This window comes from Felis catus, chromosome B2 (assembly GCF_018350175.1).
Source record: "Felis catus isolate Fca126 chromosome B2, F.catus_Fca126_mat1.0, whole genome shotgun sequence".
NCBI classification, from domain to species: Eukaryota; Metazoa; Chordata; class Mammalia; order Carnivora; family Felidae; genus Felis; species Felis catus.
In genome coordinates this window covers 150,824,792-150,894,107 of record NC_058372.1, presented here as the reverse complement: position 1 = coordinate 150,894,107, position 69,316 = coordinate 150,824,792, and the positions used below count along the sequence as shown (strand labels likewise).

General features: G+C 58.1%; 1 protein-coding gene and 2 long non-coding RNA genes across 4 annotated transcripts; all 3 read left to right on the top strand.

Moving 5' to 3' along the window:
* The first annotated feature begins 3,216 nt into the window (after positions 1-3,216).
* Positions 3,217-4,899, top strand: LOC123385735. The gene is made up of 2 exons (XR_006598698.1): positions 3,217-3,660; positions 4,684-4,899. It is a non-coding gene; the product is annotated as an uncharacterized LOC123385735 (long non-coding RNA).
* A 9,980-nt stretch (positions 4,900-14,879) lies between these two features.
* THBS2 (thrombospondin 2) lies at positions 14,880-39,734 on the top strand. Of its 2 annotated transcripts, none has more exons than XM_006932146.5 (22): positions 14,880-15,201; positions 17,748-17,819; positions 19,445-20,001; positions 21,164-21,248; positions 23,713-23,909; positions 24,928-25,068; positions 25,601-25,697; positions 26,151-26,321; positions 26,461-26,637; positions 27,305-27,478; positions 28,160-28,287; positions 28,358-28,510; positions 28,967-29,185; positions 30,117-30,224; positions 30,836-30,995; positions 32,238-32,356; positions 32,925-33,159; positions 34,650-34,877; positions 35,326-35,597; positions 36,055-36,152; positions 36,554-36,693; positions 37,766-39,734. In XM_006932146.5, the coding sequence occupies exons 2-22, from the start codon at positions 17,768-17,770 to the stop codon at positions 37,771-37,773; spliced, it is 3,519 nt and encodes a 1,172-aa protein (XP_006932208.1). In that variant the 5' UTR covers positions 14,880-15,201; positions 17,748-17,767; the 3' UTR covers positions 37,774-39,734. The 2 variants fall into 2 exon arrangements, with proteins under 2 accessions (XP_006932208.1, XP_006932209.1); XM_006932147.5 differs by lacking the exon at positions 14,880-15,201 and adding an exon at positions 16,455-16,609.
* Positions 39,735-65,115: 25,381 nt separating this feature from the next.
* Positions 65,116-67,967, top strand: LOC109500057. Its single transcript, XR_002157711.3, has 3 exons — positions 65,116-65,577; positions 66,100-66,362; positions 67,051-67,967. It is a non-coding gene; the product is annotated as an uncharacterized LOC109500057 (long non-coding RNA).
* Positions 67,968-69,316: the final 1,349 nt, after the last annotated feature.

Genomic DNA, 69,316 nt, shown 5'->3' with positions numbered 1-69,316 from the left:
GTTTTTGAAAGATATTTTTGCTGGGTATAGAATTCTAAGCTGATAATTTTCATTTCAGTACATTAAACATGGGGCTTCAATGTCTGCTCATTTATATTGATCGTCTCTTACAAGAAATCTACTGTCATTGTCAGTTTTGTTCTTCTAAATGTAATGTGTTGTTTTTTTTCTGGTTGTATTTACCCTTTTCTCTTTATACTGATTTAGACAATTTGACTGTTATGGACCTTGGTACAGTCTTCATTTTACTTAGGAGTGGGGTTCATTGGGCTTCATCAATATGTTGTTTCATAGAGCTCTGTACATTTGGGAACTTTTGGCATCATTTATTGTTTCCCCCCCTGCTGTTGGGGACTCCAATTGCAAGTATATAAGTCTGCTTGAGCTTGCCTTATAACTCACCAGTGCTTTGTTTATTTTAAAAAATCCTCTGCTTGCTCTGTGGTTTGTTTTTTTTCTTTAATAAAAAGTGGCTCTTGTTATGTCTTCAAGTTCATGGATCTCTTTTTCTTTGATGTATAATCAGAACACATGCATTTTCCAACTCACACATTATGGTTTTTATCTCTGAAGTTCTATTTGCATGTGTTTTGTATCTTCAGTGTATCTACTTAACTTTGGGGATACATGGAATACAGTTATAAAAGCTCATTTATAAATGAGTTATAAATGAGAAGAGGGGGAAATGGGGACCTGTTGTTAAATGGGCATAGAGTTTCAGTTTTGTAAGATGAAAAGATCATAAAAGATAAATCTGTCTTTTGTGGAGATGAATGTTGGTGATGGTTACACAGCATTGTGAATGTATTTAACATCACTGAAGTAAATCAGATGGCAAATTTTATATTAGGTATATTTTAGTACAATGGAAAACTGGAAAAAAATTGGCAAGATAAAGTCTTGCCCAGACCAACAAAAATTGAGGGAGTTTGTCCCCCAAGACCTGCCTTCAGGATATGCTAGAGGGACGTCTGTAGTGTGCAATGGAAGAACACTGGGGCAGCACTGAGGCACGTGAAGAATGAACCTTGTGGGCAGAATAAAGATGGGGCATGAACGGAACGCTGTGGTACTCCCAAGTGGCACATAAATCACTTTTAACCTTAGTATGAAGTTAAAACACAAAAAATCATTAAAATAACTGTATAGGGGCACCTGGAGGGCTCATTTGGTTAAGTGTCTGACTCTTGATTTCAGCTCAGGTCATGAACTCCTTGTCTGTGTTTCCAAACCCCACATTGGGCTCTGCACAGACAGTGCAAAGCCTGCTTGGGACTCTCTCTCTCCCTGTCTCTCTGCCCCCCTCCAAAAATAAATAAATAAACTTAGAAAAATAAAAAAATAATAAATAGCTGTATAAAAATAATAAATTTCTTTTTAAAATTTTTTAATGTTTATTTATTTTTGAGACCAAGAGAGAGACAGAGCGCGAGCAGGGGAGGGGCAGAGAGAGAGGGAGACACGGAATCTGGAGAAGGATCCAGGCTCTGAGCTGTCAGCACAGAGCCCGACGTGGGGTTTGAACTCACGAACTGTGAGACTGTGACCCGAGAGCCGAAGTCAGATGCTTAATTGACTGAGCCACCCAGGTGCCCCAGTAGATTTCCTCATTTGGCCAAAGACACGTATATTCGTAGAATAAATACGGAGAAACAAATGCTGAAATCCGAGTAAAGTTGTAGCATTTTTATACAACGCTTGTTGGTTCTTGGATAGCCCAAACATTACTTTGTTTTGCACAATTTTCCTTTGGCTTTGGACCACTGGCTTCATTTTTGAATTGACAATTTCAATGAAAAATGTGCATCACTCCTAGGTTCTTAAAACCGTGCCAGGTGCTTTATCCAATAAATTAGTAGACTCTTAAATGAAACATTTTAAAGTTTATTTATGTATTTTGAGAGAGAGAAAGAGCACGTGCACAAGCGGGGAGGGGCAGAGAGAAAGGGAGAGAGAGAATCCCAAGCAGGCTCTGCACTGTCAGCACAGGGCCCGACACGGGGCTCGATCTCATGAACCATGAGATCACGACCTGAGCTGAGATCAAGAGTCGGACACTTAACCCACTGAGCCACCGGGTGCCCCAAGAGAAAAATGAAAGGAAAACATCTCATGTGGCTTTTCTCAGTGCTCTTCTGAATCAACATAACAAAATACTTTATTAAACTTTTCAATTACAGAAAATATCTGTTATTTTTTCCCATTTTTCAATAGCTTCAAAATCAAAAGAATGAAATGAATACGATAAGAAGCACTTGCAGGATTAAAGATTTAGACCAACAGTGTTTGCTTTTATGACCTTCGTGATGTCAGCTGTGCAGACCGGTCCGTCCCTGATGTGGGTGGGCCCCCTCCGATCAGTGGAAGGCGTATACAGAACAAAAAGGCAGAGCCCCCCTGGGATAAGAGGACACTCCGTTTGCCTGTGGGAACTGGGACATTGGCTTTCGAACTCTAACGAAAACATTGACTCTTTCTGGGTCTTAAGCCTGCTGGCCTTCAGATGGCAATGACATCTGTCCTCCCGGTCCTCCGGCTGCGTAGTCAGGCTGGACCTAAACTACCGGCCCTCCCCCACCGGTTTCCGGCTGGATGCCTGCACATCCTGGGTCTCCAGCCTTGTTGTCACGTGAGCCAGCTCCCTCTGGCAAATCCTGTAGGTTGTGGTTCTGTTCTATTGGTTCTGTTTCCCTGGAAAGCCCCGGCTGATACGTCAGGTTTGCCAAGTGCTCTTGAAAACAATCCAAAATTGACTAGAAAATGAAGTTTGTGAGCCCTTCTCATGAGGTTATGCAGATTAGGACGTCTTGCAAAATGAGGCCTTATCACCGACTTGCAACGACATTGAAAAGAAAGAAGAAACTTCTGGACTCTTTCCTGTGATTGCACTTTGCAAGGTTAAGCTTGCTCAATACTGGGAGTCACGTTTGTATCTGTCCTGCTAGCTGGGGTGTTTTATAATCACTGGAATTCTTCTGCCCTTTTTGACTAAATAAAAATTCCATAATAACATGGTGCACACATACGCACGCCGAGTGAGTGGTGAGCGCAAAGCCGCTGGCCCGAGCGTCTCCCCTTTGTCTCTGTGCTCAGATTCCTGCCTAATCACAAAAATATTGTGCAAATGTCAGTCACATGAATCTGTTTGTGAAACCCCGTTTCCATGTGCGTGTTCTCCCAGGACAGCGCGCGGGGTGATTCAGCACCAACCCGATTCCCTCCCAGAAGACGCCGGGTGACACGATGTGGGGCAAAGCCCTCCTGAAGGTTAGCAAGTGTGGGCAAAGGCTGCAGAGACGCCCCCGACACTAATGCAGGTGCGCCGGCCTGGCCGCGTCTGCAGCAGTCGGGACCCTCTGGGGCCCCGGTTGTTCCGGAAGGTCGAGTGTAAGAGCGCGGCCGTCTCCAGGGTGTGAGGCAAATGACAGCACTAGTCATCCGTATCACGTTCGACAGCACAAACGTACGTAACGAAAATCTCCACGGAAAGAAACTGAGTGCACACTCTGCTCTCACCGGCCTCCTGAGCGCGGCAGCTGTTCCGCGGTCTGTGGAACACGCGCCGCCTGTAAGTGGATTTGGAGCCAGCTTCTGCTGGGGGTGACGTCTGCGGCCACCTTGCAGAGGCCTCGTCACCGGGTGTCTGGGCGTCCGCGAGAGGTGAGTGCCGATGTCACTGTCACCCGGTGTCTGGGCATCTGCGTGAAGGGAGCACCGATGTCACCTGTCACCCGGTGTCTGGGCATCTGTGTGAGGCGAGTGCCGATGTCACCTGTGGGGCTGGGGACGCAGCCTCTGACTTCTCCAGGGAGGGGTCACCAATTTCCTTCCTGCTTCAGTCACAGGAGATGCCCCTTTTTCTCTCTATACTCTTGTTTAATCCCAACTCCAAAAACCTTCTGGGATTGGAAGCTGCCCAAAGCCTGGTCCCGAGGCCACCCTGATCTGGCCTGTCACTGGGTGACAGGCGGCAAAGGCCAGCAGCCTCTACCACGCCTTGGCTCGTCCCTGGGGTTTGCCCTGCCGCAAACCCAGAACCCCATTTACAAGATCGCCGGGTTTTCTTTTGAACGTTGTTTCCTCGTCGAACCCAAACAAGGCCATCTGTGGTCCCTCTGGCTTCCCAGGAGCCTCACACCCTGCCTGGTTCCGCTCACTCCCTTCCCATGGGACACAGCAGCAAGCCAGGCTGGGGACACCCCAGCAAGCTGGTCAAGGGACACCCCGGCAAGCCGGGTGACACAGCAGGGCAGGAGGGCCGAGGCTTGGGTTGGTCAGCGCTGCTGCCCGGTGCCCCCAACAAGCTACTGTAAGTTCTCGACCCTTAGTTTCCATAAAATTCGGCTGATAACGTCCACCGCAGGGTCTTATTGTGAGAGCCGAGATGGGCGTCTAGGCAGCAAGGGGGGGGGGCTGGCACACAGTAGGCACTTAATAAATGGTGCCTTTCGCCGCCAGTGCAGAGCGTGGGGGCGACTTCCACCTCCGGTTTCCACCAGTGATGCTCCAGCGGCCGGTTGTTCGGAACCGGATCTGTCCTCCCCTCCAACCGGGGCCAGGCACGCCCCTCCGCTGGTGCTCTGTCTTCTGAACACGGCCGCTGGTTCCCTCCCCTGCTCCCCCTGCACACAGGGCCCCGGGGCCCAGTCTGTCTGTGTGTAACCGGCCCACCGTGATTTGCAGCCTGAGAAAGCAACGTGGACGGAGGGTTTCTGCCAACACCAGAATGAGCGCCGCTCCAGACAGTCCCCGCTCCCGGTGGCGGCAGCCGCACTTGCAGACTCCCTGATGCGTCCCCAGGCTCAGCTAAGGAGTTCGGTGAGAAGTCGGCCCTTGGACGCCCCCGCCCCTCTTGAGGCCGAGCCTCACGACTACAGTGAATACACTCAGTTTCCAGTGTGGTGGCTTCCGGCATGTGGTGTTTATTACTTCTATACCGATTGACTTAGCAAGTGGGCAAAGATGTTAATTAATGAGTTTCTGCTGGGCGATCAGACATTCTCCTCCGATAGCACATGTCAAGGATAAATTGGATTCCGGATGAAACATGTACGTGACTCTCCATCCTCCCCAGCTAGCCGCGTCCCACACACACAGCTGAGAGCAGGGACATCCTCACGGACACTTGTTCATTCAATTAATCTGGCCAGCGTTCACCCCAAGCACTTCCTCCAGGTTGGGCCACTGCAGTGGTGAGGCAGACGAGCCCTCACTTTCTGGGGCCTTCTGTTCTAGTGCAGAGCAGAGTGTGGTGAGAGGAGAGGCACACCATGGAGCAACAGGAAGTAGGGGAGGTGGTGAAATGCCATGCAGGGCGGTGGAGGCCAGTGCTGAGTAGCAGGGATGGGGGAGGGTCTTGGGTGGGCAGGGATGGAGGGAGGAAGGTCTTGGGTTGGACAGAATGGGTATGGGAGAGCGGGTCTTAGGTTCATCTGGGATGGGTGGGAGGGTCTTGGGTTGGCTGGGACGGGCCGGGGGAGGGTCTTGGGTTGGCTGGGATTGGTGTGGAGGGTCTTGGGTTGGACAGGACGGGTGGGAGGGTCTTGGGTTGGCTGGGATGGAGTGGGGAGGGTCTTGGGATGGAGTGGGGAGGGTCTTGGATCGGACAGAATGGGTATGGGAGAGCGGGTCTTAGGTTCATCTGGGATGGGTGGGAGGGTCTTGGGTGGGCAGGGATGGAGGGAGGAAGGTCTTGGGTTGGACAGAATGGGTATGGGAGAGCGGGTCTTAGGTTCATCTGGGATGGGTGGGAGGGTCTTGGGTTGGCTGGGATTGGTGTGGAGGGTCTTGGGTTGGCTGGGATGGTCCAGGGGAGGGTCTTGGATTGGCTGGGATTGGTGTGGAGGGTCTTGGGTTGGCTGGGATGGGCCAGGGGAGGGTCTTGGGTTGGCTGGGATTGGTGTGGAGGGTCTTGGGTTGGACAGGATGGGTAGGAGGGTCTTGGGTTGGCTGGGAGGGAGCAGGGAGGGTCTCGGGTTGGCTGGGAGGGAGCGGGGAGGGTCTCGGGTTGGAGGGAATGGGTCGGGGGGGGGGGTCTTGGGTTGACTGCTCCTGGAGGAGACTTTGGACCTGAGACCTGAATAACTATTAGTAGAAAGAACCAACCATCTGAGCAGCTGACAGGAAAAGTTTTCAGGCAGAAGGAACAGTGTTTGAGACATAGAAAGGCGATGGGGCCAGGGGAGGAAGCCTGAAGGAGGCAGGAAGTGGGCAGGGTTGACCACAGAAGACCTTGGGAGTGGGTTTATTCTCTGGACGATGGTGGCCACTGGGGCTGTAGCAGGGCACAGCCGGTGTCATTCACGCAGTGTCCCTCTGGGCCCCCCGGGGAGAGGGCAGAAGGGCCCAGCGACGGGAAACCCAGCAGCAGCAGGCAGCTCACACGTCCTCAACGTCTGCCAAGCAGGCTGCTGCAGGGGCTCTCGGTCTCCCCACGAGAAGGCATTTTCCTTTCCCTGCTCGCCCGGAGTCTTGTCCTTGCAGAAGGATTAGTGGGACTCCTGGGGTGCAGCTGCCCGCCTCGGTGCCTGCTGTCCCCGGGAGCGTCCTGTCGCGGCAGGTGGAAGGCGCAGCTGGCGGCTGGGGCCAGGGTTCAGCAGGGAGCCAGGCGGGGGACCGCGCGGGGCTGCCTCACAGCAGCGGAGCAGGGGCCTCCCCGGAGAGAGAAGCATCTGGAAGACGGGCTGAGAAGCTACGTCCCCAATGATGCCTGCTCATCTGCGAAAGGCGGGTGGACGGCCCTCTTGTCCGTGGGGGCGGGGAAGGTGAGCGTATCAGGGCCCCTTTTGTGGATGTGGGGTTCGTGTGGGGCGCGTTTGGACAGAGGCGGGTGGCAGGGCCTGGAGCCACATGGGCGGCGGCCGGCGAGGGTGAGGTTGAGGCCCCTGCCCGAGGCGAGGGCGCAGAGGCCGGGAGGGGGCCGGCGGGCGTCAGCGCCCGGAGCTCAGCACCAGCATCCCGACCTCGAGCAGGGTCCTCCCGCGTTCCCCGGGCACCCCGCGGCTGGCTCAGGGGGTTCGCGGTCCCCGGGCCACCTACGCAGCTGGAGAGCGTGCAGCCCCCGGCGAGGGGTTCTGTTCTTTTCGCAGCACCTCAGATGTGTCCGAAGGCAGATGCGCCCCGAGGGTGCAGGGGCTTGCCGCTCCCGTGTCCACACCCGGACGGCGGGGCGCCAGCGGCCTGGCCTCGCCCCTCTGCTCCCGCCTCCTGCCCGAGTCCCGTCCCCGCTTCCTCCGCGGCCCGAGGTGTGTGGGGACCCCTGACAGGTTGCTGACGCCCTGGGCTTGCTGCGTCACCAGAAGGGCAGAGGGGAGCCCTCGAGGCCGGGGCTTCTCCACCTGTGCTGTGCGCCCAGGCCGCCCGGGCCGGCTCCGAAGCCGCTTCTGACTCGATGTGCTCTGGTACGCGCCCATCTCACAGAGGAGAAAGCCGAGGCCCGGAAGCGGACTTAACGTCACAGAGCGGGCGTGGGGCTGCCCCCGGGCTTTCTGCCCGTCCCGTCTCATTTTATCACCTCTTCCAGGGAAAGGGGTCTCCCCACAGCCCCTCTGCCGCCTGCCTGCCCCGCGGCCCCGCGCATCTGACCCCCAGTCCCGCCTCTGGCATTTTTGTGTGAGGGCTCGGGACACGCCAAGAATTTAAATAGCCCGTGACCTCATCCTGCCGGGCCTCCAGCCGCATGAGCTTTTTTTTCAGGAATTTTCTCCTCCTGCTACCAGCCCTGGGCACACTCACAGACGAGTCATACTCCGCTGCGCCTCCCCCTTCCCGGAAGCCTGGCGCCCAGAGCGGGGGCAGGAGCAGCCTCTGCTCACTCCGACCCAGGCGGGGACGAGGGGAAAACACGTGTGTGACGCTGTGGGATCGCACGAGCCAGCGGCGCCCGGCCCCCGCGTGTCGCGCAGACCCGGCCGGCCCGTCACGGAGCCCGGGGCTCCCCACCCCCGTGCCCTCCGCGCCCGCCCCTGCCCCCCCCCCCGCCCCCGCGCACCCAGCACGGGAGGGCCAGTTGGCTCTCCCCCGCCAGCCCGCGCCCCTGACCCCCAGCTTCGCGCAGGGACTCTAGACCCTCTGCGGGTTGGCCTGGAGCCCTGCGGGCACCGGCCTGGGCTGCCCCTTCCTCCGATTCCATTAAATGCCCCCCCCCCACTCTTAAACTTGCTGCGTGGAAAGGACCCCAGAGGCCATTTTATTCATTTGTGAATCCATTCGTTCACCCTTTCACCCAAAGATATTTATTCATCATCTGATAGGCACCGGACCCCGTCCTCAGGTGCTGGGCCGACAGCCATGAGCCTGCCACAACCCGCCTGCCTTTTCGTCTAGTCCCGCCCGCCGCCCACCACGTGGACACCCCCAACCCCACCAGCCGTGTGAACCGCCTCCCCCACTGCATGGCCCACCCCCCCAACCCCGCCCACCGAGTGGCTCCCCTCCCCCACTGCATGGACCGCCCTCTTCCAACCCCACTCGCCACCTGGAACCCCCCCACTGTATAGACCACTTTCCCCTCAACGCCACCTGCTTCGTGTCCCCCAACACTGCATGGACCACCCTCTTCCAACCCCACTCGCCGCGTGCCCCCCACCTGCTGTGTAAACGACAGTCCCCCACCACCAGCACCCCCCCTCCCTCTGCCTGTGGTGCCCATCGGTCGGTGGACCCTCCAGTACCCCTCCTGAGTGGAGAGTGGCTCAGCAGGCAGCTGTCAGCAGTGAGCAGGAACCCTAACTCTGCTTCCCTTGGGCATAAATCCTAAATTTGTCCTGAACTCACAAACTCCGTTTCCCCGTGCTTCTCCAGACGGCTCTCCACCCTGCGGTCCTTGTCCCCCAGCACCAGGGTCACCTCTGTCCTAAAATCCATTCCTGGACCTGAGCCAGTGCCCAGGGGCCATGAGCACGACCCAAGCTGGCACACAGGTGCCCACCCCACCCCCTTCCGCCGAGGATGCCGGGATGAGGTGGAGTCTGAGCCCCAGGGGAGTGTTCGTTTTATTCTCCATAAGGCGCCGCCTGGACCCCCATCTGCCCCCTCCCCGTGACTTCCAGTCTGCAGACTCAGAGCAGCTCCCACGTCGGGACCGTTCGTCGGCCCGGGGGCAGCAGCTCAGAAAACCCACTCCTCGCCAATCTCCATGCTGGCGACTCTGGCCTGGGGCCCGACTCCAGAACCAGCCCCCCGCAGGGCTCCAGTGCTGAGAGCACCCCTGTCTCCCCTCTCCTGTCCCCCTGCTCCGTGCGACTGTCCTCCGTCACAAGACCGTTCCCGGCGGTCCTGAGTCACACCCTCCCGGTTCGGACCTGGGAGCGCCTCGTCTGCTCTGCCGCGACCACAAGGAAGGCTGGAGCAGCCGGCCAGGGACCACCTGTGGGATGCGGCCGGGGTCACGCACTGGGGGGGGTCACCCCGGCAGGGCAGTTGTGGGCCCGTGCGCTGCTCCTGAGCGGCCGGGCTCTGCGCCCCTCCGGGTGCAGCCCGCCCTCTGTCGGGTGTCCCTCTCTGGTCTGTGAACCCCCTGAGGGGCAGCCATTCCTGTCACCCCTCATGTGTGTCCTCCCATCGCCGCCGGCGCCCAACCCACAGTGGAGCCCGGTCACCGGCTCTTTACCAGGTGATGCTGCTTTTCTGCCCTCCGATGGGGCCTTTCCTCCGACCCCTTCCTGTGCTCCCCGGCCTGGCGACCGGCCTGGCAATTCTCATCCAGGTGCTCAGGCCTCACCTGCTCCTCATGGGTTCCATCTATGTCATCTGTGTCCAGGTCATGCCCTGTCCCCGGGGCCGGCCCCGGTTGTCCTGCCTCCCTTCGCCTCCCCTGAGTCTCCTGCTTTGTACCAAGTTGGGTGGTCTAGAAACTCTGGCCTGGCCCCACGCAGTGTCCACAGACAACTCTGAAGATCGGAAGAGACCCATTTTTTAGTCTGTTGGCATCTTTTGCTCTGTCACGTGATGCATTCACCGTCCGGGCTTGGCCAGCGCGGAGTCTGCTCGCTGTCCCCTCTGCGTGTGCCTCAGACACTGACGGCAGCGGTTACAGGCCAGGCCTGGGGGAGACCCTTGCACAGTCCCTGCCGTGCTGTTCTCAGATCAGCCCCCACGCTGTGCCCTCAGCACCCAACACCAGTCTGCTCCCCCGAGGAGCTCGCGTTAGGAACGTAGACCCCAAGATCCATCTGTCAGAGGAGTGTCCGCGGCACAGGGGGTCGACGGGACCACACTGACACTTGGAAAATGATGCCTGTGATAACAGAAGTTTCTGGACCGTGGCAGGGAATCTGCGGTAGGGTCCTAGGGTTGCCCTATTGAAGCACGATATGCGGGGGAGCTTAAAAATGACCAAAATGTGTCGTCTGGCACTCCGGAGGCCCAACGTCTGCGATCCGGGAGGGGCAGGGCTGCGACCCTCTGGAGGACACTTCGTGCCTCCTCCCACTTCTGTGACCGTATCACTTCCACCTCTGCCCTTGCGCTTGGGTGGTTCTTTCCTGTGTCCCAATGTCCCGCCTCTTATAAGGACACTAGTCATTGGCCTTAGGACCCGCCCTGCTCCCACGGGGGCTCCTCTTAACCTGACTACACCCGTAAAGACCCTTTTTCCAACAAGTTTGCTCTCACAGGTTCCTCGTGGACACGATTCAGCTGTGTGCGGCCCACTGTGGTTCTTCCCCTCTGTCTCCCTGAGATGCACACTTTCCCCCAAGACTCGACAGGCACACCGAGAATTCCTGGACTGTCCTGCCATGCCACCAACTTAGCTTTGTGGTTTCATCTACACACTTCACATCATTACTTACGGTTTATTTCTCCTGACCAGCTACGAAGGCGGTCTCGCTGGGTTCTTTGCCCTCTTCTCCCCCAAATGCTAACCAGGGCAGGATTTTGTGTTTAAAGCACCAGTCAGGGGGGCGCCTGGGTGGCTCAGTCGGTTGAGCATCTGACTTCAGTTCAGGTCATGATCTCATGGTCTGTGAGTTCGAGCCCCGCGTCGGGCTCTGTGCTGACAGCTCAGAGCCTGGAGCCTGCTTCAGATTCTGTGTCTCCCTCTCTCTCTGACCCTCCCCTGCTCATGCTCTGTCTCTCTCTGTCTCAAAAATAAATTAAAAAATTAAAAAAAAAGCACCAGTCAGGGAATGTATGTTAGAGGAGCAAATAGATGAAGAAATGCATTCAAAGCATCTTTTGATGACACGGCAGAGAGAGGTATAAACCTGCACTTTCTGGCCACCGATGAGACCAATCAGGATGCAAAGTAAGGTAAACTTGGAAACAGACGAGTATCCACCAAAGGTCCCTTTTCCCTCGCAGGGCGAGTCCATGTTTGCTTGTTGAGGAATTGTTTTCCAAAGCGGCTGCACCCTTTCACATTCCCGGCAGCACTGTAGGGATTCTCGATCTCTCCACTCCCTTGCTCTCGTCTCTTTTTTGTTATAACCGTCCTATCGAGGCTGAAGGGATGGGCTACGTGGGTGATGGGCATCAAGGAGGGAACTTTTAGGGACCGGCACCGGGTGTTGTATGTAAGAGGTGAGTCACTGGGCTCTACTCCTGAAGCCAAGACCACACTGTACGTTAACCAACTCGAATGCGAATTTTAAAAAGCACAAAGGGGCAGGATATGAGGATATGAAAAGGCATCTCTCCGGAGAAGGCATATGAAGAAGGCCAGCATACACATGAAGAAATGCACACTATTATTTTTTTTTAATTTTTTTAATGTTTATTTATTTTTGAGATAGAGAGAGACAGAGCATGAATGGGGGAGGGGCAGAGAGAGAGGGAGACACAGAATTGGAAGCAGGCTCCAGGCTCTGAGCCATCAGCCCAGAGCCTGACGCGGGGCTCGAACTCACAAACCGTGAGATCGTGACCTGAGCTGAAGTCGGACGCTCAACCGACTGAGCCGCCCAGGCGGCCCAGAAATGCACACTATTATTAATCTCTGGGAAACGCCAACCAAACCATGGAAGATTCTTGGAGGGAAACCGGGATACACATCCTTGGTTGGAATCAGGTAGCACTGACAGAGTCCACATACGCTTTATCCGAATGATGACTTTACGACCGGCTGGCTGGCCGAAGGAAGATATGCTGCCTTAAGACACACCCATTCTTTGCACACCAGAAATTAGTACTCTCTGCCGGGTGATATGTACAGAGTTGTGTTTGGTCAAAGGCTTTCAGACGCCAACACGGTGAGCAAGAGTCACCACCCATCGCGTCGCTGCCCCAGCCTCTACCCGCCCCATCCCTGGGCGCCGAGGGACCGACCCACAGCCTGGTGTGCTGCCTGCTGGCCCTCTACGGCCCCAACCCCACTTTCTGGAACACAGGAGGGACCCAGGTGAAGTGAAGGCCGGGTCTCTCATGATGCTACCCTGCTAATATGTATCCCCTGGCTTGGCGTGAACTCCATGCACGCTCTCTCACATGCTTTAGGAACCACTGGGCCTGGCGGCTGCTGTGCACATAACGTCCAGGGAACACGGGTGCCCTCTGTCCAGGAGCAGCCTGTGCATCTGACCGAATTCTCTGCTGTCCACTGTCCACCCTGGCCTCGGGTGCTGTCTCATTTTCCCCCTCTACCTCCTCCTCCCTCTGTCCACCTCCTCCTCCTTCTGTCCACCTCCTCCCTCTGTCTACCTCCTCTTCCCTCTGACTGCCTCCTTCTCCCTCTGTCCACCTCCTCCCTCTGACTGCCTCCTCCTCCCTCTGTCTACTTCCTCCCTCTGTCTACCTCCTCTTCCCTCTGTCCACCTCCTCTTCCCTCTGTCCACCGCCTCCCTCTGTTTACCTCCTTCTCCCTCTGACTGCCTCCCCCTCCCTCTGTCTACCTCCTCCTCCCTCTGTCTACCTCCTCCTCCCTCTGTCCACCTCCTCCTCCCTCTGTCTACCTCCTCCTCCCTCTGACTGCCTCCTCCTCCCTCTGTCCACCTCTTCCCTCTGTCCACCTCCTCCCTCTCTCCACCTCCTCCCTCTATCCATCTACTCCTCCCTCTGACTGCCTCCTCCTCCCTCTGTCCACCTCTTCCCTCTGTCCACCTCTTCCCTCTGTCCACCTCCTCCTTCTCTCCACCTCTTCCCTCTGTCCATCTTCTCCTCCCTCTGACTGCTTCCTTCTCCCTCTGACTGCTTCCTCCTCCTTATGTCCACCTCCTCCTCCCTCTGTCCACCTCCTCCCTCTGTCCACCTCCACCTCCCTCTGTCCACCTCTTCCCTCTGTCCATCTCCTCCTCCCTCTGACTGCTTCCTCCTCCCTCTGTCCACCTCTTCCCTCTCTCCACCTCCTCCCTCTCTCCACCTCTTCCCTCTGTCCATCTTCTCCTCCCTCTGACTGCTTCCTTCTCCCTCTGACTGCTTCCTCCTCCCTATGTCCACCTCCTCCTCCCTCTGTCCACCTCTTCCCTCTGTCCACCTCCTCCCTCTCTCCACCTCCTCCCTCTGTCCATCTACTCCTCCCTCTGACTGCCTCCTCCTCCCTCTGTCCACCTCTTCCCTCTGTCCACCTCTTCCCTCTGTCCACCTCCTCCCTCTGTCCATCTACTCCTCCCTCTGACTGCCTCCTCCTCCCTCTGTCCACCTCTTCCCTCTGTCCACCTCTTCCCTCTCTCCACCTCCTCCCTCTCTCCACCTCTTCCCTCTGTCCATCTCCTCCTCCCTCTGACTGCTTCCTTCTCCCTCTGACTGCTTCCTCCTCCCTATGTCCACCTCCTCCTCCCTCTGTCCACCTCCTCCCTCTGTCCAACTCCTCCTCCCTCTGACTGCTTCTTCCTCCCTCTGTCCAACTCTTCCCTCTCTCCACCTCCTCCCTTTGTCCATCTACTCCTCCCTCTGTCTACCTCTTCTTCCCTCTGTCCACCTCCTCCCTCTGTCTACCTCCTCCTCCCTCTGTCTACCTCCTCCCTCTGTCTACCTCCTCCTCCCTCTGTCTACCTCCTCCCTCTGTCAACCTCCTCCTCCCTCTGTCCACCTCCTCCTCCCTCTGTCTACTTCCTCCCTCTGTCCACCTCCTCCTCCCTCTGACTGCCTCCTCCCTCTGTCTACCTCCTCCCTCTGTCTACCTCCTCTTCCCTCTGTCCACCTCTTCACTCTGTCCATCTCCTCCCCCCTCTGACTGCTTCATCCTCCCTATGTCCACCTCCTCCTCCCTCTGTCCACCTCCTCCCTCTGTCCACCTCCTCCTCCCTCTGTCCACCTCCTCCCTCTGTCTACCTCCTCCTCCCTCTGACTGCCTCCTCCTTCCTCTGTCTACCTCCTCCCTCTGTCTACCTCCTCCTCCCTCTGTCTACCTCCTCCCTCTGTCCACCTCCTCCTTCCTCTGACCACTGTCCACACTGGTCCAGGAGATGGTGAGCTCTGGGGAGGGTAGGGTGTCTGACTGCTACCACTGTTGGGATTCTCAAGTCTTTATTCTGCAGGCTGTCCCGTTAGTTGAGCCCACGGAAGCCGATGATGGGTTGTCTGTGCCACTGGGGATGAAGCAGCGGCCGGACGTGGCCCCGTCCGGGGCCCCTGCAGGGGAGGCCTCCTGGGGGTGCAGCCAGCACACGATGTGGGATGTGGATCCTCTCTGTCCTATTTCTTAGTCATCTAGTTGCAGAAAGTAACATTTCCCGATTTCCCTTTAGGTTAAATATTTATTCTGCACATGATAAATTAATTCAGCCACAGAATAACTTCCTCAGCACATCGACCCCGGCGGCGTATGCTTTGCGTCTTCTCGGTCGTGACTTGTCTGCTTTGGAAAGACCTTCTCAGCCTGGCCGGTGTGAAACTTGTTTAAACCCTGGAACTTGCATTCTGTCTCTGAAGCCGAAGAGGGGAGTTGCAGCCAACCTCGCTGGTTGTATTTATAGCGTTTTATTTCCTGAGAGAAGACAGGAAAAGCCAGCGCCTGCCTGCCTTCCCCTCTCCCGTGGCTCCGCCTCTGCCGTCCCCCAGCTGGAGGGGCCGGCGGGAGCGGGCAGCCCAGCACCCGTGTGCCAGGTGCTCGGAGCGAATGCGAGATCGGAGGGGGATTATGTCACTCCTTCGAAGGATGGATTGAACGCGCTTCCTCCCGGGTCTGACTGACAGCACCACCCAGGAGACCGGAGCATATAAAGAGGAGGCTGCCGACCCCCGCTCTGCACGCCGTGGACCTGGTCCTCCGGGCTCCGTCCCCGGCACCGAGTCAGCCCTCGCCACAGCCGTTCGACGTCCCAGGTAAGAACTGTATAAAAGATTTACCTTGTAAAAGTTATTAGAAGGCCATTGCGTTGTACTTTAATTTTCAGAAAAGGCTGTTTTGGTTTCTGAGGAGGGAGAAGGAAAAGTGCAAACCGATCTCTGCTGTAAGGTGAAGCTTGACCGTTAACGCGTCTTCACACTTGGAAGCATTGCGTCCGCAGCGGCTGCGCCGCGAGCTCCCTCGGAGGTGGTCTGGCCCCACGGTCCTGGTGCCTTCCGCGAGCGTACCTGCCCGTGAGCTGGGGCGCACGCTTGTGTCTTTGTCATTGATGGGGGACCCCGAGGAGGGCGTTAGAGAAAGTCCTCCTGAAAAAGTGAAAACGGTCACCAGAGAGGTTACAGACACTGCAATTCTAAGCGTCTCTGACAGTGAAAGTGTGCTTGAGTATCAGGGAGGAGCAGCATACACTGTGGGTGTGTGAGGAGCCCGGGGATCCCCGCCCGGCTGTGGCTACAAGCGGGGGACGATCAGCACCAGGAGAGGCCCGGGCGGCACCAGAAGGCGCTGCTGAGCCACGGGGGGCAGGAGGCTCCCGGGTGACCGAGCCCCTCTCGAGGGAGGGACCGCACACCTCCCGGCGGTGACCGTCGCTCGGATGGCTCGTACAAACGGGTGTGAACACATCTGTGTGAGTTCTAATCACATTCTGCTGCAGAAAGTCTCCGGAGAAGATGGAGCCACGGACACGCTGTGAGTGTGTGTCCGGGTGCCTGACTGCGTGTCCTAGGACGTGACACGGCCCGGGTGCTGCCGTGGACCAGCCGTGGGCACGGAACGGCTGACCCAGGGATTCCTGGTCCCGCTGTGCCCTTGCCGCCGTCGCGCCCCCACCGGACAGCGTGGGGCCCTCTCACTCGTGTGACCGACGGCGGAGCGTGCATACCCAGAGACGCTCTGCTTTCAGGGGGCAGAGGGTTTGATTTTGTTGGAACGGAGTTCCGTTTGCGCTGTGTAGCTGACACTCGGGAAGCTGGGCCCCAGGACTTGAAAAAGCACATTTTGGACGGAGCCCTGTTTGCCAGAGCCAGCTGTCCCCTCTGCGGGGACAGACGGCGCGCATCTGGTCGAGGGGACACAGGGGAGGCGTTCCGGAGGTGCTGGCCCAGTTTCCTCCTAAAGCACGAACGCGGCGCTCACTGAGCGCCAGGTGTGGCTCTGAGCACCCGGGTGCTGACGCGTGTGGCTCAGTCCGTTGAGGAACCTATTAGCGGCACGGCTGCCCCCCGGAGAGCCGCGGGAAAAGCGGTCCAGGGGGCAGCCACGCAGCACGTTCGGCAGATGCCTCCGCGCCCACCGTGCGGCGTGAGCCTCTACAGTGTTAACTCGTTTCTCGCGGTGACCTTGTCTGGCACGGGATTTACACAACTATTCCTCATTCGGCAGGTGAGGAAACTGAGGCAGGGAGGTTGGGCCGCAAGGGCTCGCCCGCCGGGGCCGGCCGCTCGCCGGGGCCACATGAGAACCAGCGGCGCCCCGACTTGTTTGCGAGGAGGTTGTGAGCGGCGGGAGCCGGACTCCGGAGGGATCCCGGGGGCCTGCAGAGTGGCCTCTTCTCCTGGGGAACATTCCTCCAGCCCAGGAGGATGACTGTTTCCAGTTTACCAGATGCTTCTGGGGGGCGGGGGGGCACTCCTTAGGATTTCTGCGACCCCGAGGCGCTAACGAGCTTTGCCGTCGTCTGACAGCCGGGCCGGGGTCTCGGTTTGGCTTCGGTTCAGAGCCGGATGCCGCCCACCGCTGGGAGGGAGCTCCGTGCCCCGCGCGCCCCTGCGAGATGCTGGCACGGGAGCCCCGAGGCGGGGCAGGGGTTAACGGTGGAGCGGGCCTCCGTCCAGGTCTCCTGACTCCCGGCCCAGCGTCTGCTGGCCTGAACCATGCCAACTGAAAATCCTCAAGAATGGAAAAACAGGCCTGCAGGAAAATAGAACAGCCGAGTAAAAGTGATGGCTAAGTAGAATGCTATGTTTTTCTGTGGTTGGGACACACCGAGTTCAGTTTATTTCTCCTGCGTACAGTTAAGGTTTATTCTAAGTTAGGCCTGACTTTTTTCTTCTTGGCCATCTGCTCAACGGTGCCTTCATAGATTATCGTCTCTATGGTGCCGGCATTTTTCTAAATTCACACTTCCTGGGTTTCAGGCCTGGCCACGCTCACCAGCGGCCTTGCTCTGGGCCAGCGCTTAACTTTTCCGGTCCTTCACTTACCCATCCGCAAAGTGGGGATGATAACAATAGTGTTTGCCTCTCGGGTCGTCGTGAGATCAGATAATGTGAATATTGGGAATGTGATCACGCCCTGCTTTGTCAACAAATGCTCGTCCAATGATAGGAGCTCGGGTCGGAAGAGCCCCACTTGAAAGCCCCGTTTCTTACCCGGCTTTTACTTCCCGCAAATGCACTCACTGCTGGTTTCGACGCACAAACCGCGTAAACATTCGTGTGAGTGAAGACTGCGGTCGACACTGGAAATCACTGCCGTGCGTGTCGTGCGCCTGCGTAACCGGGGCCTGGCTTGTCCGCAGGGTTCCTCCGCCGAAGCAGGATGCTCTGGGATCTGGTCCTGCTCGCCCTCTGGGCCGCGTCCGGCGCGCGAGGTGAGTGCGGACAGCGGCTCTGCTTGTCGGGGCCGCTCGCGCCCCCGCAGGTAAGGCTGTGGCTGAGGTTCCTACCAGGGTAGAACATTCAGAACTTCCTTTCAAATAAATATTTACTTATTTCTGAGTCCACGTAGGAGGAAATTATTTCTTATTTTTAAATCTTTGCTTAAGTTTGTTAATTAATTAATTAATTTAGAGAGTGCATGTGCATGAGTGGGGGGGGGGGGGGGGAGGAGCAGAGAGAGAGGGAGAGAGAATCCCAGGCAAGCTCTGCACTGGCAGCACGGAGCCTGACGCAGGGCTCGATCTCACAAGCCACGAGGTCACCACCCGAGCCAAGATCAAGAGTCAGGCACTCAAATGACTGAGCCACGCAGGTGCCCCAGTAGGAAATGATCTCTTTTCGGAAAATCTAGGTATTAGAGAAACACGCTCTTTCGTCTGGTGACACAACGCTGGCCATGCACAGTCAGCTTTTACATTTTTACACGCTAAGTTTCTAACACTGGAAGGGCTTCGTGTTCTAGAACTTCTTTTCTTCCTACTTTTTTTCCTACTTGAAAATGCAACATCCGTGTTCTTCCGTGTGCTTATTTTCACACAACACGGCCTTTAATGACCGGATGATACTCCGTCCAAAGATAGATCGTGCCGTTGTTTAGACCGGTCTCCAGGTGCAGCATTACTCCAGCGTCGCCAGTGTAAGAGACGCCACGGGGAACCCAGCGGTGACTGCGTCTCTCCCGGTATTTGAGATTATATCCCAGGACAAGTTCCAAAAGGAACGTTGCTGAGTCAGAGCCGTTAACTCTTTGAGCATTTCTGGCGGATTGCCCAGCGGCTCTGCCAAGGAGGTGGCCGGCTGACGCCTCTGTAAGCAGCTCTGAAGCTCGTGCTTTGATTCGCCGCACAGGGGATGAAAAGCCACGCTTCGTTTGAACCTCCTGCTCAGTGAATTGCGTTGAATCATCTGCCCTGCTACATTTTGGGGAGGTCCGGTCATCCAGATGGTGACTGAAAGCCCCTTACTCGCAGGCCTGAGACTCCCGCTGTCTCAGAGCCTTCCCCGGGGTGCTCAGCGGGGTTGCGGGTAAACTTCCGCAAAATGGAGACACCGGCGTAACTTGTGGGAGTCAGGTGGTCTCCATAAGAGAGCGACGGAGAGAGCGTGGATGGCAAGGGCAAAGACGCATTTCTTGTGCAGGAATTTTTTCTGGGCAATCAAATGGTAGAAGCAGGGCTGCGCCCGAGCCTCCTATCTGGGTGGGAGAGCAGGAGAGAGCCCGGTGCGGGATGGGTTCCGGAAGGCGTGCCAGGGCCCCGCTCAGGGCAGCGCTGCCTCCCCCCCAGGAGGCCTGGCTGCGGAGTGCGGGCTGATCCGGACACAGCCTTCTGGCGCCGGCTCGCTCCCGAATGGTCACGGACGAGCAGCAGCTGCCTCCGGGGCCCCACTGTGGGTAGCGGCCCGGGGAGAGAGAGGGTAACGGTGCCGCATAAAAGCTGCCATTAGCACCCAGCGGAAAGGGGACACCCCCTGGGATCAGGGTCTGCTGCCCCGTGTGTAAAAAGGCCCCTCCGGGTTCGTGCCCGCGGTAACCTCCCTGCTCTGTCCCCACGGGCAGCTGGCGACCAGGACGAGGACACCGCCTTCAACCTTTTCAGCATCAGCAACATAAACCGGAAGACCATTGGGGCCAAGCAGTTCCGGGGGCCTGACCCCAACGTGCCAGCGTATCGTTTTGTCCGCTTTGACTACATCCCACCCGTGAGCGCAGATTACCTCAGCAAGATTGCCAAGATCGTGAGGCAGAAAGAGGGCTTCTTTCTCACGGCCAGCCTGAAGCAGGACCCCAAGTCCCGGGGCACGCTCCTGGCTCTGGAGGGCCCCGGCGCCTCCCAGAGGCAGTTCGAGATCGTGTCCAACGGCCCGGCCGACACGCTGGACCTCACCTACTGGATAGACGGCGCTCAGCACGTTATCTCCCTGGAGGACGTGGGCCTGGCTGACTCCCAGTGGAAGAACATCACCGTGCAGGTGACAGGGGAGACCTACAGCTTGTACGTGGGCTGCGACCTGATCGACAGTTTCACGCTGGACGAGCCTTTCTACGAGCAGCTGCGGACAGAAAAGAGCAGGATGTACGTGGCCAAAGGCTCTGCTCGAGACAATCACTTCCGGGTACGTACAGCAGGGTCGCGGCCGCGGCACGAGGCACGGGGACGGGCTCTGCCGGGGGCTGAGCGGCGAGGGCATCTCTTAACGTGATGCCGTGTTGGAAGAGGTCAGGCCCGGGAGACACGCACCACGCAGACATACGTGGGCTCCCGCCACGTGCAGGCACACAGACGTGCACACACACACGCGTGCACACAAACACACCCACATGGATACACATGCCCACACCCAATCACACGCATGTGCACACACCCACCCACCCACCCAATGGCACCCATGTGCACACACTGCTCATGTGCACACGCACCCACACAGACAACACCACACACGTGCACACGCACACACAGAGCACACGCAGAGGTGCACACACTGACACACCCAATCACACGCATGTGTGCATGAACACCGCACTCATGCACATGTGTGCACACCCACACTCACATGGACAACACACGCACACACACACACACATGCACGCACAGAGCACACACCCCTTTCTAAACCACAAATAAGCAGGGCACGTGGTCCCGGTGTGCTTTTTACCTGGGCAAACGGCCGTCATTTTTCCGGCCGAAGACGGATTTGATGGCCAAGGAATCGGCCCCCTTGGAATGTTCTGGTAATCTCCAGACTCCCCGTTTAGCACTGAGAGGCGAGGAGAGCAGAGTAAGAGCCATGCTTTTCAAGGAGAGGGCTGTTGGTTTATGAGGGAAAAATTCCATGTTCATCTTAAAATGTGTTCATGTTAAAATAGTTTTTGGAAGATCTTTCTAAAACCACACGGGTTTAGAACCTACAGCGCGGTGTTGGCACATCATCGTGTGTCTTCTGGGGAAACGATCGTGCGTTTAAATTCAGTTGAGCCCGAGGCTAGCGTCCTTACCCGGTTGTTGAACTGACTTCTGGTGGCCGTCAGGAAGGCCCCGTGGCCCTGCCGTGGGAGCACGGACGCTCACCTTTGAGACCGAGTGTCCACGTCCGGGACCGCGTGCCCTTCCGAGCCCGCCAGCCAGACACCAGACTGACCCACGATAAAGAGAGTTCCAGCCTGCTGCGTGTAGCAGCACAGGAATAAGATTACATCTTGTGTTTCTAAAATGTCATTTAGCTTGGCATCGTTTGATGTGTATCTGTTGCTCTATTTGTCTCCTCACGTGCATTCCAGGGTTTGCTGCAGAACATCTACTTAGTGTTCGAAAACTCAGTGGAAGATGTTCTAAGCAAGAAAGGTTGTCAGCAAAGTCAGGGAGGTAGGTGTGTTTTGAACAGTGTATTTCACATCTCATTTCTCGTCTTGGATGGATTCCTGCTACCACAGGAGCGTGTATGTGCACGTGTGTGTGAGTGCGTGTATCCGCGCGTGGGTGAGTGCGCCTGTACATGCATTTGCGTGCCCGTGTGCATGTGTGTGCATGTGTATTGGGGGGCTAGTGGGGATTTAAGAAAAAATATTGTAATAAAGTGCCATTATTGTCTCTGAAGGAGTTAGCTGGTCAACTCAGACATGTTGACATCTGAAAATGATAAACTGCTTGAAAGAGTAATTTTGAATATATTTTAATAATGCAAAATAATCAATTTCATAAACCAAAAGACCAATCTCTGCATTTTAACATGATTACACGCAAATTTTCCTGTCTGTTAATGGGTGACAATCATCTCTTTGGGTAAAGGCGTGGGTATCTGTCGGCTACGTTGATGGAGGTTTTCTTCACTCTTCACGGCTGTTGACACAGCCCTATTCTGGAAACATTTTCGCTGCCTGAACCATTGACAGATAATCCTGCATTGAATGCTAATCGCAGTTTGAATTTACCTCCAGCCATAATTGCCTACATTTTCTTGAGCATTTAATATATGAAGTTCACTCTGCTGGGCTCTTTAAACTCAGTGTGTCACTGAATCTTCAAAACACCTTAGAGACAGGCTCGTTCATTTTACCATAAAGAAGCAGAGGCCCCGGGGGTCCCACCGCTGCCGTGTGTGACCACCTGTGTGCCCACCTGGGCTGAGAGTCTCCCAATATGGTTCACGTTGTGATTTATTTGCACTGAGGCCCCTTCCTCATGTCAACTGTAAATTATGACAAAGATAAATCGTTTTCTCATGATCAGCGTGTCAGGAATACATAGGATGTGATGTCTGTAACGCACAGGTGCGGCTCTGGGACCCACACCCCCCTGGAGCTGCGAGCTGTCCCTCCCCCATCTTAGGCGTGGGGATGCCCGCTCTGTTCCTCAGCCTGCATCTGGCTGGCGGCTGGGGGTCCCCCACGGAGGCCTCATCTTTATCTGAGGCTATCCCCTGTCCTTCTGTCCTGTCCCCTGTCCCTCTGCCCTGTCCACTGTCCCTCTGCAGATCTTCCACACTCACTCAGTGGAAATTCAGGGCAGGTGAGGATTAGAACAGCGCGTTTGGGCCGGACTGTGGCGTGAAGGGACATTTGTAAGGCTCCTGTGACCGGTCCCTCGTTTGCCGCAGCCGCTGCGGCTCAGACCTCACCCCGTGTCTGCAGCTTGGCTAACGTGCAAACTATTGGCCTCTGTGATTTTAGCCGCAGACTTTCTTGGGGGAGGAAGTGGTCATTAAAAAGCAAAAGTTTCAGGAGGGGCTAAGATAGTGAACAGACATAGGACACTAACCCCTCCGGGAAGGCTCAACAACACGGAGGCAGAGAGCGGCTCTCGGGACCCTGAAGGACGGACTGTGCTTGTGTTTACGTAAAAGCTGAGCGTCATGGCTGGTGGTCTGCTCTGTGGGCGGGGGGGACATTTCACCCTTGAGGGGGGGAAGGGCACCCCGGTCCCGGTCCCAGCTCTGCCCCCGGGCGACCCTGCCAGGCCTTTCATCAGGGGGAGTAGACGCCCTGACTGTGTGTTGTCCTGTCCTGCTCTGGGTCTGTCTGAAATCAGGCCCCGGGGCACATCTGTGGGTGCGGGACCGTTTCCCATCTGATACCTATGGGCAGTGACTGACGCGTTTATGTCCATGTGGTCTGTGCCCTTTTCCATGCAGCGAGCCAGGGGAACTCCCGAGGTCAGAGTGATTGCGGCAAGGATTCATGACCAAGTAGTAAGTCCCCAGCAGTAGTCCTGGCAGATCGGTAGCTTCCGGAAGGTGTAACTCAGTAGCGAGATGCTGAGAGAAACAGGGCATTTCACTCCTGTGACAGTGACTGGAGGGCTGGGGACATGGCTGGGCCGGCCCGGCTCCCTCGGGGGATGACACCTGTCTCCGGACCGGCCCAAGTAGTTTGCTGTTTGTGTCCTGGCCACGTACGTCCCATGGGAGAGCCCCAGGAGGTTTGTGCGGTTTCAGGGGCAGCGAGGGGGAGTCCCCAAGGTCGTGCTTCTGGGGCGTCTGCCCTTCCCTCCAGAGGACACGGGAATGAGGGAGAGGCAGGTGAGGTCTGGTGGACACTTCTTGGCATGAAGACCACCGGCTGCATCCATCTTGATGTGGAGCAAGTGGCCAAAACAAAGGGTGTTTGGATAGAAAACAGAGTGAGTGAGGAGCTGCGGGGACACGTGCTGGGGAGCAGGCTCCGGGGCACAGGGACGGCTGTCAGCAAAGGAGGTGGTCACCTCTCCTCTGCCTGAGTCACGTGTGGGTGCAGAGCCCCAGCCCCGGTGTTTCGCTCTTTCGTTCCGTCCCCAAGCCCACGTCTGCGCGGCCGCTCTCCCCCGTGCTCACTGCACCCACTGCTTCCCGCAGCCGAAGCCAACGCCATCAGCGAGAACACGGAGACACTGCACCTGAGCCCTCAGGTGGCCACGGAGTACGCGGGCCCAGGCGCGCACAGGAGGCCGGAGGTGTGCGAACGCTCCTGCGAGGAGCTGGGCACCATGATCACCGAGCTGTCGGGGCTGCACGTCATCGTGAACCAGCTTCACGAGAACCTGCGGAAAGTGGTGGGTGCCTGGCGGCTGCTTCCTGCCACACAGGCGCGACCTCGCCCGCAAGCTCCCTCTGACGCACTGACAAGGCGCTTGGCCCAAGCGCAGGGCAGCGGAGGGCAGGTGGGCGGGCAGAGGACCCTGAACGACAGACACCTGTGGCTCCACGTCCTCCAGGATGGCTCTTACCCGGGGGACGCTCGTGTCCCCGAGCCTGAACAGGATGGGTGTGGGAGGACTGGCCGCAGGTCCGGGACGTAAGGGGACGTCAGAAGGAAAACACCGTCTTGGGTCCCTTCAGGTTTAGAAAAGGGCACTGACGGGAGCCATGTTCTCGTAGCTGCGTGACCCGAGACAGGCCCTCAGGTGGGCCCAGGGGACGGGAACACATGGTGCCTAACAGGAGTGACAGGGGCAGCGGGGAAGAGTGGCCGGGAAGGTCTGCAGGTCTGGGGTCGCCTCAGCCTTGGTGGCGTCGCACAGCCGCTCAGCGGGCAGCCGTCCCCACCCTCTGCTCCATGTCAAGGGGCCCGGGATGGGGTGGGACCCGATCACTCCCACTCCGTGGGCGGTAGGGAGAATGGGCACGGCCAGGACGCGCGGCTTGGGAAGCACCTGGAGGAGGCTGTGCCTCTTCTGGAACTTTCCAGCAGGCGTGTGCCCCTGGGGCAGGAATGGGGGCAAGAGTTCCAACAGTACCCCCGCCCGCACCCACTGCCTCCCGCTGAGCACCCACCGTGTGCAGGAGGAAGAGGTAGGGATTCGGAGGAGGGCGGGCAGACACCGTGGGACGCGGCCACGTGAGTGGAGCACCCCTGGAGGGTGACAGGCGGTCGGCTGCCCGCTGGGATCGCTGGGACGTGACCCCGCGTGGCGAGGCCTCACGTGGCCCCGACTCTTCTCCCGCAGAGCCGGCCGCACGGCGGGCGGTGCTACACGGGCCGGGGGCGCCCTTCCCTGAGGGAAGCCCATCTTTGAGCGCGATGAGGACGTTGCTTCCGCCCACACGTAAACGTTTCCCTCGATCTTCCAGTCCAATGACAACCAGGTCCTCTGGGAGCTCATCGGCGGCCCGCCCAAGACCAGGAACATGTCCGCCTGCTGGCAGGACGGCCGCTTCTTCGCGGAAAATGAAACCTGGGTGGTGGACAGCTGCACCAAATGCACCTGCAAGGTGAGGGCCGGGGACACCTCTGCGTGGCGCAGGGAGGCGGGCTCCCCGGTCTCTCCCGCTGGCCGCAAACGCGCGCAGGTGCGCCGGGACAGCCGATACGAGGGCGGGCACGGGGCACCGACCGTAAGTAGGGCTCCAGCCCACCTCACCGCGTCGCACATGAGAGACAAGCTCCAGGAGGTGACCGGTCCGGCTGGTGTCTCCCGGGAGGCGGGAGGGGGCCGGGCGTGTGCAGCTTCAGGCCGCTCTGGGGGGCCTGGGGGTGCAGGTCACTGCCCACACAGAGGTCGGTGGGTAGCTCAGCCTCTTCCCCTTAGCGAACGCACCCCGTTCTCACGATGGCGGCCTCGGGGGTCGGGCAGCGCACGCCAGGTTGGTCCCCCGGCCCGCGGTGTGCGGAAGGCCCTCCTCTGTTTCCAGGGCCTGCGGCGTCGGGACGGGCACAGCCGCCCTCTCGGCCCTTGAGTCCCGCCCTTGCCCTGACGCCTGCTTTTGGAGACGAGGGTCACACGACACCTTTCTCTGCTTGCAGAAATTTAAAACCGTTTGCCACCAAATCACCTGCCCGCCGGCGACCTGTGCCAACCCGTCCTTCGTGGAGGGAGAATGCTGTCCTTCCTGCTTCCACTGTTAGTGTGCGAGGAGCAGGGGGTGCCATCTGCTTCGTCCGCCTCCCGCCTGTTTGCTGTCCTCCCGGTGACCCGCAGGGGTGGAGGGGCTTAGCGGGATGGAGGGGAGGGATCAGGGCCACTTCACCACGAGGCCGTCCACACCCACGACCTCGGAGTTCAGGGTCTTGTCGTGTCACCTGGCGGGGAGGGAGCAGCGCAGAGCGGGGACAGTAGGCTCCTTGGCTTCTGTCACTCTCCGTGGGCATCCCCCCGTGCCCTCCGTCTTGCTGGGGAGAGCAGCTCTGAGTCCCAACCCCAGTGTGGGCGTCTGCCCCGCCGGGGACCCTGCTCGTGGGAGGGGACACACCTGCTCTCCTGAGCGCACGGACTCTGCCTCGTGGGCCACTTCACGGGCGGTCCATCCGTGGCAGGGTGGGCAGAAGCCCGACAGGCCCTTGTGCTTCCCACCAGCACTGGACGGTGAGGAGGGCTGGTCCCCCTGGGCGGAGTGGACCCAGTGCTCTGCCACCTGCGGGTCGGGCACCCAGCAGAGAGGGCGGTCGTGTGACGTCACCAGCAACACCTGCTTGGGGCCGTCCATCCAGACGCGGGCGTGCAGCCTGGGCAAGTGTGACCACCGAAGTGAGTGTCAGAGGCCACTCCTCGTCCGCAGGGCGGGGCCGGATCGCGGGGACGGGCTCTCGGGCTTGGGCGTGAGCAGACGCCTGGGACGGCCAGCCCCTGCTTCCCCCTGATGTCTCCGTGTTCCTCTGTGTGCTAGTCCGGCAGGATGGGGGCTGGAGCCACTGGTCGCCGTGGTCTTCCTGCTCTGTGACCTGCGGCGTGGGCAACATCACCCGCATCCGGCTCTGCAACTCGCCCGTCCCCCAGATGGGGGGCAAGAATTGCAAGGGGAGTGGCCGGGAGACCAAAGGCTGCCAGGGCACCCCGTGTCCAAGTAAGTGGGGTGGAGGCGGGGGGTGGGCCCAGCGCAGGACTGGGAAGAAGAGACGTGCTGTCCCCTGGCTGGCTCCTTGCTGGAGCTGGCCTGAGGGTACATCCTGATGGTGAACCAGCTCAGTTAAATTACTGCTGACCCACAACTAAGGGACAAGTCAGCCTGACCCCTGGGCAGTGTGACGCGTGCCCTTTACCGGGGGATGGGTAGACAGCATGGAACAGGGGGTCTCGGGAGACGGCCCCCTGCAGCCTGCAGCCGGCTGGCCCCGGGCCCCGGGGTGCCAGGACCCTGTTCCAGAAGCCCCGTTCATGAAGTGCAGAGACAGCCAGGGACAAGGGGAGTGCAGGGTGATCCTCTCACTGCCAAGTTGTCCAATAAGATGAACTTGAGCTTCCTGGGACGTTTCAGATGCGAACACCTCTCACCTGGCAGGTGTGCCTGTGTGGGCAGCTTTCCACCTCTAGACCCCGGCCTGTGGGACTTGAGGGAAAACAAAGCCAGCTGAAACCTGTCGTCCGCATCACCCCCGAGCTCAGGTTCAGGAAAGGACGCTCTTTCCAGTTTCCCTCCCACGTCTGGAGACCCCGCTCCATCCCGGCTCTTACCCCGGGAGCCCCCGTGTAGGTCAGGCTCCGCGCTGACCCTCTGTGCTCTCTGCCCTCAGTCGACGGCCGGTGGAGCCCCTGGTCCCCATGGTCAGCCTGCACGGTCACCTGTGCCGGAGGGATCCGGGAGCGGACGCGCGTCTGTAACAGCCCCGAGCCCCAGCACGGGGGCAAGGACTGCGTGGGGGACGTCCAAGAGCGTCAGATGTGCAATAAAAGGAGCTGTCCTGTAGGTGGGTGTGCGGGCGGGACACGAAAGCGCCTGTGTCCCTGTGGTCTGCACGCTTCAGCCCCTCTGAAGAAGCCACCGCGTTTTTATTCTGGTTAAAAACATAAAAATAGAAGACATAGAGAGTAGAAAATAGGAAATATAGAAGGGAGAGATTAGTTCTATGCTCATGAGGACACCTGCTTTTAACACCCGTGCTCCTCCACGGTTTTGTGGAACATCCTGCGTGACGACAATCACCCATCAGCCACCCATGTGCCTATGCGCCTGTAGCCTCTATCTTTATTATTTTTTTATGTTTATTTATTTTTGAGAGAGAGGGAGACAGAGTGTGCATCAGGGAGGGGCAGAGAGAGAGGGAGACACAGGATCCTTAGCAGGCTCCAGGCCCCGAGCTGTCAGCCCAGAGCCCGACGCGGGGCTCGAACCCACGCACCGTGAGATCGTAACCTGAGCCGAAGTCGGACGCTTAACCGACCAAGCCACCCAGGCGCCCCTATCTTTTACTATTTAAAGATAAATTCTGGGAGGGCAAGCACGTTGCCAGCATATACCAAGTGACTCAGTTTCCCCTTACCGAACTCGGGTGCTGGACAGACGCCTCCCCGGGCGCAGGTGATCGCGTCCCGGCGGCCTCCCGGGTGCGCCCGCCCGCGCCGACCCCGCTCTGTGCCGTCCTTCGCAGACGGCTGCTTGTCCAACCCGTGCTTCCCCGGTGCCGAGTGCAGCAGCTTTCCAGACGGCTCCTGGTCCTGCGGCGCCTGCCCCGTGGGCTTCCTGGGCAACGGCACACACTGTGAGGACCTGGACGAGGTGGGTGCCCGGCCTGGGGAAGGGGTGCCCGCGGAGCCGGGGTCGGCGCTCACCCCCGCTTATCCCGCAGTGTGCCGTGGTCACCGACGTCTGCTTCGCCGTGGGCAAAGCCCAGCGCTGCGTCAACACCAACCCCGGCTTCCACTGCCTGCCGTGCCCCCCTCGCTACAAAGGGACCCAGCCCTTTGGCGTCGGCCTGGAGGCGGCCAGGACGGAGAAGCAGGTGAGCAACTGACCGCTTGTGTTCTGGGAAAAGGCTGTAGGTCAGTCGGGAAGAGCCCAGAGCACTGGGGGGCAGTCAGAGAATACCAGGCGGCCTCCCTGGGCGAGGAGGCAAAGGGTGCTGACTCCTGGGAAGCAGGCGGAGGGCTGTCAGAGCCTGTCCACCACCCTGACCGATCAGCCTGGCAGGGGGCAGACCTGAACTTTCCCGCAGGGAGCCCGAGAGGACCGGCGTGACCACTGTATGCTGGTGACCCCGCAGGGTCACCTGCGGGCTTGGACCTCAGGATCGCTTCTGGAGAGCAGAGAGCACAGCTCCGAGGCTCTGGGTCCCTGCGGCACCCGGCGGGGGGGGGGGGGGCTGCACCCCTGCCCTCGTCCCGGAGCGTCCGCCTCAGACCTGCACGTGAGGGGTGGGGTCTCGGTGCGTCCTAACCACGCGGCCGCCTTCCCGCAGGTGTGTGAGCCTGAGAACCCGTGCAAAGACAAGACTCACGCCTGCCACAAGCACGCGGAGTGCATCTACCTGGGACACTTCAGCGACCCCATGTACAAGTGTGAGTGCCAGACGGGCTACGCGGGAGACGGGCTCATCTGCGGGGAGGACTCGGACCTGGACGGCTGGCCCAACAAGAACCTGGTGTGCTCCACCAATGCCACCTACCACTGCATCAAGGTGAGCGCTGGGGCTCCCGCCTCTGGCCTCCTGCCTCCCCCCTACTTCCACCTCCAGCCTCCCCTCCACCCTCTGCTCCCCCTGCCGCTCCCCCCCATCCCACCTCCCACTGGCTCCAGGAAGTCCCATTCAGGGCCCCTGTGGCCACTTGCAGACAATCTGTTGTTCTGAAGAGCTGGGGGTGCGAGGTGGTTCCCAGCTGCACCCCCGCTCCACCTGGGCTTCTGCTCTCAGTGAGGGAACTTGCTGGAGAAACTCAGGTTTCGCCCACGTTCGTGGGACTGGCGGAGCCGGGCCACCAGGCCTTCGCTGGCTGCAGACAGGCCCCAGGAGCTGTGCCTCGATGGGACCTAGGTCCCCGTGGATCTGTTTGGAGGCCACCCTGGAATTTCTGAGACCCAAGGGTGAACACGACTGAAATACACGCTTCACCACCGCCACGCAGGTTTGAATTACAACTCGGCTCGTTGAAGCCAAGTGATTTTTCTAATCACGCCGGTCACATGGGAGATGATTTGGACTCTGTGCCCCGGATTCTGAACAGAGGTCTATGCTTGACTCCTGGCACCTGTTGGCTGAGGAGGGCGGAGGGCACGGATGTGCAGAATGGGACTCTGACGTCGGGACGTGAAAGGTCTCCGGGGGTTCGGCCGTCCTCCAGGCTTCCAGAGCGGCAGCCCCTCCCTCTCCTCGGGTTTCTGCTCTCCCGTGGCCGCCGGGCTCCTGGGCACAGGGCATGAGCTTCCCTGGTCTGGAAGCATGGGCGGCGGTGCGGCGTCTCCAGGGCAGCCTTGAGGAGAAACACGCGTGTCCCTGGCCTCGCCCCCACTGAGGACGGCGCGTGACCCTGGCACCGTCAGCTCCGTGCCCGAGGGTTTACCCTCCGCCCCCCCGAGTGTTGTTATGACTCGTGCGTGCCCTCTGATTGCAGGACAACTGCCCCCTGCTGCCGAATTCCGGGCAAGAAGACTTTGACAAGGACGGCACCGGTGACGCCTGTGACGATGATGACGACAATGACGGCGTGGACGATGAGAAGGTGGGGGTGGCGGGGAGGAGAGCTTTGTCCCGGGGGCCCCGCGCTCGGTGGGATCTGCGATCCCGCACGCGCAACCCAGCCCTGACAGGGCGCAGGCCGTGTGCAGCGTGCGGTGACCGGCCGGCGCGACTGGCCGTGGGCGTCTGCGTGCAGGGGACCGCCTGCCCTCCTGTGGGTGCCAGCTGGGGCGCCGCTGTCCCCACCATGAGTGATGTGCTTGCCTTTACTGAAACCTGCGGGGAAACTGTCCACCAGGTGACTTCACATTCACAGAAGGGACAGACTAGGCTGCGTGTCTCCGCACAGCCTCACCGCACCTGCCTCTCCTGACCCACTAACCCCTCACTCACTCGCTCACGTGACGCTGGCAGACCTGTTGTCAGCGTGACGTATACGGTTATGTCGTCTCTGCCATGAAATGTCTCCGTTTCAGCGGCAGACGCATAAATAATCAGAAAGCGGTTTGACGGCAGGAAAGCGCGGGGCTGAGGCCGACTGGCTCCGTGTGGGTCGTCCGATCCTCCCGGAGTGAGTGATGTGCAGCCCAGCGACGTCCTCGCGGTGTCAGATGTCCTCGCGGTGTCCCGACCTCTTCCCTTGCCTTTCCGCAGGACAACTGCCAGCTTCTCTTCAACCCCCGCCAGTTCGACTATGACAAAGATGAAGTCGGGGACCGCTGTGACAACTGCCCGTATGTGCACAACCCGGCGCAGATCGACACGGACAACAACGGCGAGGGCGACGCGTGCTCCGTGGACATTGACGGAGACGGTCAGTTCTGCCCCTGCCGCGGACGCGTGTCTGCCGCCTGGCGCTCTGTCCCGTGGGTGCCACACAGGCTCAGCCACACCTGTGGACCGGTGCCAGGGTAAACGGTGCCTTAAGCTGTTTTGGCGGGAGCCCAGCCTCGCCAGGCCCGTCCTTCCCGGGGTCGCCGGCGGGGTCGCCAGCCTCAGGAACTCCCTTCGTGAAGCCATGGATGTGGCATCTGCCTTCCGTGACCCAGGCCCCTAGTCCTGTGCCCTGTGTCCTTCACGCTTGTGTCCCCTGTTGGCACTTGTGACCGCGTCCCCGTCAGAGGCCCAAGTGTTCGGTCCTGTGTCCTCACCGAACCACACCGCAGGCAGGCGCATCTGCCGCCCTGTCCCGGGTTTTTTCTGCCCACACCCTCACTTCCAGCTATTCGCGGCACGGCCGTGGCAAAGCACCCCGGGCGTCCCCGGCTGTTAGGAGCCTCGGACACCATCAGGCCACATTCAGCCGGAGAGGCCGGTGCCCCGGAAAGGAGCCCATCCGCCAGCGGCAGTGGTCGCCCGCCGCCCACCAGGCGTCTGCAGGCTGAGCCGACTCACGCCTCTCTCTGTCTCGGCAGCGGCTGGAGCGCGCGCCGGCCCTTCTTGGGGGTCTGTTCCCGCTGCCCCCCGCCCTGCTCCCTCCGGCCCCACCTGGCCCGGGCGAGAGGCGCCTCGGCCGGTCTCGCGCGCTCCTCTCGATGCAGCGATCGTGAGGGTTGGCTGTGCCATCGGACGGGGTGGCTGCCGCCGCTGTAAATTCAGGTCTCTCACGGCCCCAGTGTCCTGGGATCCACTATCCACTTCCAGGGCTCTTGAAGTAAGGTATTGCACCTGCCAGCCTCTGCCGCGGGCACGCTCCTCCGTGTATCATGTCCACGCTCAGTTCCTACGGGCTCGCGGCTTGTTTGTGGAATGGATCTGGAGGAAAGACTCGACACGGGGAGCTCAGAGGTGACACGTGTGAACACGGGTGACAGCTCCTTGCCATGCAGAATCACCCGGAAGCCTCCGAGAGTGGCTCTGTTTTAAACTAAGGCATCTTGGGCTTCAATGGGAAACCTGACATACGTTCTTTCACGATCTGATAATATTTACACTTTCCCGTATTCTTAGCTCCTTTTTTACGAAACCGAAGTTCGGCTGTAAGTTACTTAATGAGCCGGGAAAAGCTCTGTGCTTTTTCTAAGCTAGCACACTCATTTTCCCCGAACATCTGCAGACGTCTTCAACGAGCGGGACAATTGTCCCTACGTCTATAACACCGACCAGAGAGACACAGACGGGGATGGCGTGGGCGATCACTGCGACAACTGCCCCCTGGTGCACAACCCTGATCAGGTGATTGATTAGGTGACCGAAGGGGGTGTGTGTGAGCAGAAGGGGGGGTCAGGGCACCTAATCGTTCGTGGATATATGTGTCTTTGTGGCTTTCCATTAGTGCTGCCACGCAGGGACAGCGTGGGCTTTTCAGTAATTTTAATTGAAAACTTTCATTGAGCGGGCTTCAATCTCAGTGGCCACGGCTGCGTTCGTGGGCGTGTTCGTGGGCCCTCCCTGTCTGAGGGGACCGGGCACCCGCCCTCCGCTATCTGCCTGTTTCCCTGACACAAACGTGGGGACTGGCTTCTCTTCCAGACTTGCCTCTGGAAGACACAGCACATAAGGTGTTGCTGTCGTATGTGGGATACACTGTTGCAGATGACGTCACAAAGGCGCTTGCTGCTCCGGGCTCTTCTTTCCGGGAAGCGAGTCCATGTAGCTGGGTCACGCAGGGTGCTGCCCAAGTCGCGGACTCGGCCACTTGCCTGCAGCAGGGGGCGGCCCAGCCCCAAGGTCTGCGGCCACGACCAGCCTGGCGCCCGTCCACCCGGCAGGTGCTCAGCCCGTTCCCTGCCCTGTCCCCCAGACCGACATAGACAACGACCTCGTGGGAGACCAGTGTGACAACAATGATGACATCGACGACGATGGCCACCAGAACAACCAAGACAACTGCCCCTACATCCCCAACGCCAACCAGGCCGACCACGACCACGACGGCCAGGGCGACGCCTGTGACTCAGACGATGACAACGACGGGGTCCCAGACGACAGGGACAACTGCCGGCTTGTCTCCAACCCTGGCCAGGAGGACTCCGATGGTAGGTGCCCCGCCCCCTAGGATGATCCGTGCCCCGCCCCCTCAGACGGTAGGTACCCTCAGAGGTACCCTGCCCCACCCCCTCGGGCGATCCGTGCCCCGCCCCCTCGGGCGATCCATGCCCCTCCCCCTTGGACGATCTGTGCCCCGCCCCCTCGGATGATCCGTGCCCCGCCCCATCAGGCGGCAGGCGCTCCGCCTCTTCAGACAGTATGTGTCCCGCCCCCTTGGACTATCCGTGCCCCACCCCCTCGGCGACCTGTGCAGCAGCTTCGCGTGCCCGCCAGCGCATAGGCCACAGGCTCCACGCAGAAGCTATGAGCGGTCTCTGCAGAGACGTGCCCGTCACGAGCGGGATGAGGTGGGATCTGGGCTCAGAGAGGGTTGGGGATTTATTCTTTCAAGGACAAAGCAAAGGAGAAAGGGGTGTGAAATGTCAGGAAAAGGAACGGGGTTCCCCGCGCGGCCCGCAACAGTGGGCAGCGTCGGGGGCAGGGTCTTGAGGAAGTGGGGCCACGGGGAGGGTGTGGAGTAGGCGGCGAGGTGCACGCCGCGTTCGGGGCCCCGGGGGAGCCGTGAGAAGGTGGCTTCGGGGGCCCCCGCGCGTGTGGGCCGCCCAGCCTTTGGGACCGGAGATGGGGTGTGGGCGTCCTAGCCAACGTGACTCACAGGCGAGTGGGGGACCCGGGATCTGAGGGCGGCTCTGGGGGTCACGGCAGAGCCACGCGGGTGACTCCAACAGGGGGCGGGAACCCTGCCTGGAGCCAGCGCTGGGCTCAAGCTGACCCGCGGGAGCCCGGGGGCGGGCCGGGGTGGGGAGAGGCCGGCCCTGAGCGCACGGGGTGCTTTCCGGCTCCTCCTGCGCGAGCGTGGGCCTCAGGTGCGAGCAGCCAAGCAGACCCCGAAGGAGGCGGCGGGAATTAGCCGAGCTCGGTGCCTGTTCTCCTGGTGAAATGAGCTATAGCTGAGAACACTGCCGTCCGACCCCCCGGACGGGACAGCTGTGGGGGTCACAGGCCAAGGCCCCCCCCCCCCCCCCCCCGCCCCCCGCGCCTCCTCCCACCAGTGACCTGGGGGCCTGCCAGGCCCGCACCCCGCCCACCACCTCACCGGACAGGTTGAGAAGAAGGTTCCAGAGAAAAATCTGTACCTCCCCAAGGAAAGCCATTGGTAGAGTAAGAGCTCTGCTTTAAATCCGAATAGATTTCAGGCAAGGGTGATGATGAAAGTTGTCAGGAGACGTTCTGGAAACTGTCAGAGAATAAGCTGGAGGTGCAGCCCCCCTCACCCCCAGCCTGAGGCCTAGTCTTGGGGGACACCCGCGGGGGTGAGCAGGAGCCTGCTGTCCACACTCTGAGCACCGCGCCAGGCTCCTGGGAGCCCCCCAGCCCCACGCAGTAGGGAAGATGAGCATGGCCCCACAGAACACCAAGGAAAGGCTGACGGCCAACCACCCACCATGTGTTCTCTTTCTCGGCTATCCGCCGCCAGGGGACGGGCGTGGGGACGCTTGCAAAGACGACTTTGATAACGACAGCATCCCAGACATCGATGACGTGTGTCCTGAGAACAGCGCCATCAGCGAGACCGACTTCAGGAACTTCCAGATGGTCCACCTGGACCCGAAGGGCACCACTCAGATCGACCCCAACTGGGTCATTCGCCATCAGGGCAAGGAGCTGGTGCAGACGGCCAACTCGGACCCCGGCATCGCTGTCGGTGAGCCTTCGAGATTCGCACCACCCTTCGTGGTTCCTGGGGGCAGGGTGCCCACGGGGCATGCGGGAGGCTCTGTAGAGCCGCGTGGTGGGGTCGGGGTGGTCTCTCGGGTGCCCGTCCTTCCACGCCTGCCAAATGGTCTCGACCGAGGGAATGGGGAGGCAGGCATCCGTGAGGTCGTGCTCAGTAAGCCATCTTACGTGTGGATTTGATTTACAAAATACTATGTCATACAGTAACGGTCTGCCAGACTCAGGAAGTGGGGTCTGAAGTTGTTAGGTCCCAGACATTCATTAACCCCAGAGCCACGAAGCGGAGGTGGGTGTGAGACAAGGGCCCAGCCCAGCCTCCTCCCGCCCACGCCCACCGGTCCTGGGGCCGACCCGGGCACGTCCTCCAGGGCCGGGCCCACCTGAACCTCACCACCGAAAGTCCCCTTTGACATCAGGTTTTGACGAGTTCGGGTCCGTGGACTTCAGCGGCACGTTCTACGTCAACACCGACCGGGACGATGACTACGCCGGCTTTGTCTTCGGCTACCAGTCCAGCAGCCGCTTCTACGTGGTCATGTGGAAGCAGGTCACCCAGACCTACTGGGAAGAGCAGCCCACTCGGGCTTACGGCTACTCGGGCGTGTCCCTCAAGGTGGTGAACTCCACCACGGGCACCGGCGAGCACCTGAGGAACGCGCTCTGGCATACCGGGAACACGCAAGGCCAGGTGAGGACGGCGAGGCGCCGGGAGCACGCTCGAGAGAGCCGTCCTCGCCCCGGAGATGCCCAACCTTTGTGTTTTCCTTAATTGTAACCCAAGTGACAGTAATTTTAACAGTCTCGTATTGAGCGCCTACCTGATTAAAGACGCCATGCCTGGTCTTGGTGTTTCCGTAAACATGGCCGATGATCCTCTTGTAAGTTACGTGTGATTCTACTGTCTTCTAGAGGTGAGGACAACTGGGTTTTCAAAGGCTGTTTTGCCCAAGGTCCCATGTTGAGGAAGCAGGGGATCCGGAATCGCATCCGTGGCTCTGGCTCTGACGCCCGTGCCGGGGGCACTGACCTGCTGGCCCCTGTCGGCGGACTTGGGTCCGCTCCCTAGGCTCATGGCTGCGTGAGCCACGGGCGCCCCCGTCCGTGCTGTGAGACGGCACCTGTACTCAAGAGCGATGTTTTCTCAGGTGCGCACGTTATGGCACGACCCCAAAAACATTGGCTGGAAGGACTACACTGCTTACAGGTGGCATCTGACCCACAGACCGAAGACGGGCTACATAAGGTAAGGGGGCCCAGTGCCAGCGACTTCCACCCAGTGTCCCCAGCACCAGTGAGAGGCCAGGACGGGGGAAGCGCGGACTCACTGAGCGTGAGGCTTACTCGCCCACGTGCTGCCCTCTTGTCAGGGAGCCGTCAGCACGTGGGGTCCTGCTCCGGGCATTAGGTCGGGGCCCCCTCCCTACCACCCGGGCTCCAGCCTAGAGGGTGGGCCCAGCGCACGTGGCTTCAATGTCACCTGAAGGCCACGGGGAGGGAGGCCGAGGTGGTGGGGACCGGAGAGCGCTCTGGCTGAAGCACCTGTCGTGGGGAGGGGTGGGTCTTGGGGCGGCGGCCCGTGAGGATGGACCCTCCCGCCCTCTGCCATTCACACCTTGTTTCTTTCCCCCGCACCCCTGTGTTCAGAGTCTTAGTGCATGAAGGAAAACAGGTCATGGCGGACTCGGGACCCATCTATGACCAAACGTATGCCGGCGGGCGGCTGGGTCTGTTTGTGTTCTCGCAGGAAATGGTCTATTTCTCAGACCTCAAATACGAATGCCGAGGTGGGTGAGAACACGGCTCTATGGGCGGCCTGTGGCAGAGAGTGGGGGAGAGACAGACATGCACGTGACTTTGCTGCCTTGAAAGGCACATCACGGCAATACGCTGATGGCAGCTGCTTTGTTTGCTGGCTTGCGTCGTGTCCTGTTTCGTTACCTGTTTGTTTTAAATTGAACGTGAATGTCTCTGGTGGAGCAAACACTTTCCAGTTATTCCCAGGCTCTGCCCATTCACCTTGCGTTTCGTCCTGTGACTGTGGTGTCCTGTTTCGTTACCTGTTTGTTTTAAATTGAACGTGAATGTCTCTGGTGGAGCAAACACTTTCCAGTTATTCCCAGGCTCTGCCCATTCACCTTGCGTTTCGTCCTGTGACTGTGGTGTCCTGTTTCGTTACCTGTTTGTTTTAAATTGAACGTGAATGTCTCTGGTGGAGCAAACACTTTCCAGTTATTCCCAGGCTCTGCCCATTCACCTTGCGTTTCGTCCTGTGACTGTGCATTCCTTACAGCTTCTGGGCCCCCCATGGCATTTTAGATTTTAGATTGCTACCCTTGCTGAAAACAGGAAGGGGGGGGGAAGAGGGAGGAGGGAAAGAGGAAGGAGAGAAGAGGGAGGGAGGAAGGAGGGAGGGAAGGAGGGAAGAGGGAGGGAGGAAGGAGGGAGGGAAGGGGGAGGAAAGGAGGAGGGAGGGAGGGGGTTCTCTGTAGTTACCTGTCTAGAAAGATAATTGGCTCACCGTACTGTCTGACCCCATACCTTCACGAGGACATGAAAACATTCCCTCCTACAGATGAGGTCAGTAAGGCTCTGAGATGCTTCTCAAAATTCACACACTGAAAATTACCCACAAGGGGAGAAAGGGAACGCGAGCACATTGCTTCTGGCGAAGTCTCCTTAGCCCTCCGTGGGGCAAAGACCCGACGCGTTCCCACACACGCCACCCTTCGCACACCCGTCCATACTGTGGAGGCTTTTTAAAATTAAAATGATATTTCGGTTGCAGGTAAAACAAAACAAAACGAAGCAAAACCCATGGTGCAGCCACCCTCGTTCTGTGTATTGTTTATTTTGTAGATGTCTAAACAAGACCGGCTGCATTTCCAGAAACGTACTGTAGACGCTGTTGCCTAGACCCCTAGTCTGTGCTGGTGCTTCCGGCTTTGCTCTCTTTAGCAGCAGCTCCCGTCCTTGACCCTGACGCTGGGGGTCCTTCACCGACATCAACCCCACGCCCAAGCGCCTTCAGAGGGGACTGGTCGTGGGCCCCACAGGTGAACGTCCGGCCCAGAAGACAGCTTGATGATGCAGGAGACTCCGTGCAGTGACAATTGAGCTCGGCATTACATCGCTTCTTGTTTGTTTAAAAAGAATGACGTTTACATATAAAATGTAATTACTTACTGTATTTATGTGTATATGGAGTTGAAGGGAATATTGTGCGCAAGCCATTATAAATTAAGCAGAAAAAAATATCGCTGCACGACTTTCAGTGCTTAAAGCCATTTCCACTCTTGGGTCTGAGCTGTCCCACAGCAGCCAGTCCTGTCGGGTTCACGGAGTCTGGAGTCGTGCCGGTAGCAGAGGTCGGGAGACCTCGTCCGACGTGGGGGGCTGGCTCTCTAACTGGAACTTGAGCGGTGGTCACGAGGACAAACGGAAGCCCCTTCCCCCACTGTCCCCCCCTACAGCGGTGGAGTCCGAAGTCCCGTACTTGGCCTCCGTTGGTGAAGTTAGCGGAGAGAAGTGGGCGCTCCCACCGCGGCGGGCTGGAGGGAGCTCCGCGTGTCCCTTGGTTCTGCTCTCTGAGCACCAGGGTCTCTGTGCGAGTCTTTTCCGGGGCCTGGCTCCGGACCACGCGTCAGCAAGAGCACTTTAGCATCTAATTCCTCCTCTGGGCTTTGCAACTCTGCAAAAGTTGCTTACCTAGTTTGGCAACACTTTTCATTAAGGTTCCAGTTAGAAATGCTAATATTTATTAAATGACTTTAGGATGCAGCTTCATTCACCATAACTTATTTTAAATGTGTCAAGTAACACACGTATAGCATGATTTCTAGGGATACACGTAGAGCACACATATGATACAACGATGTAGTTACAAGGAAGTACCTTCCTGCCGAGATACAAGCTTTACAATATGCTGTTGTCACGACAAAGCGTATTTCAAATGAAGGGGAATAAATAAATGATAACGAAGACTTGATAAAGGAACCTTAATTTATACTGTTGCCAACGCACTAATCCAGTATGTGCCCCTGTTCTCTGCTGTACGTAGGATTTGAAACCTTAAAGGCTGAAGAAAAAAGCATCAAGCCTTGCCAGACACACCTGTTAATCAGTCATACAATGATATACACGATTTTTTGGGGTTTTTTTGGTTTTTGTTTTTGTTTTTTTGTTTTCGCTTTAAATTGCATGTTCTTTCCGCAGGAAATATTAATCTCCCTCCACATAAGGGGTTTAATAAGAGAAGTTTGTCTTACTTGTCTGATGCGGGCAAATCTTCCTTCCCTTTCTGTTCATAGTGATCTTGTTTCTATGTTTCTATCTCGATTCCGTAGTGTGGAATTCAGAGGATCCATAACTCTTGTCCTAACTTGCACATTTCATTTGATAAAGTTGTGTTTGTCGCTTCCTTTGAGGTTGACTTTTTGTTTTGCTGCACTTTCCACTTAGTTTTTGGAGCTGTGTTCCCAGACGGCGGGGGTTTGGGAACTGGACTAAATGTAACGGCCGCGGAGAGTGCACAGGTGTCCGTGTGGCTGTCGCTCGGACGAACGACGCAGTGCTGTGCGATGATGATGTGAATATTTAGAATGTACCATATTTTTTCGGTAAATTATTTATGTTTTTTTTTTTTTGAACAAACTTCTCTTCCAGATTGATGAAACCATTTGTTTTGCCAAAGACTGTAAATATTTATTTATTTGTTCACATGGTCAGAATCTCACCACTGAAACCCTGCTTTTATCTAGCTGCAGCCTCATTTTTATACTTTAAAGATTAATAACAGGAAATAAATTGTAAAAAGGTTTTCTATAAACGAATCTCTTTCCCTTTTTTAAGAAGAATTAGCAGGGTTCCTGCTGGGGGGAAGGGAGACATACCCCAACAGGGAGGGGGTGACGTGTTGCTCCCCTCAACGTGAGCCCGTTTGTCTGCAGGTCCCAGCTGTGCCCCCACCCCCCCCACCGAGGTTAAGGTGTAGGTTTGGGGTCGTCGTGGAGAAGGAAACCCCGTGTGGGGCAGCCCCACAGCCGAGCGGGACACGGCCAGTAGGTGCCCCTTCCCGCCTGCGGCTCGAGCTGTGCAGCGAGTTTCGGGGGGCGTCCCCGAAGGGACTCAGAGGAGCACTGACCGCCCGGGAGACGCCCCGTTAACGCGAGCGGGACCCGTGCGAGCTGTACTCGTTCCAAACCAGGGACGGAGGCGCACTGGGGCCGGCGGCAGAGACACAGACAAGCCGGCGCGCAGCGGGAGGGTGGTGGGGTTTCTCTGGGCTCCCAGCGGCCTTGGGTTTCTGTTACGTCGGAGTCAAATATGGGGGGGGAACACGGGCGTTTGGCAGAAAGAAGCAGGAACGAGTCACACGCTGGAGCTACGCGGCACGGGACCAGTCATCGGGGGCAGGAAAGCCCTGCTTTGATCTGGGGGCGCAGGGGGGATTCTGTGACATAGAGCGGGGGGACCGCGGGGCCCCTGCACCTCAAACGGGAGCCTTTGGCAAATTGAGAGAGAAGTCAATTAGGGAAGCGATTCGGGTTGGGCCGTGGTGGCTACCGGAGGGAGCGTCACGCACATTTTTCCAGAGACACAACCGGACACGCTTCAGGACGACGCTCGAGAGGCGGGTGGGAGGGTGAGACGCGTCTCTCCGGACGTTATTTCTGTGTGATTTATAGCAAGTAGAAGTGTGTGATGGACCCCGGGGCTGTCCTCTCCCAGGACTGACCGACTGACCGACAGGAACGCGGCACCCCTGGAACAGGACACATTTCGTGTCCCACTCTGTAGTCCTCTTTTCCTTCTGGGCAGGGTTCCCGCATGCCCCCAATCTTGTTTGTTCCGGAAAAAGCTGCAGCTGCATGGATGTGGGGTGGGCTTAGCTCCCGGTGCCGTGAATGCTGGACCCAGAGCCGGGTCCACTGAGCACTGGACCCAGAGCCGGGTGCCGTGTGCACACGCCTTCACTGGCGCAGGAGCCCTGGAGGAGGCAGTGCAGCAGCGTCTCACAAGGATCTGGAACGGGGTCTGTTAGTGCCGGGGAGGGGAGATGGTCCCAGGACAGAGTCCGGCCCTTGGCCATCACCGGCAGCCGGCATCCCCAACTGTAGGTTACATGGGGTCCCTTCTGGGGTTTCTGTGGGTTTCAACGTCTCAGGCAGGTCTTTCTCAGTTAGTCTGAGTTACACAGCGCGGTGTTTTTGGCCGGGACGGCAGGATGGGAACGGACGGCCACCCAGCACGCCCGGGCCCTGGGCTGGGGGCCTGCGGCGTGGACCCCGCGCCTGCCGGGTAGGGCTCTGCGCAGAACGGAAAGACCAAAGAGATCCGACTGAGCCGCAGCCTGGCATCCCGCGGAGGCGGGAACATCCCAGTACTCTGGGCACAGCCCGGGGCCTGGCCGAGCCCTGCTCCCAGGGGAACGACTTGGCGGACAAGGGGTCTGGGGACCAGAGTAGCCGCGGCCAGCGCCGCGCGGCGCCATCAGCTCCGGGGAAGCCGTGGGGGCATTCCTGCCAAGCGTCAGCCCACGGCCGCCGGCTGAGCCTCACTGTCCTCACACAGCGTGGGCAGCCCTGTCCCTCCACGGGGTCCCTGCAGGGGCCCCCCTGCGGACGGAGGCGGGCCGGCCCCTCGGCGGTCACGGGCCCGGTAGTCGCGAGCCGGCCTCGCCGAGCGGCGTCCAGCTCACGTCTCCCGGCACGGCAGCCCCGAAAACTCGGCGTATCCAGATCCTGCCTTCTCCAGAGCGCGACCTTTTCCCCCCAAGCACATCACACGCTTTAGGAGAAGTGATGTTTCGACACCACAGCCTTCATGCAGGACACACTCGGAATACACCGTGACGAGGCGGCTTCGGTCGGGGCACCGCCAGGAGCACGTCTAGGTCAAATGACTGCACGTGGGTGGACCCGGGTGGTGGGACCAGCTGCCCCGGAGGGGCGAGGGGGAGGGCTCCCCGCTGCCCGCGGGTCACACCTGCCTCATCCCTGAGGCCCCTGGGACGCGCCCACCTTGTCCCCTTGGTTCCCAGGCCGCACCCGAGGCCCCCGGGACACACCGGGGCTCAGCCCTCACTCCGCCCCGGGGGTTCCGTGCTGTGACGGCATGTCACAAGGACAGTGTGACTGCAGGTTAACTGTGAGCATACGAAGGGTTCGGAAAAGAAAAGTCGAGCAAAAAGACCAAAGGGTGTTAGGATGATAAAACTGGATTACGCTTTATTTTACACACTATTTATTTACTTCCAAGTTGTATTATTTGTATACATTTGTTTTATCGTTCTGTGGATGTATTTTTCTATTTGTGAAAATTTTTCAGTTGTTCTGGGTTGGGATACAATGCACAGTGGAATTATTAACACGATTAACACTGGAATTATTTTTCTTTTTAATATGACTTTCTGGAACAAAGACCTATTGTTCCTGCATTGTTAAACAGGACCTACATATTAAATACATTACTATATATTTAATATGGAATATTTAAAGATCTAAATTTAAGGTTGTATTTAATATTATGCACACAGTTGGGGTACCTGGGTGGCTCAGTCGGTTAAGCATGATTCGAGCCCCGCGTCGGGCTCTGTGCTGACAGCTCGGGCCTGGAGCCTGCTTCGGACTCTGTGTCTCCCCCTCTCTCTGCCCCTCCCCCCACCCCTCTCTCTCTCAAAAATAAAAAACGTTAGGGGCGGCTGGGTGGCTTAGTCGGTTAAGCGTCCGACTTCGGCTCAGGTCATGATCTCATGGTTTGTGTGTTCGAGCCTCGCGTCAGGCCCTGTGCTGACAGCTCGGAGCCTGGAGCCTGCTTCGGACTCTGTCTCCCTCACTCTCTGCCCCTCCCCACTCACGCTCTGTCTCTCTCTCTCTCTCTCAAAAATAAATAAACGTTAACAAAATATTATGCACACAGTCAATGTGTACCTTACAGAAACAACTTCTCCCTGACGAATAATCTTAGAAGTTGCTTCCTTGCAGGTAAGAATCGTCGCATTCAGGGACAGGTTTCCCGCTAACTCTGGAAGGAGGAGGCAGGGGATTCACAGGAGGAGGATTCCATCAGATTTTGGAGTTTCTCTCTTGTGTTTGGGGAGAATCAGCCCTCACCTGGTGGGCCCTGAGCCAGCTCAGAGCAGGGGTGGGGACCCCAGACTGAGGCTCGCCCCAGGCAAGGGGACAAAGAAACACGCTCAAACAGCCTAGCCTGGCAGCGTTTGTACAGCTCACTACCCTTTGGGCTTTTGCATGTCATACGACCCCCGACCATCCGGAAACCTGTTGCTAGAATGACCAAATATTTCAGTTAAAGGACTTTTTAAGGTAACATCCTTTTTTAATTCCCAAGATCTTTCTCTTCTAGCGCTGTAACTTTCAGAGATTAAAAAAATGGGAGTACACCTTAAATTTAATGACAGTGTTTACATCAATCATGTGCCAACACGGAGGAAACAGCGGGGAGCGCAGCAGTTGAAGAGTGACACCGGGCGTGTTTCGACATCCCTGCGATACGTAATCCGAAAAGGGAATGAAGAAAACCATCCGGCTTACAAAAGCATCGAAGGCAACAAAATTCGTAGAAATAAACTCAACCAAAAAGGTGGAAGTGGAGTAAAACTGGATAATAGCGCTGAAAGAGACTAACACCCACCTACTTAAGTGGAAAGACCCATCACGTTTACAGATGGGAAGGGTTATCGCGGGGCAGAGCCAGCACCCTGGGCCTACAGACTCAGTGCTGTTCCGTCCAAGTCCTTACAACCCGATTTGCAGAAATGGCAAAGCGGAACCTCGCATTCCTAAGGGGTGGCAAGGGCTCCAAACAGCCAAAACACTATTTCAGAGAGACAAGAAAGCTGAGAAGTCACATTTTCTGATTTTAAGACTCGCTACAAAGCTGCTGTGTTCAAAACTGCCACAAAGACAGATAGAAGAGGGTCCAGATGATTTTCAAAAAGAGTTCCAAGACCACCCGGTGAGGAAGGAATAATCTCCAATCAGGGACACCGGATTTCACATGTAAAAGAATGAAGTTGTCCCTCATCTCCCACGACATACAAAAAATGAACTTAAAATGAACCAGCCACCTAACTCGAAGAGCTGCGATCGCAAAAATCTCAGATAAAAACACAGGTAAATGTTCACGACTGTGAATATGGCAACGGATTCCTAAGTCTGACGCAAAGAAGCTTGAGTAACGGAGCAGTGGACAAAGTGGACTCTCCCCAAATGAAAAACATTTGTGTATCAGAGAAGTAAAAAGACAAATCACTAATGGGAGAAAGTATTTACAAATCGTGGATCTGACGGAGTCTAAGAATCTGTAAAGAACCCTTACAACCCAACAGCAACAAAGGCAAAAAAGAAAAAAAAACCCAAGAAAACAACAACAAAAAAAAAACTCCATTAAAAAATGAACAGCACACTCGGGTAGACATTTCTCCAAAGATGAGCAAATGGCCAATAAGCAGGTGAAGGGTGCCCAACGTCACTGGTCACCAGGGAGAGGAGATGCGAGTCAAAGCCGCCTGACACCCGCCAGGATGGTTACAATGAAAGAAAGATGAGTGTTAATTAGCAAGGATGTGGATATTGGGACCAACGGCTGGTCGGACAAAAAATGGATCGGTTGTTGCAGGAAAACCATGGCCGTTCTTCCAAAGGTTGACCGTGGAGATACCGCATGAGCCCAGACATACACCCTAAGGACGTAGAAGCAGAAGCTCAGACCGATACTGGTACCTGAAGGTTCTTAACGCACTGCCCACAGTGGTCCAACAGTGGAAACAATGCAAATGTCCTTCAGCAGGTGGAAGGTAAACGAAAGGTGGCGAACCGAACGCAAAATGCTGTTGTTCATCCGTAAGACGAGGCAGCCCAGACATGCTGAATGTGCATGAATCTGAGTAATGGAAAGAAACCAGACAGAAGGTTACATGTCGTACAATTAATTCCCTTCATTTAAAATACTCAGGGGGCGCCGGGGGGCCCAGTCGGTTAAGCATCCGACTCTGGGTTTCAGCTCAGGTCATGACCTCACAATTCATGGGATGGAGCCCCGCGTCGGGCTCTGTGCTGACAGCGCAGAGCCTGCTTGGGATTCTCTCTCTCCCCCTCTCTCTGCCCCTCCCCTGCTCTCTCACTCTCTCTCTGTCTCAAAAGAGATATATAAACGTAAAAAAGTAAAAAAAAAAAAAAAAATTCAGATTAGCAAAGTCTCCGGAGACACAGAGCAGATATGAGTGGCCACAGGACCGTGAAGCGGGGGATGGGGCTGCTTGCTCAGTGGGCACAGAAGTGTCATTTGGGGTGGTGACGTTTTTGGAACCAGATAGAAGTGACGGTTTTACAGCCTGGTGACAGCTCTAAACCCCAGTGAGTTGTGCACTTTACAGCAGCTAATTTTGAATTTCACCTCAATGAGAAAAAGGAAACCGAGGAACACACATCTAACTGTAGTCCATGAGCCAGACCGGTAACTCAGACTGATCTCAGGACGCTTACTTTGTGGGGATCAAGGCTTCAGGTGATCACGGACGCGTCGGCACCAGGCCGTGTGCCCCGCGGCTTGTGGCTTCGCCCTGTTTCCTGGTCCCTGTTCCCACCAGGCCTCCTCAGTGCCACTAATCGTGGTGGGATCCTGACGTGGGGGGAAAGAGAAAACGGACTTAGTGGTGGGAACGGGCTCCGGAGTCGTGTCTGTGACCTGATCTCTGACTGTGACTTACAGCCTGAGCCTCGTTCCTCTGGGCCCTGAGCCTCCCTCAGAGGAAGGGAGACAAGGCCACAGTGACCGGGGTGGCTCTGCCCCTCCGTGTGGGCGCAGACAGTGTGGGGGGAGTGGGGTAGATCCACCGAGTGAGGTGTTCACGGAGGCTTAGCCCCACATCGGGGTGGGGGGGACCGCTGGGCACGCAGCTGAGTCTCTGTGGCCCGGCCTCCGTCCCCGTGTAGCCCTGCCCCTGCCGTGGACCCCAGCTGTGCCATGTGAGCTACGGGTCTTGCTGCCACAGGGACTCCCAGACTCCCCAAAAACCGCCGTGAAAGATGAGGGACACGTGCACCTGCTGTTCTTCCGACCAGCGAGTCCGCGGTGTTCTGTGTTGCCCAGAGACCTCCGTGACCTCCAAGGGTCGACAAACGCCTACGTTGGGAATTTTGTAAGGTGCCAGTGGGGTCCTTGGAGAGACGACCCCCCAAGGCCGCTGCTGGACGAGGCGGAAGAGCGGGCCATGAAGGTCACCGGCTGCCTGTCCCCGTTGGGTTACGTTGCACGAGGCGAGGCGGGAGGGGAGGCTGCCGGGCCACAAACGTGTTCGCCGCACACATGGCGGGAACAGAGGGGCAGGCACACTCCTGGTGGGGCCCAGGAGCCCCTCCCTGCTCTGGCTCCTGCCCGAGGGGATATCACAGAGCCTGTGTTTGGCCCTGTCTCCCAGGAAAGGCGTCACATGCACAGCGGCGACTGGAAAGTCAGGACAGAAGGTGCTTTGCTCACAGGTCCCAGCCTCACGCCTCAGGCGGGCGTGACCAGACGCTGCTTGGAGACCCTGGGCCCTGTCCCCAGGCAGACGTGCCAGCCATAGGAGCAAGCCTTCGCCTTTGTCCCGCCCCTCACACACCCCGCCTCTGACCAGAGAGTCTAAGCTCCAGTTATAAGTACTTGGGACAGAATCCCCGACAGAGGGGAAGCTCTCCAGCCCTCGGTGTTGTGGTCGGGACGGGACGGGCGTGCCCAGGCTGGGTGCTTCCGGAGCCGCTCATCCACCGCGGGCTTCACAGACGGCCCTGTACCTGTAATGGAGCCTCTTCACAAGGAGAACGTCCTAAGGTTGCAGAGGCCCTGAGGAAGTGTGGGGAGGAGGAGGGAGTGAGCTCAGGACTCTGCGGGGCTCCGGGCTCCGGGCTCCGGGCTCCTCTCTGCGTCCCCAGGGCCAGACCTGGGCAAGTGTGAGCAGGGGAGTCGGTAGCCCTCACAGCGGGGACGCGAGGCAGGACCCCGGGAGCAGCCAGCCTGGGGCGGTGAGGCTGTGGCCAGCAACCCCGAATGAGGCAGAGGGTCTCAGGAACACCTGAATTCGAATCAAAACACCCTGGGTGTGACCTCCCAAATGGATGCGTTTTTGAAAACTTCGATGTGCGCCTCTGCAGGCTGGGTTGTGAAGAGAAGGCTGCGCTGTCCGGAAAAGGAGAGTCAGCCTTGGAGCCCAGACAGAGGGGCGGCGGGGAGGGCGGCCCGGCCAGAGGGCTTCCTGGGAAGCCTAGAAACGCCCAGACGGCTCCGGCTCCGTCCTCCAAGGACCAGGGCCGTCAGGCGTGATGCTTATCAGAGATTGGTGGTTACAGCTTTGATGATAACAAGAGATCAGTTTCCTGGGGTTCATTCTCTAATCACCGAGGAGACTTTGTAACTGGACTTTGTCTTCGCTTGGTTCCCCTAAAGCAGAGCGTGGCCACAGGCGTGGGATCAGGTCATTTATTTCGGAGGTGGTTCTGGGAAGCTGGACGGGAACTGGAAAGTGAGGGAGGATTAACACGCAGAGCGTGGGTCCCTGGGCGGCCCAGGCTGTGGGAGGAGCCGGGCGGCTCCTGTGCAAACCCGGCCCCATCCCCTGCCCTGGGCTGCGCTCGCCTGTGGGCTGACAGGCAGTCAGCGCCAGAGGCTGTCTGTCCGCAGGTGAAGCAGGAGGGACAGACGGACGGGTCACACAGAGCAGGTCCGAGGGGATGGTGGAGACCGGGCAGCTCCGGGCGGCACAGGGCAAGTGCAGCCGTTTACATCCTGTGGAGCAGCTGTGTCCACCCCGGAGCCCCGGACACGGTAGCATAGGCAGCGGGCCCTGCGGTCTACACTGTGCATCTGTGCTTTCATCCCAAAGACTGGCTGCGCGCAGGCCCGGCCCGGCGGCCTCTTCTGGGGGCTCATCGTTCGAGTTGTACCTGGGACTCCCGAGTCCGTTTCTGGGAAGGGGTCCTGCTCCTGGAGGGGTGGTCTGCAGTGGGTGGGGGGGCAAGGGGGTGCGGCCTGCAGGTGCAGAGGGGGAGGGGCGGCCTGCAGGGGCAGGGGAGGGGCCCCGCGCTGTCCCTGTTGCCGCTATGATGTCTCCTCATCTCATGCCGAGCCCCGTTCTGAACCCCGACGTGAGCACGGCTGCTTCTGGAGCATCAGGATATGAGGATTTTGTTTCGACAGATTTGACTGATTTGAAGGGTTCAAGACCCTCGCAAGACTGGGTGGGACTCGGTGCAGGGCCTGGAGCTGGACCCCCACCGCACGCGCCCCCTCTGTCCTGCAGGGTCTGTGTGGCACGGCCTCCCCCTGAGCCCCGCAGGCTGGTCCCTGAGGCCATGAGGCCGAACAGAGCCCCGTGGGCTGGAGGCGGAGCTCAGGCCCTTCCCGTGCGGGTCTGAAGGAACAGACAGTGGGGAGGAGGGGAGAAGCCCCCTCAGACTCAGGGGGTCGGATCAGGTCACTGGGTCTTTGGCCGGAAATGGAGCGTGAGGGTGCGGGACAGCCTGGGCCCAGGGCCGAGGAAAAGTGAGCAGACAGGACGTCCCCAAGCAAGGGGACGCCGGTCATCTGTCCCCCTCCCCATGGGGGGCACCACCAGAGCGTCCTTCTGATCTCCATCCTGACGCAGGATCGGTGGGGGCCGGAGGGCCGGAGGGCAGAGAAGTTCCTGCTGGGCGTTCACAGGGGCCGGCGGGAGGCGTGGGGTCTCCGAGTTCCCTGCCTCTTACTCCTGCCGCCCTCCCCAGCCTCCTGTGGCTCCTTGTGCTCGGCGGCAAGGCGACGAAAAAGAAATCGCCATCAAAATGCATTTCGGATGTAGTAGAATTAAACTCAAAACACGATTCCATTATAAAAAGGAAAAGCAGACGTTACTTAGCTTCTCACTCAGTTCTCACAACAAATGAGTTACCCTTCCTGCAACCGAGGGCCCGGACGGAAGCGCCCGGGAGCTGGGAAGCGACGGGGTGAGGGAACCAGGACCCCGAACTTTGACCCTGCGACTCTCAGGATGTTATTTTATAAGCTGTCTCTTGGAAAAAACACAAACCTTTCATGCAGGAGCACAAGTTGACTTTTGCAAAAAGCAGGCACAGCTTCGTGATGACAAGCAAGGCTTTCGGACACAAAGCCCAGCCGGTCCTTCCCGAGGCGGCTCTGTCCCTGGGCACCGGGAACCCCGCTTTGTCATCTGTGGAACCGGAGCCCGGCAGGTGCGCGGATCTCCAGCGCCCCCCTGGACACACACGGGATTGGGGGGGCCGCCTAGCTTCTCTCCCGCTCCTCCACTGAGTGCTCCCACCGCTCCCCAAACTCACGCTTTATCAGGGCCTTCCTGGGGTTTCAGAGACCCCACCAATCTCTCCTCCACCAGGATTTAAAAGTTCAAGTCCTTCTCTTTGTTTTTCACTTTTTCTTTTTTGAGAATCACTTGAGGAATTGCCGACGCCGTTTTGAGTTTATTTTGTGTCTGGATTTCCCTTGTACTTTAATAAACTACAAGTTTTGCATATTTTAATAACACTAAATTATGGAGTATTAATCTTATCCTGGTGTTTTGTGTATTTTCCTACTTTTAAACTGAGGTCGTGTCTTCAACATTTTAAGTCCAGAAGTCTTAGGCAACAAAAGCTCCAAACCCAGAAGTAGGTATTACATTACTTGCCAAAACATGACTTAAAAACCATTTCTTTGAAACAACAAATCAGCAAGTCCTTTGTGGTTCCCTTAATGGCTGGTGAGAATACATCTAGCTTTTTCTTTATTATGAAATGGAAAGTTTCAACATTTACCTTAAATAAGTAACATGAATTTCGTCAAACACCAAGATTCCAAGTTTCCCAGAAAAGAGCAATTACGATGACCCAAGACAGGAAGAATCCAGATTCCTGGGGCTGACGGCCTCTGGGCGCGCACAGAGTTCCCCACACACATACCCGGACGCTTGCCTCTTCTGCGTCCCCTGTCGTGGGAGGGAACCGACCCACCGGGCCTGTGGTCAGGGTCAGAGCAGACCCGGGGCGGTGAGCCCGGTCAGGCCACAGTTCGCCCGGCTCCCTGGAAATGTGTTCGAGGGCACCCCGGGGCTGGTGGAAGGGGCAGGGGGTGGCCCAGGGTTCGATGCCCAGCTCACCCTGAGGAAGCCTTGCTCCACGTGTGTGAGCATGGAGGACGCAGCGAACCCAGCAGGGGAGGAGCCCCCACACGTGGTCTTAGGAAATCTTCCCACCTCAAGTAATAAAGGGACCCCAGCGTGATCATTCGCGGCAGCACGAGGCTGCATCGTATCGGGTCCCGCTCTGAGACCCTGCCTGGGTCCGTGGGGCGTGGACGTGGGTGTGGACGACACAGGCCAGGGCCCTGTCCTCGTGGGTCTTTCACTCTCCGGACCTGCGGACAGAAGAGAACCGAGCAGAGCAGACACGGCCTCAGAGGAACGAGTCCACAGAAGTGGACCCAGCAGTCGCAGACGGTGTTCGGGCACTACGGGGCAAACCCGCTGGTCCCAGGGGGCTGTCCCGCGAGGTTGCTGTTGTTAGCAGGGGACGCGCTCGTGCCTCTGTGTTTGTCCACGAAAACCAGAATGAAGTCTTACGTGCTGGATACTAAATACATACTTTGATCCTCTCAAGTAAGAATTTGAATACTAACGCACAGAAAATGCACGAGTTCACTGAGTCCTCCTCGGAAATAGTCACACTTGGCAGCTTACCGTGTATCTCACGGCCCGCTGCGGGATCCCCACACAGACCGCGCGCCCCCGCTCTCCCCGGCCTGGACTCCTGCAGGTGCGCCCCGCCCTGAGCCAGGGCCCGACCTCACCAAAACTGGCTCCCGGCTGTGACTGCGGGCCTGTGCCCAATCGTCTCTCCCTCCGCCCCTCCCCACGCCCCGTCCGGGTGACCAGCCGGCTTCCCCAGAGGCCAGCCCACCGGCGCCTGGCATAGAGCTTGCCCCGTCCCGACTGTCGCCCCGCCGTCCGAGGGCCTGACACCCTGTGCGATTTGGGGGCTCTCCTCCTGGGCCCCGGACTCTGCTCCCGGACCTGGGGGGTCCTTCCATCCCGTGACCAGCATGCCGGGGCCTGGGGCTGCCCCGACTCCTGGAGACCTCTGGCCAGATCCCGGCTGCTCACTCTGCAAGTGTCGGTGGCACGTTCGTTCACGTGACAGGAGGCTCAGGAAGTTTCCTCATTTTACGGCTGAGGGACCTTGTCCAGCACCAGTGTTCCCAAGCCCCGGGCTCCTCTTGCTACGGCAAACACACAAGGGACGTCCTTTTGGTCACGGAGCCGACACACCGACGTACATGACGTAAACTAAGGCACTTAAGTGTTCAAAAAAACCTGATTTCTTCAGATCAAGACTTCTCCTCAGACCCATGCGTGTTTTTCACATGTTTTCATATATATTATGCTGTCCAAATGTGTGCACATTCTCTTTGTGTTATTACATTAAACTACATTCATCACTATTTTCCTGAAAACACACTATATTTTAGGCAGCAAACCCGTTTTGTCTGCTTACGATTCCAAATACGCTGTGCTGTCTTTCAGATGACTATAGATTCAATGCCATATATAGAAGTTTTTACAAGTCATCTGAGACTTAAATACATCTGCTTCTTCTTTCAAACGTGTGTTGTGGAATAGAGGACAGTGTTATAACCTATCTGTAGGGTAACGCACTTTCTGGGTCGGGTGCGGTATTTACAGATATAAATTGTTTCCTCTCCCACTTCAAGTGCACATGAGCGCACACCTCCAGATGCACACGGGCACGCACACACACACCGTGCACGCACACGCATATGCTGGGAGGGTCACAAAGCCGTCAGCGCACGTCTGCGAACATGCCAGCTGCAACAGACAAGGTGCCTCACGTTCCGAGACGCAGAGCGCACGAAGCAGGGGGCGTAGATGGAAAGGGGAAGGAGCCAGAGTCTGAAGGTACAGGATTGCTAACTATCCACGGAAAGGGGTTGTACTTTGTAGCTCTTGAAACTAGGAACCAAAAAACTCAGCAGGTTCTTTGATCGCTGTGCTGCGCATGTTTCTAAACTTGAGCAAGGACCTTGACACCCCCCCTCCCCCGCCCCCGCCGCCCATCCCACGGCCGGGGTTCTCCTGGGGCTGGGTTATTATGCACGGACTGTTTGTGCAAAAATACATGTGACTGCTAACATGTGGGGTTTGATAACATGAAAACCACCTTCCTCATTTCCTCTCCAATCTGTGTGCCTAGATCATTCAAAGTGGCAGTCACAGAGTAAAGATTGTGGAACGGAGCTGGAATTTGCAGGAAGCAGTCTGTGGGCCACAGTAACACGCACGTTGCTACAAAGTTGCGTCTACAGGCCGCGTTTTCTTATTGCTGTAGTGATACAACACTCATAGTTCCAGATTTCATCGGTAGGAAAAGTGACATCTGTGATTTATCCATCCATATCACTTACTGTTTGGGTGACAGACTGGAATAGAAAAGCTACCGCTATGGTGGGTCACGTCCATACTGGGCCCACTGAGATGGGCTTAGAGTTTTCTACAATTTCAAGGCTACTTCGCTTCGCAAATGCAGTGGAGTGCTTACTACGTTGTACTCCAGCATCTGCTTGTGATTCTGTCCTTCACGAGACAGAAGTTAACCAGGAACAGGGACCTTATTGCTTGTGCATGGACAGGTGTCAGCAGTGGAAATGGCCCCGGTTATCTTGGGAAAACAGGTTTGGTTGTAAATCTTCGCCCTGTGTCCTGGGCAGGGCCCCGGGGGGCGGCAGGCCCTGACTGTCACGAACAGATTTGCCTCCAGCAGCAGCTCTAGATGCTGTCCCCTTGCCATGCGTGCTGAGGTTTTCCAGAGACCAAGAGGAAAGGCGAAACCTCTCGACTCTTATTCAGACCGTAACACGCCTGATGCAGACTCTGCACGTAGTGGGCGCTTTTTCCTGGTCATGCAGCCCTGAACGTGCCTTGGGGTCGAGCAGCCGGGGGAGGGGAGGCCAGGAGATCACGGACATGTCACCTAGGGTCGGCCGCCCTTCCGTCTACGGAGGCCTGTCCTTTGGGGCCGAGCTCAGGAAGCTTCCCTGAGAAGCTGGCAGGTGAGCTCAGCCCCCTTACGGACTCGGGCTTGACCTGCACCCGTGATCTAGGGTTTCCTCGGCAGCTGCACAAGCGAAATCTGGTTACAAAGCGTGGGATATTTGACAGTCACCTATGCTCAGTGCCATGTCGCCAAGGACGGTATGACGCAGACACGTTGGATGAAAGACGGCGTCAAGGGTTAGCAACAAAGGCACCAAATTCCATGTATTTTGTATCCAATGGCAAAGACGTCTGAGTTGAGGGCAGGGGCTTGAGAGGGTCTGGAGGCTCGGGGTCGTAGTCACAACCCATTCAGGAGGCGCAGAGGCCGGGTGAACACAGAGGCGCCCGCGTCAGGGAAGGCCTGGCTGCGACCAGCCGGGCCGCGTCTCGCAGACGCCCTGACGTCAGCCCTGGCTTCCGGAACACCCGCAAACCTGCCCCACCGCGGCGGCTCATGGGACATACGCTCTGCTGAGTAAGAGAGCCGTCAAAACCACAGCCATAAAACAGGACGAGCCCCGCGAACGATCAACAGGCCACAGAAAGGGTTTTCCCACTGCGCGGCCACCACCTGCGCTCTGGGGGGACGCGGCTTTCACTGGCCGGCGGCTCGGGTTCGAGAGGCTCTGCCTGGCCCACGTCTGCGCCACATGTCACGGCCGCTGCTGACCTGTCTCCTTGTCCCCGGTGATAAAAACAGTGTCGGCCTTTCTGCATCAGTGACGTTAAAGCACGAATACCAGGCTTTCTGGGCGAGGTAAGTGAACAAAACCCCACAAATATCTGTTCCCGATCGTCTGGGATGGAAAAAGGAGCCTCATCCCAGGAGCTTGTAGGAGTTTCGTGTCCCCTTGGTTGTGAAGTGTGTCCGTTGCACATGCCGAGGGCAAAGCACCGTGGGCAGCAGACCTCCCCTCACGCAGGCCCAGCGTGAGCCCCGCGCTCAGTAGAGACGACACCCTTCCCCCTTCACTCCTCTTGAGCTGTAACAGACCGTTGCTAGGGTGAGTGAACGCTACCCTGAATCATCCAAGCCTCTTGTTTGAAAGTCAAGGTTTTTTGTGAAATGTGCCGTTGCCACGATCTGTGTGGCATCACTTTTTATAAGGAAAAGTCTCAGAGGGTGGCCTCCCCTGGTGCCACGTCCTGTAACTTAGGCCACTTGCAGGTATGAGAGACCGGTCATTCCTTCCTGGCCCCCTCCCCGCCCCCCTCAGCCGACTTCCCTCTGTTCTCCACCTAACGGATAGACGACCTCTTGAAAACAGAACCCTGGGGATGTTTCTTACCTGCTTAAAACCTTTTGGTGACTGTTGTTTGAGCTCAAGTCCAAGCCTCGACGTGAGGAAACGCGGGAGCCATCGCATGAGGTCAGGTCTGCAAAAACGGGGACCCGGAGGAGGGACGGGTCCTTTGGTGCTGGCTCCTCTGGGCAGGGTGGGGTCTTGCCGGGCTGGTGTCCCCCGAGGCAGTGACCCTGCAGAAGGAACCCCACCATGGGGTGCAGGATGCCATGGGACCTGGAACCACCCGGGAGAAACAGGGTCCTTCCTCCTGCCCGGCCCCTCCCCACGGAGCCCCCCAGGCCCAGCCCAGCAGGGCCCAGCTGGCAAGGCAGGTGTGCTGGCACAGTCCCGGCATCTGGCCCAGCTGACGGCCAGCCTGGAGGAGGCGGGAGCTGAGGAGCCGGGGCCCCTCACGGCCACCCCGCTCTGCCACGAGCCCGTCTGAAAGCCACCGCGGGAGACAGACTTGGGGAGTGGCCACGTCTCCATCCTGCTGACCTGGCCACCCTCCACACCCCGCTGATGTCAAACTGGCTCTCTGGTGCCTGAAGCCATGCTGGCAGGTGCCCTGGAGACCAGAAGCTGGGTCCTGTCCCCCCGGGGTCTCCCCGCCCGGAGACCAGAGGTTGGGTCCTGCCCCCCCCCCCCCGGGGTCTCCCCGCCTGGGACCAGAGGCTGGGTCCTGTCCCCCCGGGGTCTCCCCGCCCGGAGACCAGAGGTTGGGTCCTGCCCCCCCCCCCGGGGTCTCCCCGCCTGGGACCAGAGGCTGGGTCCTGTCCCCCCGGGGTCTCCCCGCCTGGAGACCAGAGGCTGGGTCCTGTCCCCCCCCCCAGTGTCTCCCCACTGGCCAAGAGTGCGGTGACCACACTTCCAGAGGCACCTGCACCCACGGGAGCCTCACCAGCATCCAACAGGGTGGGGGGCCAGGGCGGGGTCAAATAGTGGGTTTGGGAAAAGTCGTAGTGAGGAGAGTGGTGGGTCTTGCTGGTTTATGGGGTGAGGCGGGGTGACTGGGGCGTCTGGGGAAGCCATGCTTGCTGGCATGCTAACAGCAGAAGGGATCGCGGGAGGACACCGGAGGCACGGAGGAGGCTCGGTGTGGACGAGGTCAGGACCGGGCTCCCGCGGTGTGGACTGGTCCCAATGCCGCATCTGACGAGGAGGCCAAGAGAAAATGAAAGTGCCCAAGTGGCCGGGGTCTGGCCAAGCGGCTGGATGGAGCTTTCGTCTCTGGGCTCCGAGGGGGTTGTGAGGCTCCGGTCCCCGGCACGAGCCTGTTGCCCTGGTCCTCCGTTAGAAGCTGTCTCTGTTCAATGATGTCCCAGAACCATTAACTCAGAGAGCTTGAGAACCGAGGTCTTCAGAATATTATCAAGGGTTGTATCCGCAGGAACAATCCGGCCACATTTGCACACGCGTCTCCCCTGTCACCGAGAGGCATTCGCGTTCTAGGTGGTGTTTGAGGAGAAGTGGTGTTTTATGGCAAGAAGGGAGGGTGGAGAATGGGAGTATTTCAATTCTCTGAGCTTCTCCGTGAAACTTTGCCTCAAAAATTTGCTGCGAATCTGTAAACTTTCCCGAGGAAGTGAAACCAGTGCATGAGGCATACTCATAATTCGATCCGTAAGGAGACGTTCTTGCAGCCTGGGAGCCACTCCCCGCCCTGGGAACATGCTCCAGAGCCTCGGGGCAGAACAAGGAGGGCGCCATGCTGGATGGAAGGCACAGCCCGCGTGAGGCCCTCCTGGAAGAGGCGAGCGTCCTTCCTCAGGCTGCGTGTGGTTCGAGCCACGGAAGCCACAATGAGGCCCGTTTGCGACGGTCGTTTGCGACATCGTATCCCATTCATAGTCCACCTGCCGCCATCAGTGGTGACGAGGAAACCCACCTGCAAACTCTGAACCTTTCGGGGAAGAACAGAACCGTGATTCCAACCCAAAGGTGACACAGAATCCAGGGCTTTTGGTGAAGAAGCTTGTGGGTGTGGACGGGGCGCCTGGGGTGGCCGAGAGCTGAGCCCTGCGAGGTTTGCCGTCTCGGAGGGGGGGTGGTGGAGGAGGGGCGGCCATGGAGGGAGGAGGGGGCATCACTGACCTGGAACACCCAGCTCCTGCCAGCACACGTGCCAACGGCGTGCTCCCTGTCACTCTCCAGCTCGCCCTGGGAAGCACGCGCTCCCAACAATGGTCGGTTCTCAGCGTCAAGTAAGATGCGGGTTCTGGGAGGTTCCTTTGATGAGAGATGGTCCAACTCTACCAAGCAGGACTGTTTGCTGTCCCCTGAAGTGAGCGGACCGCCCTCTGTCACGGGCTGGCCTCTCCGTGCGGGGGGCCCGCACCTCGGCCGCTTTCAGGGAGGCCGGGAACAAAACGGGACCCACAGATCCCGCGTCTCTGTGCCCTGGAGACCACGTGGTCTGGAGCTCGGATACCGGGTCCGCCATTGCCTCTTGGTACCGTCCTCGGCTCTTGCCTCAACTCCTGGACGCCTGTCCCACATCTGCGGTGCCACCACCGGCCACATGCGGTGCACGTGGAAACCTCATCCGGCCTCTGGGAGACGTGTCCGCTTGCTGTTACAAACTCTTTGTCACGGGGATGCATAAACGTAATGCGGTAATTGTCATAACGAATAACGTTTATTTCTTCACTCCCAAAGGGGGATTTTTAAAAAATGTTGTGAGAGGTTACAGACGCGGTTCTGAGAACAAACAGCAAGACGATACGTTTTCAGGTCGTAAAATAGTTGGAGATTTTCCATGCAAAGCCCAGGCATAAGCCTAAACGTGCAATTCCTCCAGACAAAGTTGCTGGGGGCCTATTCTCAACCCTTCTTGGAGCATAAAGCCGACTTCTCTCTCCACTTCGGCGTGGCCGATGGCCCAGGCTGCCACGTTTTCGCGCCTGTGCTCTCCGGGGTGGCGCCTTCAGGGGCCCAACCGGACCCGCGTCTGGTCGAGAACCGCCGGCCGCCGCTCACGTCTTCGTGTGAACCCGGGCCGCTCGCTGGTTCCTTGGCCATCTTTCTGCAGGCGAGTGTCGCCCAGGTGCTCCGGGAGGGCCGCTGTCCAACGCCGCCGCTCTTCTCTGACTGGCGGCTCTCGGCTCGCGTGGCTGCACAGAACCCTCCGCTGCCCGCGCCCGCTTGCTTTCCGGGCCCCGGCCCCGATGCCAGCGAGACTCAGTCCGGACCTCAGCGTCTCCCACAGGGCACGTCCTCTCCCCTGTCGTCCAGGTGGAGTCCCGGCTTCTGCGGGGGCCAGCCTTGGAGCTCACCTTCCGTGGGGGCGGCGCCCTGACGGGTCCGGCTCCGCCGCCCTGGGTGCGAGGCGGGTGTGTGTCCTGTTCACATTTCTGCGATTCTTTGGGTTTCAGCGTCATCTTCTGTGAGGGAGACGTGTACCCTTAGGCTGACACGGTAAGAACAAGGACCTTGTCAACGGCTCAGCATTGTACTGATCGAGGCCGTGCTTCCCGTCCCTGCCACCCACCTCGTCCGGGGTGACCCCAAGGCCGCCAGCCCTCTATTCCCGCGTGCCTGTGCGGCACGGTCGCTCCTTGTGTCACACTGCGTCTCTCTCAATGACAGACTTTTGGTTCTCATCGCTGGACATCTTGGATGCCTCCGTCCTGTGGGCACCTGCCAGCACCTTCCAGGTCCCTGTTCCCCTAAGCTTGGGGTAGTTAGGGGCTGAGAGGTGGCCGGTCCTCGCCCGCACGTGCCAGGGAGCACCCGGAGTGACCCCTCTGTGAAGAACGTAAAGCATGGTGACAGCATGGAGGGGCCATTGAGGCGTCAGTGGGGACCTCTGTAGAGAGGTGACGTGTGACGGGCACGGTGCCTGGGCAGGGGCCAGTGTGGGTAGCAGAGGGAAGGTGTGTTTGTTTCAGGAGCCGAGCCACTGGGAGGGAAATGCGCAGGTGAGGGCTCGGAGGAGGACAGACTTCCCCGGGGAGCACGTTCGGCCCTCCCAGGAGTGTTCACTGGTGCTGACCGGCGATCCCTTTCCCACTCCGTGCGCACACGGTGGCCCAAGTTTGGCGGTTCTCCCGTGTCCGGGACACAAGGCTCGGCCACCCCCTTTCTCTCAGCCCCAAGGCTGACGTGGCACATTCACCCCAGGCTTTCCGGGCAGGGTGGGCAGGCCTGGAGCAGGGTGGATGTCAGGTCCTCAGGAAGTGGCGTGCCAAGGTGGAGCCCATCGACCCCAGGCACAGCCAGACCTGGTGCAGCCCGTCTGGGGCCCCAGACGGACTCCGTTGTGTCTTCCAACAAAGTCTGAAGAGGCAGCTTTTTAATTTCAGAACAACACTGTTGAACATTTTTCCTTTTTCTCAAGGAAGAGAAGAGGCTACATTGGGCAAAACGTCTTTCACGAATCCCTCCCCCCATCGCCTACCCTAGGGATCCGTGGGGGTCCCGAGTGAGGGGGTCTCTGCCTCGGAGGGTCATGGAGGCACAGGAGGCTCTCCGGCCCAGGATTCCCAAGTACTTCTGCACATTGTCGCCATCTCTGGACACAGATGTCAGGGTGCCCCGAGTGGACACCGAGAGCCCACAGCGGAGGGAGGGTCTGGCCCGGAGGAGGCCGGGAGGGCCCTGGGCGTGCAGCCCAGACAGGAAACTCCTATAGAGCTCTTCTCACCCTTCCCCATAACAAAGTCTGGGTGGATCCAAGACCTACTTTGCAAATAGAGCAAACAAGATTGTACCTCTGTGCCCTTCAGTGACCGGGAATCAAGTGGTTGCATGACTAATCGTGGTTATTAATAATTAACCATAATCCATCGTGGCTAATCACAGTTCTAGAACTAATGAAACATCATTTATTTTAGGACTATTTCCTTTCTCAGACTTTGATAAATCACTAAATTAATTAAAATCTTTAAAATATTCCTGCGGCGCCTGGGTGGCTCAGTCGGTTAATTGTTCGACTTCGGCCCGGGTCATGATCTCACGGTTCGTGAGCTGGAGCCCTGCGTCGGGCTCTGTGCTGACAGCTCGGAGCCCGGAGCTGCTTCGGATTCTGTGTCTCCCTCTCTCTCTGCCCCTCCCCCGCTTGTGCTTTGTCTCTCCTTTCTCTCTCAAAAATAAACATTAGAAAATTAAAATATTTTAAAATATTCCTTAAATATTTTATGCTTAAAATATTCTGTCAATGCTCTAAGGCATCCTTCCAACTAGCACCAGTTTCCTCCTGCCACATGTCAGCAGGTGAGCCCCCCACAGCCTGGGGGACAAAGAAATTCCCCTGTGGGCTTGCCCGGTCTGGGCTGTTACCTCCGACTTTGTTTTCGCTTGAACTTTCAATTTCTTATTTGCCTGTGATAACCTGTCATTAGTTACCACATTACGATTCCCAGTTTGTCAAAATTCTTGTGGCGGGAGCAAGAATGACCTAACGGGATATTTGGGGAGGAAGGCACAGCCTCCGTGCCCCCGGACGCGCCGGCCTCCTGGGTCCCTGGGCGTCTGGAGACCCAGGGAAAGCATTCCTCAGTGTTGAGCCAGATGGGGAAAAGCTTGTCCTATGGCTGGAAAGGAATAAACATGGAGTCTTCTTCCGCGAGATTGCAGATAAAGAGAAATCGAGGCGAGGAGGACCAGCTTGGCACACTGCCCACGGAGGCCGTGCGGGTGGATGGATTTGAGACCCCAGCCTCGCTCCCAACCGCTGCTGGCAGGACGTCAGCCAGAGCAGGGGGCCTCTGGGAAGGGGGGAGGCTGCGGAAAGCCTGTTGGTGCGTCTCGGGCTCGGGGGCCACTGACGCACTCCGATCGGGGGGCCAAGGACCGAACTCCGGGCGGGTGCTGCATTTCACCTGTGTTCACCTGGGCCCTCCCTCATCCGCCTGACCGTCCTCTGCTTACGGGGGGCCTGCCTGCGTGGGGTGTGTGCTCTGGCCCTTTCCCAACGTGGGCCTTGGGGAAGTCCGTCCACGCCCATCAGCCAGGCCCGGGGCGCGGGGACGTGCGAAGAGAGTCCGTGCCAAGTGGTTCCGCGGAGGCCGGCACCCGCGTGCTCTGATGCGCCGTCCGTGAGACGCCCTCCGTGACCTAGGTGGGGCGGGGTGACTAGCGATGGCCGTCGGATGTTCTGCGTCCTCCTGGCCTGGCCCTGAGCTGTGCCGACCTGAGCAGTGGTTGACCCCGGGCCATCCCGGTCCCCTGCCCGGGCCTGACGGGCCATGGTGGCCAGTCCCCGTGCTGTCTCTCCTGCCCCATTCAGGCCCTGCCTGTTCTCCAGCATTTCACTGGGGCCCAATTTTCAGACGCAGACATGTCAACCTAAAAACTCTCCCACAATGACAATTCTTCTACATCTAGCCACCCAGCCGTCACTCAGCCCAGAACCCGTGTGAACGAGGATGGGAGCTTTACCCAACAGTACATCCTAGAACATGTGTCCCATGGAGGTCTTCTCAAAGACACTCCCCCGTCCACGGTGCGGACGGACCCCAGACAAAGCAGCCGGCCCTGTGACCGACGGGGACCCGGTGTGGCTGGGCAGGCCCGTTGCTCAGGCTCACGGCTGTGAAAGCCGCTACCTTGACCACAGTTACCCCCGTGGTGGGAGGACTCACCTGCATGGAGGCCCTCCCTCCCCTGGTGACAAAGCACAGCTGTTCGGGAGACCGGCGGTTTGTGGCCAGGTCTGGAGCTGGCACCCAGGGAGGTTCCGCGGGATCAGCACCGTGTGCTGGCGAGGCCTCGCGTGGGCTTGCTGTCACGTGTGGCCTGAGGAGGGCGCAGGTTCTGTGGACGTTAGGACATCTCCGCACTGTGCCCCCCACACCTGTTCTAAACGTCCCTTCCCTGGAGGTGCCCTCTGGATTGGACACCACTCGGGAGGCAACGCCTCCAGGAGGGAGCTGACGGGGGCGGCGTGGCCACACAGGGCTCTGGGTGACCGGACGGAAGCAGCAGGGCCTCCCGGTGGGAAAGGTTGTAGATGTCCCCCCCTCCTTAGCCCATTTCAGTGGACAGACCTCCCTTCTTGGTGGAGGGACCAGGCAGCAGAGGGGATGTTAACGCTGTGTAGACTTCACCAGCCAATCTACCCACCAGGGAGCCAAGAAGTCAGCGGCGTCAGTCATGGGCAGCGCCGCACCGATGCTCAGACACGCAGGTATGTGTTCACACCTTTCGGGGCCCGGTGAGTCCCCCCGGCTTCCTAAAGCCTGTCCGGAGGTTCTTCTTGCTAAAGCTTCCTTTGCACGCCTAACTGTGGTTGTTCCATAGATAGGTAGATGATAGATAGATAGATAGATAGATAGATGATAGATAGATATAAGGATAGAGATAGATAGATACACAGGTAGGGACAGACAGACAGACAGACAAGCATAGATGCTGGCAGGTGGGTATCTTTCCCCCTCTCCTTAGTAAGGGGCAGTCCTTTGGTTTACATTTCACACGGTTTCTTTCTTTTTTTTTTTTTTAATTTTTTTTTTTTCAACGTTTATTTATTTTTGGGACAGAGAGAGACAGAGCATGAACGGGGGAGGGGCAGAGAGAGAGGGAGACACAGAATCGGAAACAGGCTCCAGGCTCTGAGCCATCAGCCCTGAGCCCAACGCGGGGCTCGAACTCACGGACCGCGAGATCGTGACCTGCCTGAAGTCGGACGCCCAACCGACTGCGCCACCCAGGCGCCCCAACATTTCACACGGTTTCTATATCACTTCTCAGGAAATGGTAGATGCATGTTTATTTTCTCGTTGAGTCCTGTCTCAAGCTGGGTATGAGATGTTATCCACATTATGGAGACCATGGCCGCAGGCTCGCGGGCCTTCGCGAGATGTTCTCCTCTGGAGAACCCACAGGGTGCACGTGGATATGTACGTAGGCATCGGCGCACGTGGTTGTGGGGGCTGAGAAGTCCCTCAGTGTGTGGCTTGCAAGCTGAGACGCAGTGTCGCCGGTGCTGGGATCGGTGGGGCGGAGGGCCTGGGAACCGGGAGCACGGTGTCCGGGGGCAGGAGAGGACGGGCGGCCCGGGTCAGGAAGAGGGTGCGGACTCGGTCTTGTTCCCACCTCTCGCGCCGTTCACCTGCCCACAGGGGTCAGGGCCCCCTTTATGTGCCCCTCGTCCACGGCCTCAACGCTCACCCCTTCTGGAATCTCCCTCACGGACACACCCGGAAGTGACATGTCTCCAGCTCCCTGAGTCCCTGTGTGGACACGCACGGAAGATGAGCCCTCACCAGTGCCCTATGGAGGAAGGACCTCGGGGCGCCACCATGTCGCAGGGGGCTAGCAGGGGGTCATTCGCGCATGGGAGCGGCTGACTGTGCAGTCTACACCGCTGACCTTTAAATGGCCTCAAATATGAGGACCAAGGAGGGAGTCTGTTTTGACCAGCCCAGGTCACACCAGAGCAACTCGACTTCAGCACCGATGAGCCTCCGACAGGTTACCTTTTCCAAGTTTTTAAGTTGAGGAAAAGGAATAAGGAACAACGGTTAGGTTTTTGGTTTGTTTTGCTTTTTAAGCCTCGTATCTGAAGACAGAGGTGAAACGACACGCTCTGACGCGTCAGCCACCTAAATTCCGTCACAAAATTGTAAATGTACCAGGGAAACCGGATCACTTCAGACGCGGTTTATTTTCAGGTGCAATCACGCAGTGAGGACTACGCCTCTGGGTCTGCACCGGGTACATCACTGACTTGTAGCACTGAGCGGAGAAAGCACAAGCACCCAAAGAGCCTAACAGAGTAGAGCACTGGCAGGACTTTGGTGAGAAAAAGTGAGTCAGAAATGAAGACCCTACGGGCCGCCAGACCCTCGGTCCACGTCTGGGCCACGTGCAATGCCCAGGGACCGGCCCTGACCTGTCACTGGGGGCGTTTTCAGGAATAGATTGGAGAAGAGTTTACAGTGACTCTCACCTGTCTACTGACACACTCTTTACGTAGTGAGCGTTTGACAAGACATTTCTAATTCTGTAAAAGGATAACATATTTAGAATCCTGCTAAGGTAACACATTTACATCGATAGTACGTAAGTGGCTTTCTAATTCCTATCTTCCTGTCAATACGTAACACTGAAAAGAAAACAAATAATCCAGAATGGTTATTTCCAAAATTGGAGCGTGATTCATTTTTATTAATATAGGGGTTTCACAGGCAGAAAATTGACTTTTATTATGTGTTTAAACAAAGCTGTGAGCGGAGAGCATCTTAGGGGTCGAACAACATAACAGGATGTTGCGAAGGCGAACCCCGTTGCTGTGGCTGGGGGCCACCGTCTGCGGGGAGCGTCTCGCTGGCGAGGGCACGTCTTCCTCGTTAGCCACCCCACGTCCTCTGTGAATGTGTAGTGTCTTGTGGAGGACGGGGCGCTGGACCAGGCCCGGAATCCGTTCCCCTCCGCTTCCTATCTAAGGATGGATGTGAGAAACAAATATGAGATTCCTTAAAAAATGCAATGCTTTGCGTTTTCTCCAACAACTTGACAGCTTGATGAGTAACGTTTTTCGAAAATAATAAAGCACTCGAAACCACAAACCCATCTAACTTTGGAGTGAATGTTCTGTTCTTAACTCCGTAGCTGGGAAACACAGCAGCGATTCCTACCGGGGATTTTCAAGATGCGTTAGTGCAAAGACCACAAATAATGTCGCTCCAGCAAGGGGCACACTGTTGTTTCTGTCCCTCACCTCCCCGTGCAGGAACAGTTTTAGCTGCAGGGTGGAGGCAGGGGTGGCTTCAGAGCCCCCTGGGAAGAGGTGATGAAAACAGCGCAGACGAGGCTCTGGGCCCCAGCGAGCCCTGAAAGCCCACCAGCACCGCCTCAGTGCTGCAGCCGGCAGAGTGGGGACACCGGCCGCGGGGGGCCACGTACGTCCGGGCCACCTGGCCCCACCTGGGTGGCTGTTGTGCAGAGGAAAGGTCACGCAGGCCCTGGCCACACTTGGTCATTTCTTCCTTCCATTTTTCTCTGTGACTCGTAACCTGCCACCAGCGTGAACGTGCCAAGGACCGAAGAAAATCAGGTAAACACGCCAGGTCCCTCCAGTTTCCTCTCTGGAAGGATGATGCCGTCTCTTCTTGTGCCTGAAGGGGCGATCGGTGGGCTTTTCCGGCTGACTCTCGTTTGCGTGTTAATCACCCCTCTTTTCCTTAAAATAGATGCTGCAGGTGCGCGGCAGACGGAAGTCGCCCGGGGGGCTGTGCCGCGTGTCCCAGAACCAGCGGCCCCGCCCCCACCCCCCCCCCCCGCACTCTGAGCCCTCAGGATGTCCCCCCACCCCGCGCCCTCAGGGGGTGGGAAGCCAGGTCTGCACATTGCTCCAAAATCAACACCCGCCACCCCTCCCAAGAGACAAGACCTGAGGGCTCTGGGTCAGACATGCCCTGGCAGGGGGGCCCCTGTGCCGGTGTGACCCCACCTGCTGTGCTGGTGGGTGTGAGGACCCTGCACCTCGGGAAGAAGGGGGGGACAGCAGAGCGTTTGTCCTGCTCTTTCCCCGTCTGGGAGGGGGTCTGCCAGTGCTCCCCCCACCTGCCCGGTCCCCCCACCTCCTGCCTGGTGCTGCCCCCCACCATATGCCTGGTGCTCCCTGCTGCCTGTTTACCCCCTGTGGAAGCCCCCCGGCCCTCCCCCACCCCAGCTCCCGCACCACCATCACCACCGCCAACTCTGTCCCCCTGCTCCGGAGCCTTCTCGGTGGCATCCTCCTTCCCTGGCTGGCTCCTCATGTTTTCCATTCCTGGGGTGACCCATCCTGGGCTTTGCACCCCTGTGTCTGAAGTCTCCCCAGGCATTTCTGTTCTCCCATCTGGCGCTGGCCGAGGACTCCTGCTCCGGAGGTTTGTTCACTGCAGATGCGGGGCGGCACCGAGAGGATTTAAGGGCCGGAATTTAAGGCTGCGCAGTGCTCGTGCGTGGGCACAGTGCTGACGCCAGGCTGGTGGGGAGTGTGAGGGGAGGACCAGCGAGGACGCTGTCTGAGCCGTGTCTGGGTTGTGACATCCACAGGGACAGGGTGCAGAGCTCCTTCCTGGTCCCAACGTACAACAGGAGTGACGTGGCGTAGACTGCGTGGGTGAGCGTGGCCTGCAGAACCACACACGGCCGGTCACGCCGGGTGACTCCGTGGGGATAATATCACCCCAGGTTAAGTGTCTTCATCCATGACTGCAAACACGAGGGCCTCCTCGCGGCCAACGCAAGGACTGAGCCCGGAGCCCGGTAGACGGCGGTCATCCAGGGGACGGCAGGGGACGGCTGCCATCCCATCATCAAAGCCAGCCTGTGGGTGCCCACCTCCGCTGAGGGTACACGCGGTGCATAGAATTTATCAGCTAAAAGTTAAACAAAGATCCTTGGTGGCGTCCCGAGTGCAGCTTACGGTCTAACAGCAGAAATGAGGACGATCGCGAGTAAGCCAAGTGCACGGTTTGTCAGAAGGGCTCTGGGAAGACCCTCCAGGCCGGGAGGGGGAGGGCATGAGGGTTGGGGCCACCTCACAGAGCAGCTGCTGTGAGCACGTGAGAGGTGGGATGGGGGTCTCTGGAGCGAGGGGCCTCAGACAGACGAGGAGGAAATGGCCAAACACTGCCGGTGCCGCCCGAGGGCCGGGAGACACTGGGACCGGATCTGGTCGCCAGGCGAGCAAGGCCGGTGGTCGCTGCGGAGAGAAGGGCCGGTTCTGGGGGCCGGTGGGGGGCACGTGGGGACAGGGCTGGGCTCTGGAAGTGTCCACAGCAGTGCAGGGGGCAGGGGGGACGTAGCTGGCAGGCAAGTGTGGTTGCAACAAGCTTTCTGCTCTGTTTTGTTTTGATTGTGTTTTAAAATAGGACAGATAACAGCGTGCGTGCTTTTGCTGACGGGAAAAACCCAGTAGGAAAACAACGGAGCCAGGGGAACAAGCAGCGATTTGCTGGAGGAACACCGTTGAGCAGGCGGGATGAGACGGGCCTGGTGCACACGAGGGCGCCTGCTTTGTCTCGGACAAGGACAGTCATTGCGGTCGGTCGTCAGGACGGAAGGCAGGGCTGTGGGCACAGATGGGGACATAGGTACCTTGTTCTGACTGCCCCGGCTCTCCGGGAGGCCAGAGGTGAGCACCGGGTCAGCGCTGGTGCAGCGAGGAGGGAGGAGGGTGAACAGACAGGCGAATGGGCACCCCGAGCGGGCCCGGGTCCCTGTTTATGCTACGCGGTCTCGTGAGCGTTCCCCAGCTGCGGTCATTGGGTGGCTGCAGACGCAGGCCGCAAGGGCGGGCGGTTTAGCCACCTAAGAGCCACTAAGTCAGCAAAGTAAGAGAGGTCCGTCCGAAAGGTTGAGATCGAAGGGATGTTTCACGGCACTTAAGGAGAGTCAGGTGGGGAGACTGGAAGTCTAGATGAGAGCACGAGACCTCGACCCTAAAAAGGTGATGAGGTTCAAAGGATCGGAGGTCTAGATGAGCCCCTCCGTCTGGCCCGGACGGAGGACGTGGGGAGGACGCAGATGCCCAGGCTGTGGGGCTAGAGGGCATGGCCGTGGGACTGCTATGGAGGGTAGAACGGAGAAAGTTTATGGGTCAGGGTAGGGAGCTGTGTGGCAGAAAGGGTGAGTCTCCTGGGGTCACGGAGAGGAAGGTGCCCGTCCCTGTCCCTGTTATCCACGAAGTGAGCCTCCCCGAGCTCACAGGTTGAAGCCCTCACGCCCCGTGGCTGTTCTCGGAGATGGGGCCCTTTAGGAAGCAATTCAGGCTAAGTGAGGTCACTGGGGTGGGCCCTGATCCCACAGGACTGTCCCTACAGGAGGGGCCGCCCGAGGACACAGCGGGAAGGCGGCCGTGGGGAGCCCAGGCGAGTCCTCGCCGCGAAGCAGTCCTGAGGACACCTCGACCTTGGACCCCCAGCCGCCGGGACCGTGAGAAAACCGGTGTCCGGTGTTTCAGCCGCCTGTGTGGTGTTTGTCAGGGGGCCGGGCTACTGGCTTCAGGGTGACCGCTCGGTCTGGACAACGAGGGCCCCGAGCCTGTCACTTGGACCGGTGTTCAGGTGACCTTGGTTTGAGGGGCATCCTCGCACCCCCACCCGAAGCACTGGGGCGTCACCGTCCGCGGGCGAGTGTCGTCCACCAGCTCCTCCCGCTGCTGGACCAGGAGGGGCCACGTTCCCATGGCTACTCAGGCCGCACCCCACGCCGGCTGTGGCCACAGGGACTCCTGTGCCCCCGTCCGGGTCCGGGCTGCCAGCACCGGGGCAAGGAATGCCCAGTAGGGACCCTGGACACTTGCACGGGAACGGGGTGTCGCCGAGCAACCTGCCACCCTTGGAGAGTTGCCACAGGGAATCTCCAGGCGGCCCCGGAGCAGGAGGGTCCGCAGAGCGTGGCCCTGGGTTAACGTGGGGTTTGCGGTGTTCCGGACCCGACCGGCACGTTCGCTGTGATCTTAATCGTCCGCCCTCTGTGTCGGTCTCACGCCACCGAGGTTGATGCCCATGGTTTCCTCCCACGTTTGAGGGCCGGGAGAGCCCACGGGGAGGCCGCCGTGCGCTGGGAGGCCTGGCCTCCGCGGCTGCCACGTCGCTCGGAGCTTCTGGGAGCAGGAGCCCCGGTCAGCTGGCGTCACCCCAGCACGGCAGGAAGTCTCTAAGTGTTCGTTTTTTTCCCTAACAGACGAAAAATCTGACTCCAGAATGATTTCCAGGAATTACAGTATAAGAACGTAGCATGTGAGATTTTAATTTTCTTCCTAAAAAAATACAAGTGAAATCAAAGCGCAAGAAACCAGATGGGGCACAGCTGACGTGGGCACATTCCACTTTGCAGGACAGACGCAGGCTCCCCCCACTGCCTACCTCACCCGGGGTCCGGCTGGCGGGGAGCCCAGGAGAGTGGGACTGTGGGCCGTGGGTTGGGGGCCGATGGCAGCGGCCAAGAGAGGCAGGACCAGTGGGTGGTGGCGTCCCATCCTCTCCGACTCCGATGGCACCTGTGCGCCTCCCTGGAGGGGGGTGTCCTGTCCGTCCTGTCGCGGGGAGTCTCGTGGTTGGGCCCGTGCCCTCCATAGGCGGCCTGTGAGTAGCTGGTACGGCCGTCGGGGGAGGCCCCGTCCCCACGGTGTCCCTGACCTCCCCTCCTGGCCCTGACATGTGGGTAATACTCTCGCTTTCACTTTGTAAGTCTTCGTGCTGACCCTAGTTCACGGTGAAGCATGCTTTCAAGAGAAGCGATCAGGACTCCGGAACCCCACCAGCACCCACGGCCCACGGACGGCCAGTCTGGAAGTCTGGAGGGGGCAGATCTCTACCACTGGTGACACAGCCCGCTCACCTCCGTGGTTTCCATGTGTCCCCACGGCGCTCCACAGGGTGGAGTGCTTGCGCCCATGGGGGGGGTGCCTCTGCCCTTGGCGGTCCCGTTACCCCCCAGGAGGGTGCCGGTGTGGCCACAGAGGAGGCGTGGGATCGTCAGGCCTTGTCTTCTACGGAAAACACCGTCAAGCCAGAAGTTTTCAGAAAAGCATAGCCTCTGATCACTGTGGTACAAAGTCAATTGCAGGTTTCAGTGGATTTTTTTGTTTATATAAACATGTAAGTTGCCCATATGAGATGATGTTTCTCATTATGGGGAAGAAACAAGCATTTATGATTTGACTTGTGAACGGAAGCATAGGACACCTCTGAGCTCCACCCTCTGCTGCTAAGTGTTCACATTATGGTTGGGCTTGATGAAACGAACACATTTATTCATAAGTTTATCCCGAAGGTAACTGTCAATATTTATAAATAAAAAGAATGTGCTTGTTTCTGGCCAAAAATTAAATCATCCTTACATTGTCCTTCTATGTCAGTGTCAAGATAAGATTGATTGTGACAAGATAAGATTGTCAAGTGACAGTGACAAGATAAGATTGTCAAGATAAGATGAAGAAGATGAATTTTCCATAATTTATTGTCTCGGGTCCAGTGTTCACGTGCAAACCCATAGGGAAGGGGTCACATCTGGGCCCTCCTGAAACGTGCTGTTGTGGCATTAAGTGCACAGACATAGTTCAAGGTGTGGAAAGGACAAATC

What these genes read in the sequence shown, in the direction of transcription:
- THBS2 (XM_006932146.5), top strand. Translation starts at nt 17,768, where the DNA reads ATGCTCTGGGATCTGGTCCTGCTCGCCCTCTGGGCCGCGTCCGGCGCG. An exon ending in TTGTCAGCAAAGTCAGGGAG is followed by an intron (nt 21,249 to 23,712) that starts GTAGGTGTGTTT and finishes TGCTTCCCGCAG; the next exon opens with CCGAAGCCAACGCCATCAGC. An exon ending in CGTGGACATTGACGGAGACG is followed by an intron (nt 30,996 to 32,237) that starts GTCAGTTCTGCC and finishes GAACATCTGCAG; the next exon opens with ACGTCTTCAACGAGCGGGAC.